The sequence below is a fragment of the Camellia sinensis genome, chromosome 12, assembly GCF_055761805.1.
Source record: "Camellia sinensis isolate YWXY chromosome 12, ASM5576180v1, whole genome shotgun sequence".
In the NCBI taxonomy this organism is placed as follows: domain Eukaryota; kingdom Viridiplantae; phylum Streptophyta; class Magnoliopsida; order Ericales; family Theaceae; genus Camellia; species Camellia sinensis.
In genome coordinates, this window is record NC_138972.1 from 69,815,151 (window position 1) to 69,887,239 (window position 72,089).

At 38.1% G+C, this 72,089-nt stretch overlaps 2 protein-coding genes and 1 long non-coding RNA gene across 3 annotated transcripts in view; 2 read left to right on the plus strand and 1 right to left on the minus strand.

Annotated features, from left to right (window-relative positions):
• Window positions 1-19,494: 19,494 nt before the first annotated feature.
• Window positions 19,495-21,766, minus strand: LOC145804550 (uncharacterized). Its single transcript, XR_014346537.1, has 3 exons — window positions 20,978-21,766; window positions 20,806-20,858; window positions 19,495-20,188 (listed from the first exon to the last, which is right to left on the minus strand). It is a non-coding gene; the product is annotated as an uncharacterized LOC145804550 (long non-coding RNA).
• Window positions 21,767-69,054: 47,288 nt separating this feature from the next.
• On the plus strand, window positions 69,055-69,776 carry LOC114305951 (uncharacterized). Its single transcript, XM_082896962.1, has 2 exons — window positions 69,055-69,417; window positions 69,534-69,776. Exons 1-2 carry the CDS (start codon window positions 69,055-69,057, stop codon window positions 69,774-69,776), a joined length of 606 nt encoding a protein of 201 aa, XP_082753088.1.
• A 5-nt stretch (window positions 69,777-69,781) lies between these two features.
• Window positions 69,782-72,089, plus strand: part of LOC145803640 (uncharacterized) — a 3,264-nt gene continuing 956 nt past the window's right edge. Inside the window, exons 1-4 of the mRNA XM_082896963.1 lie at window positions 69,782-70,250; window positions 70,398-70,477; window positions 70,829-70,963; window positions 71,355-71,621. Coding sequence (XP_082753089.1) covers window positions 69,782-70,250; window positions 70,398-70,477; window positions 70,829-70,963; window positions 71,355-71,621 — 951 coding nt within the window. The remainder of the gene's footprint in view (window positions 70,251-70,397; window positions 70,478-70,828; window positions 70,964-71,354; window positions 71,622-72,089) is intronic.

A 72,089-nucleotide genomic window follows, 5' to 3' on the forward strand; every position in this document is an offset into this window, starting at 1 on the left:
AGGCCTTCCAAAGGGACCCTATTTTTCATGCTTCGAAGTCATGTTTCAGGCCTCATTCTGTGAGTTTTGGGGTCTGCCTTGGCTCTGTCCAAGGCCGTTTTGGCCATGTTTTATGTCTACAATGCATGTGTAGAGCAATCCCATCCAAGGCCTTTCAAAATGGCCTTTCTTTGCATGTTTCCTAGACCCATTTCAGGGCCAATTTGGTGAGTTTTAGGGCTGTCATAGTCCATTTCCAGAGGTGGTTTTTCTATGCTTCATGTCTATCTTGTATGTGCTTAACAACCCCTTACATGGCCCTCCAAAGAAGCCCCTTATTTTTGCATGCGTTGGCTGCATTTCAATGATTATTTAGGAATATTTTGGTATTTTTTTTCACTATTTTTGGCTGGTTTGATGAGATCTCATGCACATCATATAGTTGTAATACAACCCATACTTACTAGCCAATGTTGCATGCTATTTTAGTCCATCATGTTAGCATCTTTTGGCCATGCTTTAAACTGGAAATGTGCATGTTTTGGGACTGCCTTGGCTCTGTCTTTAGACTTCATGATCAAATAATGCTTGCTTTGTATACTTGTGGTTCAATGCATTGGACTAGTTTTGAGTTTTGGGGCTTATTCCATGCATCGGGTGCCATATTTTCATGTTTCGGGACCATTTAGCATTATGTTTCAGTGCTGAAAATTACATGTTTGAATGCCATGCTTCATCCTTGCCATGTTTTGGTAGAGTGACATTTAATGCCTTAGGTTCGGTCCTCGGTTTGCGTACATGTGTGCACGCATTTCGGTTATCTCATTTTCATCTTATGGCCACTGATGTAAGTGTGACTGAGATCCACTCATGATGGTGTAAGTCCATCATGCATTGTGTGTGCCGTTTCGTTTCATAGCATTGTGTATGCTAGGTTGCATGTTAGAGCATTGTCTATGCCATGTTACATCGAGCATTGTGTATGCCATTTCATAGCATTGCGTATGCTAGGTTGTATGCTAGTCGCATTGTGTATGCCATCTCATTCGCATTGTGTTTGGGATAGGAGTTAGCCCGAGCACGGGAAACGAGGGATGTTTCGTACTCCGAGTGACGGAACGTGTCTCAATTCCCGGTCGTCGACACTCCGGATTACCCATGATGGAGTCTAGGTCTTGTTGTGTTTTCATGTGCATTCATTTCACATCGATTCGTGCAATTCGATTCCTCGGCCATCATGCATCAAGATGCGTGATTGGTGGCACGACGATCGAAGACTACACTCCTTGAAGAGTAGCCATGCATACATATGTGAAAATACTTTGTCATGCTCCTTTCTTGCTCTCTATTGCAGCAAATCAGAAATCAACAGCTTTCTAAAGCCTTGCACAGCATTCCAGCATTAATTGCAAACAGAGGCGAATCGGGGCATCGCAATGGATTTCTGCTCCAGGCAACTCAAGCATGCATCTCCCATCATTCGGAACAGAGCTGAGGCAGTCCATAGGCTTGCATGCTAATTTACTCGCTTTCCTAGATTAATTTGTTAATTAATTAGGGTTTTGTAATAGTTAATTATTCATTTTGGATTGTATTATCATTCGGACTGTATTATTCTTTCGGACCCTCCGAGTGAGGGCACAATTGTAATAAGTGTGTGCGTGTGTGATGTATGCTTTCCAACCCCACGTCTTTCTCCTTTTTATTTACCAGCTTATGATGGTTAGATTAGGGCATGTTTCAATTAGCATACGGTATGATGGCATGTTTGCATCATTCATCTGTATTGCATACACCGGGCTCGGCGCATAATACTAACTTTATTTGTATTTCAAATTCCAAATTGAATATGTGCTAGCTGTAGCATCATCATATGCCATGTTTAGAATAGCCGAGCCTATCTTAGTTGCATTTTGCATGTGTTACATTAGGTATTTCAGCATAGTTAGGATCATGCATTGATTTCTAACATAGTTTCTGTTTTGGCTTGGAGTGGTACTAGGTAAGCTTTTATGCTTTAGCATCCTTGCATGTGTGTGAGTGACTGCCATGATAGGATGCTTACCATGAGGCTATGTGCTTATATGACATACTTGCCTGAATGCCTGTGGGTGAAGGTTGGGTTATCCGAATTGGAACAATTCATTAAATGCGAGTTTTAAGCCCACTAGATAGTGGCAAATCACCTTGTTTTCTAAGCCCACCTGAGGGTGGCAAATCCACATTTTAGCCTACTTGCGAGTAGCAAACCGCTTTAAAAAACAAACATGAGATGCTTCGTTCTGATTCAGGCGATCCAGTCTATACTTGTATGCTGTGCGCATCATATAATAAATCTAGGCTAATAACCAGAATAAGAACGCATAATGTTTTCAAAACTAGATATCATGGTTAGTAGAGGCCGATCTTTGATCGGGCGAGCGGGGGTGCTCACGAAGTGACTTTCTCCAATCGTACCCAAGTTCCCGAGCCGAGGCAACTTTGGTGATGACGGACACGTGGCCTTAGGCAACGAGTCAAGGTTTCCTAAATTTCCCAAAATAAAATATTTAGGTGGCGACTTTGTATCTGGCAAAGCAGTCCATGTTTGGCACTTCTTTCAAAAAAATCTATTTTCAAAAATGATTTGCCGGATTTGGACTCTTTGATGATTTCATCGGTCTTGCATTGCACTCCGCGAGATTAGATACAGGACCGTGACATTGAGTCCTGAACTGTAGTGAGGCCAATGAACAAAACGGGGGGAATTTCCTCCTGGGACGTTTGGGGACGTCTACAGTTTCTGGCGACTCTGCTGGGGATTTAGAGAACTTGACTCGAACTCATGATATCTTGTTTTGACTACGCTTATGTGTTTCTTTGCATTGCATTTGCATTGGTGCGCCTAGGACACCGTGTTTGCCGTATGCTATTCCTGAACGGTTTTTTGGAGGCTCGCTTCGAGAAGCGTGCCATAAGGCTAATCGGTTGCGGGCTCTGCCACGACGGGAACACAAACCCCGGTTTTACCGGGGCACCCTCTTTGACCATTCGGTCTAGTGCATATCGAAATCCGTAGTGACCATTCCAAACTAGGACAGGTTGCTTACCCGATTTTAGGTTGTTTGAAACCGCTGCGTGCATAGTGAAACCCTAGCTCCTGATAAGATAGGACAAGGAAACCCTACCCCTCCATAGGGGTGTTTTGGCTCTTACTTGCTTGATACATGCTGTCAGAGTGTGTCTCTACAGGTTGTATGTGTCAGTTTGCAAGTCTGGGTATCAGGCCTGTGGGCATTAGTATTTGGAAGAATCAGTTTTACCTGAGGGTATCAGTTCACCGGCAGAATTTTGGGCAGAATTCAGTAGAGAGCACACTCATTCAACTATGCTCATATCTGTTCAGGTGAAATCAGGCTGAGATGCTGTCTGTTTTCTCTTTTGCTAGGTAGTCTTGGAACCATAGTTTCAGAAGCCTCCAATATCCCCCGGGTACACCGAACTTGTGTTAATAGACTTTGTTGGGTTAAAAATTCAGTTCAAGGGCAATCAGTGTTCCTTTACCAGAGGCAGGGTGAAAAGGTCGGTCAGGCACAGACCACCAGTACAGCAGCTACCAGCTCAGTGGTCTTTGAACAGCCATGTTGAGATTTCGAGTCTACTGCAGAGATAGATATACTGGTGGTTCAATCAGATCAGGACAGTATGTCAGGCTTAGAAGAGATGGTGCGCCAGCTCCAGGATAATATGAAAGCCATGCAACAAGACGCTGCCCGTCAAACGGAATTCGCCAAGCAACAGGCCATGGTCATAGCCCAACAGGCAGAGACAATTGCCAGGTTAGAGCAGTAAACTGGTGTGTCTACTTCACACCAGGCTCCTCCCCCACCAAGAGTTCCCATACTCGGGGAAGCAACCCACGTTCAGGATGATACAGACATTCCAGGCGGGCTAGCTCCCCCTCCGGTTATACCCCAGCTATCTAAAACACTCACTAACCTACCAGACTCCCCCTTTGAGTTCGAGATGGACCCCACAGCTTTGAAAGTAAGCAAGCTTGAGAAATTGTTCAAAAAGTCTCAGGGGGCTCACTCTATTCTTGATATAGAGGATGGTTATACTGACTTAGTGGGGACCTTGCCGAAGCGGTTTAAAATGCCGCATATCGATCGGTTCGATGGCTCTAAAGACCCAATGGTGCACCTCAAACTATTTTCTAATATCTTAAGGCCAATGGGTTTGACCACAGCCCAGAAATTGTCACTATTCGGCCGAACCCTGTCTGGGATAGCCGCAATCTGGTATGCAAAATTAGAGAACTCTGTGAAACAGAACTGGGAAGAGCTGGCTGAGGCCTTCATTGCTCAATACTCCTATAACACACAGATTGAGGTCACAACTCGTGATCTTGAAGTCACCCGCCAAGAGCCAAAGGAGGGTTTCTCAGAGTTCGTGACGAGATGGAGAGCAAAGGCCTCAATGATGACTACAAGGCTTACAAAGATCAGATCATGATGATTGTTCGGAATCTGCATGGCAAGTTACTGCAAAAGAAGGTCGTTCTACCTCTGTTTACCTTTCCAGCCCTTCATGAAATGGGGGTTCAAGTCGAGGATGCCATCAGACAAGGGATCTTTGCGGAAGATAATGAGCCTTTGAAGAGGAATGTTGCTCGCAGTTCCAATGCTACTACTGATGGTAGCACAGCTGCGAAATGCTCAGAACTAGACACCATCACCACTTCCCTTAATGGCCAAAAACCAACCCCTTCAACTCGGCCCCAAGCCCGAAAATTCTATCATCTTTACATGAGTCTCTCTCAAGCTTTGGAAAAGCCGCAAGAAGAATGGCACCTAGAACTTCTAAAACCCCAACTCCTTCCAAATCCTCTTCCACCAAGATATGACCCAGCTAAATACTGTGCCTATCATCAACAACACGGTCATGATACGAACCGTTGCATCCACCTCCGTCATAAGATTCAGGATCTTATTGACGAAGAGACCCTAGCTCCACCAAAAGGACCTCAGGTTAGTACTGACCCGTCACCTCTACATCTCAACCTCATCCATATACTGTCGTCCACCTACGACCCCAACGTATACATCATCCCGACCCATCTACCCAAGCCTGAGGTGTTTATCCCGGAAAGCATGGACTTATGCATAATGGGTGCATCTGAACCCCAATCATCCCAAACCCATGAACCCACTACTTCTGAGCTGATGAGGATGATCGAAGATCTTCGGAGAACTGTGGTAGATCTGACCTTTGGAGTCTTGGCTCCATCATCAACCACATCACATACAGGGAGTTCATGTCAAAAGGCTCCCCAGTCTTGGAACGGGTTGCATTTGAGGAATGCCAATCCCTTGGCAAAGTGGAGGCGAGTGGAAAGAACAAGATAGGGGTGGACATGGATCCCCATGAACATCTTCTGTTGGCTGTTGAGGCTTTGAAAGCAGAGGGACTGAACAAAGAGCAAGTGCTCGCAGTTGTTGCGAAAACTGTGGACGACATTTTCGCCACTCAAGTTGGGGGCAGTTTGAATCAAGGGGCAAGCCGGGAGAAGGGCCGTTGTACCAAGAATGTTCCTCTCAGCTCTAATTCCGTGCTCGGAAGAAATCAGCAAACCCTGTCAGCGCCTGCCAATCCCTTTACTGGTGCGTCCAGCAAAAATCCACAAACCTCGAAGTATCTACCCCGAGGACAAAGGGTCTTCCATACCCTCTATATGCCTTTGTCCAAAGCTCTCCAAATCCTTGTTGAACAAGGCCATCTCAAACCCCTTGAGCCTCGGCCTCTCCTGAACCCTCTTCTGGCTACGCATGATGCTACCCAGTACTGCGGGTACCATCAGCAAATTGGCCATACTACCGACAACTGCTTCCGTCTTCGCCATGAAGTACAGGATCTATTTGACAACGGGTCATCCTCCCGCCGAGCTCAGCAAAGTCTATCAGCACTGGAACGGTGAACTTGGGGGACAATGTGATGTGATCGGGGGATGAACCAGCTGCGGGTGGCGCTCGATTAACTCCAGACGTGGGAATGGCACGCACTGTTCTGAGCAATATGCAAACACCAGTTTTTGTGCTTTCTGACTTGGGTATTGAGTCAGTCTTGTTGTTTTGTATAGAGTCAGTCTTTTCTTACTAAGTTAGTTGGGTCTGTATTGTTGTACCGAGTCAGTCGAGTCTGTCTTGTTGTACCGAGTCAGTCCTGTTTTGTTGGAGTCTGGTGATTTTGGGGGTGTTACCTCGAACATCACTTGCTTGTTTTGTGTTTGTCTTTTCGTTTTCTTTTGAGTCTGTTTCTGCCGAGGAGCCAGTTGTGCCAACAGATCTGAATGAAACAACAGTAATTTTTGCACTCTTGTGTTTGCTTCTGTCGGGTGCTAGTTGTGCCGGGATTTAAATGAAACGACAGTGCATTCCACCTGCTCTCTTTGTGCCGTGAAATTATTGCATTGACCTAAGTTTTTCAAAACTTTTTGAACACTGTGGTGAAAACAAAGAGGGAAGAATTCCTCGGGTTTTGCAAAATTTGATCAACTAAGAGGAAGAGAGACATGCTAAGCCCTTAATGAATGAAATCATGTTTGTTAACGTGAGTACTGTGAAGGATCCTGGCTTGATCCAGATTGGTCCCACACCGTCTTCAGCGCGAGCGATTAGTCGCTTTCTTAAAAGATTTCAAAAAATGTTTTGCGCGGTCCTGCGAAGATCTGTATGGAATCGCTCTTGAGATTGTACAGTTTAGGATCGCTCTCAGCCTCGAGACTCGACCCCTCATTTTCAAACCTTGGACTAGAACTCAGAAAGTTCAAAGGTCAACTACAATGTGAGGCCTGTGTGGCCAGACTCGAAGCAGCCCTCGACCTAGAGGTAGAAAAATGTCCGATTGTCCTCGAAGAGCCGAAGATGGATCATTCCGCAAATCAATGAAGATCGACAAGAATGTCGAATCCCTGAAGGGAGGAAAGACGAAGATACTGTTGAAAGACAACTGTGTTCCTATCCACAACACTAGGGGCAAATTCAGCCCCCATTGGATGGACTCCTACATCGTCAGCGAACGGCAGCCATTCTCCTGGATTCAGATGATTTCAGGATCTCTAAACCATTTGACATGGACAAGCTAAACTTTTACCCATGAGAGGCTCATTGGGCTGAAAACCCGGAAGGGCGACCTAGGCAAAAGTTAGAGCAAGAAAAAAAGAAGAAAAGAACAAAAAAAAAAAGAAAAGAAAAAAAAAAAAAAAGATGAAAAAAGAAGAAAAGAAATGAAAAGAAAAGAAGAACAGAGCTCGCAAGGTTGAAAACCCAGAAGAGTGGCCTTGGCAAAAGTTAGAGCGCAAAAAGAGAGGTTAAATACACGAGTGTACCTTAACCCCGAACTACGTAAGGCTTGATTCCCATCTTTAGGATACGTAGGCAACTTCACTCTGAAGTCCAGCTGTAAAACACTTCAAATCTGACTGTGTCCATGTGATGGTTCTGGTCATCTTTGTCTTCTCTGTATCTGAGAATTTGGTTGTAATTGTCACTGTGAGGACTGGTTGCCATGTGCCGCGACGCTATTCAGACTAGGGGCAACTTTCCGTTGCCATAAAATGTGCCGCGGTGCTATTCAAACAAGGGGCAACTTTCCGTTGCCATGTAGTGTCCTTCAAGCAAGGGACAATTTTCCTTCGGATCTGAGGTTGTGCATCTCGAGGGTAGGTTCCGTGCTCGTTGAGCAGTGGCCGTTTGTAAAAACAGTTTTTGAGAATTTTTACTGAGATTGACTATTCTCTCGAAAAGTATTCCATTTTCCAAAACTGGACCGTTTCTTGGACCCAAAAAAGGAAAATTTTCAGTGCTCATAACCTGACTTGCATGATTTTAAATCAGAAAATTGAACAAACATGTTAATCTAATTCTCATTTTGGTCAAAATTGTTTTAGTAGAAAGCCAAAAACAAAAAATGGTCGAAATGATGAACTAGGGGCACAGTTGAGTCAGGTGTTCTGTCTTTTTCCCATTGTCAACATACTTGCCTGAAAGGGCACCATACTTGCCAAGAAGGGCACTCTACCTGCCAGAAATGGCACAACTGAAGGTGATAACAAAAGGGCCGAAAAGCTCTCACATCCTCTGAGAAACGTGGTATCAAGCCAAGTGTGAAGCACCAAACTGGAATGGATCAAGATGTTCCACTTCCTCATCTGGACATATCTGATCGCGTCGAAACTCCCCAGCAGAGCATCGTCAACCGATGTCAGCTGCAGATTCGCTACACACCCAGTTGTAGCACAACCCCCCTGTGGGAGGAACTCACTAGCTGCGCATAGAAGAAGAAGGATCTAGCAGCATACTAGGGGCAAGAGCCTGCAATTTCTTGTTCATCCATCAACCACCCAGGGGAGGGATAAAAGATGAGAGATTAAAGAATAGAGAGATGTGCGTTGAGAGAAAAAGTGAGAAAAAGGGCTTTTTCAAAAAAACAGAGCCTGAGGGCCGAGTGATGTGAGAACCACAAATGAGAAAGGGTGAGAAATAATACCTAGAGAAACTGGCTCCTCGTGCACTGAGAGGTCTCTCGTCTTTGTAACACGTCTGTGTGTCATGTCTTTTGTTTTGTTTGTCTCGATTCTTGCTTTGAGTCGTTCTGAGTGTGTCTTGATGTGTTTAGGTTGTTTACCTTTTTGTTTTCCGTTATTGAGTCTTTTTCGCTGTATTCAGTTGTAGGCTCAATACCCGGTCTAGAACTCATTTCTCAATATTCAAAAAAAATTAATCTTGTGCTTAGAGTGCTGTGCCATTCTCCACATTTGTGCAAAACAGTATTTGTTCTTTCATAAAACTGCAGGGTCCACCCCCGATAAGTGTGAACAATAAAACAAGGACCTATCTGAAGCTATGTGGGTTCCAGACTGCAAAGCAAAAGAAAAAAAAAAAAGGAAAATCGAAGCATCTGAGTGTGCTTCAACTTCAGAAAATTTCGTGATTGTATTCCGGATGTACCTTTTCAAGCCTTGTCAATACTCTGAAGTATGAGTGTGCCTCTACCTCAAGCGCAAGATCAAGCCTGCTTCAAAGTTACGCACCCTTCCACCCGCATTGTTATGCATTCTTCCACTGGTACTGTCATGCACACCTTTACTTGCGTTGTCACGCACACTTGTTGTATTGTCATGCACACCTTACTTGCATTTATTTGCATCTTGTGTTATCTTCTACCATTTATCCTTTTACGCTGAGCAGCGTTTGGGATCGTTGTCCTTCGGGACTTTCTCAGGTTACGTTGTGCGCGCACTTGAGCGGTTGTTTTCGGACCTCTTCTCACGATTTCAGCGTGGTTTGAGTGCTCGTTTCCTCACACGATTTCAGCGTGTTTGGAATTTATCTCAGGTTGCATTGTGTACGCACCTGGGCGGTTGTTTTCGGACCTCTTCTCACGATTTCAACATGGTTAGAGTGTTCTTTTCCTCACACGATTTCAGCGTGTTTGGATCTTATCTTAGGTTATGTTGTGCGCGCACTTGAGTGGCTGTTTTCAGACCTCTTCTCACGATTTCAGCGTGGTTAGAGTGTTCTTTTCCTCACACGATTTCAGCGTGTTTGGAATTTATCCCAGGTTACGTTGCAGACGCGCTGGGCGGGTTGTTGGACCTCCTCTCACGATTTTAGCGTGGTTTGAGTGTCCCGTTCCTCACACGATTTCAACATGTTTGGATATTATCTCAGGTTGCGTTGTGCGCGCACTTGAGCGGTTGTTTTCAGACCTCTTCTCACGATTTCAGGGTGGTTAGAGTGTTCTTTTCCTCACACGATTTCAGCATGTTTGGAATTTATCCCAGGTTGCATTGTAGACGTGCTAGGCGGGTTGTTGGATCTCTTCTCACGATTTCAGCATGGTTTGAGTGTCCCGTTCCTCACACAATTTCAGCGTGTTTGGATCTTATCTCAGGTTGCGTTATGCGCGCACTTGAGCGGTTGTTTTCAGATCTCTTCTCACGATTTCAGCGTGGTTAGAGTGTTCTCTTCCTCACACGATTTCAACGTGTTTGGAATTTATCTTAGGTTGCGTGGAACACGCTCCTGATTGATTTTCTTTGTTCTTCCTCCACTCGCGAGTCCAGCGTAGTTGGAGTGTGTTCACCCTTTGCCTCTACTGTACTCTCTGTTGCATCGCATCTATTATCTATTGCATCACATCTATTACATCCATTGCATCGTATTTGTTTTATTGTCTGGTCTAGGAGACCTTAAATTCTCCGGTCTAAGGAGACCTTAAATCCTGCCTCATCATTCGCATTGTTTTGCGCATCGTACTTGCATTTTGCTTGCATCTCATCGCACTATCTTGTGCACTCTCCGGTCTAAGAGACCTTAAATCCTCTAAAGGTGCAATTCCTTTGGTGTTCATCGTGCCCGAACGACTTCCGGTGGTCTGGTATAGCCACCTGCTTGTGTTTGCAGTGAGTTCCTAGGAGACCAACTGAGACGGTGGAAACTAGAGTTCGAATGGCTTATGCCTAGAACGTAAAGGTTCGGGATTTCCGAGATTAAAGTCTGGTTTAAATACCCAGAGGTATATCCTCGGCTTGAAATCTGTATGGCAGCCCCATAGATTGAGATAGCATATGTATGCGCCTCAATTCAGGATACTGAATCAACCTAGTCTGTCACCCTGTTGGAGAATAGGGAAAGCTGCAACCATAGTCAGGAAGAAAAGTAGTACCTGTGGTTCAACTGAGAAGAAGAGGAAGATTCCCATATCAGCATGAGGTAGGACATTGCCGAGGTAAGTCATTACCAATTGCCCCTGTAAGGTACTTCCCTTTTCTTAGCTATCACATTGCATTTTAGTCATTACAGTGCATTGCATAAATCCTGAATTTTTAAACCGGCTTCGCGTAGCATATAAGTCCAATTTTCAAAACCGGCTTCGTGTAGCGTATAAGTCCAATTTTCAAAACCGGCTTCGCATAGCATATAAGTCCAATTATCAAAATCTTCCCACATATCATTTTGCATCCTGCCCCTGAACTACGTTGATTTGATTCCTTGCAAAGGGATAAGTAGGCAGCCTGCAGGCACAACCATTTATTTATCTATATTTTGTTTGTTTGTCCAAGTCTTCGGCCTTGTCAAAAATGGGTCCTTTCTGGGCTTTGACACTCACTCCCGTCACTTTTTGACTTCTGAGTTCTGTCAAAGAGGGGCAACTGTAGACACCCCATTTTTGACCGCCTTTAAGACTTAGAAGCGACTGATGGTTTTGGAAGTTGTGCAGTGCAAAGGGTCGGTTTCTTCGGCAAGAGGAGAGTCAAATCTCAACTTCATACCCCTTTTTGGACCAAAACAATCTTGATCAAAATATTTTAGACCTTAAAACCCTCTCTTTCAAAATATTTTTGAAATAAAGTTCCTACGATGTTCCGAGGCTCGCATTTTGTCAAATGTTGCGCTTTTCGGTAAACCGAGCAAGGACAAAGTAGAAATGAATGAATGAGAGATGAAATCTTTGAAAAATATTTCAAAACACTTTGTTTAGGGGCTTGGATTTGAAGAAAAGAGGAAAGGAGAGAAGAAAACTAGTTTGGCAGAAGTTCGGCATGAATCCGGTTGGACCGAATCTGCGCGGCTTCACCAAAACAGGCATAACTTTTTGCACAGGAGGAATTTTAATGCAAGGCTGGTGCCATTGGAAAGATAACTTCCGGGGATTCAATTTGGACAAAGAATTATCTGAAAAAGAGTTCAAATGAAGGAGTTATGTCCATTTGAAGTTGGATCGGGAAAGCCGAATTTTCCTAAACTAGCTGGCCGACCCGAAAAGGTGGCTGGCCGACCACCCTCTCCTGAAAAAGTGGTCAGCCGACCAGGAAAGGTGGCTGGCCGACCATAAAAAGTGGCCGGCCGACCACTTATGCCCAGAAAGCTTAGAATTGATAGCTATTTTCCCTCCAGCTGTCTTCCACAACCTCCAGCTATCTTATAATCAGATATTTTCGAGCCTACTCTATTTTTGGGCTATATATGAGTTATATCTCTCATTTTTGAAGGACTTCTGGAGCAAGTTTTGAGAGTCACTCTCTCTACACCTCTCTCTCCTCTTCCATTGCTAGGGGTTGAACATTTTTGCTTAAGGCATACACCCTCCATCCTCCATTTTCACTATTCCAAGCTCCAAAACCCTAATTTTCTTGGCCCATTTGCACTACAACCCTTAGCACCACACCTCCATCATCCATTACAGCACTTTGGGACTGATTTTCAAGTGTTGAAGGTCCACCAACTTGGTCCAAAAGCTCTAGCTTTGCTACTCTTCAAGGGTAAGTGCCTATTTTCCTTAAACTTGCATTTTTTTGCTCCATTGATTAGCCCTACTTGAAGGTATTTTTGGGCTTCGACATAAACTGAAAAAGTTCTTATTTTGAGCCCCTCTTCAACTTTGTTTAAGAACACGTTGCTATTTGAGGTCATCTACTTCCCCTTACCCTCTATCTCTATTTTAGGGCTATTTTTGCATCATATTTTAGCCCTACTTGTGAACATTTTCGAGAGTTGTCATAAACTGAAAAAGTTATTATTTTAAGCCCCTCTTCAAGTTTAATTAATGGAATTTTTCTGTTTGGGGTCATCCTCCCCTATGCATGCTTCATTCCTTCATGATTAGGGCCATGCATTAGAGCACTTGCATTGGCCATGGTTTGGCCTCTTAGCCACTGGCCAAAATTAGAGGGGGGTGACCCCCTCTCTCCTTGTCTTGTTTGGTGGTCTTTTGGGCTTTCCAAAGGGACCCTATTTTTCATGCTTCGAAGTTATGTTTCAGGCCTCATTCTGTGAGTTTTGGGGTCTGCCTTGGCTCTGTCCAAGGCCCTTTTGGCCATGTTTTATGTCTACAATGCATGTGTAGAGCAATCCCATCCAAGGCCTTTCAAAGGGGCCTTTCTTTGCATGTTTCCTAGACCCATTTCAGGGCCAATTTGGTGAGTTTTAGGGCTGTCATAGTCCATTTCTAGAGGTGGTTTTGCTACGCTTCATGTCTATCTTGTATGTGCTTAACAACCCCTTGCATGGCCCTCCAAAGAAGCCCCTTATTTTTGCATGCGTTGGCTGCATTTCAATGATTATTTGGGCATATTTTGGCATGTTTTGTTCACTGTTTTTGGCTGGTTTGATGAGATCTCATGCGCATCATATAGTTGTAATACAACCCATACTTACTAGCCAATGCTGCATGCTATTTTAGTCCATCATGTTAGCATCTTTTGGCCATGCCTTAAACTGAAAATGTGCATGTTTTGGGACTGCCTTGGCTCTGTATTTAGACTTCATGATCAAATAATGCTTGCTTTGTATACTTGTGGTTCAATGCATTGGACTAGTTTTGAGTTTCGGGGCTTATTCCATGCATCGGGTGCCATATTTTCATGTTTCGGGACCATTTAACATTATGTTTCAGTGCTAAAAATTACATGTTTGAATGCCATGCTTCATCCTTGCCATGTTTTGGTAGAGTGGCATTTAATGCCTTAGGTTCGGTCCTCGGTTTGCGTGCATGTATGCACGCATTTCGGTTATCTCATTTTCATCTTATGGCCACTGATGTGAGTGTGGCTGAGGTCCACTCATGTTGGTGTAAGTCCATCATGCATTGTGTATGCCGTTTCGTTTCATAGCATTGCGTATGCTAGGTTGCATGTTAGGGCATTGTGTATGCCATGTTACATCGAGCATTGTGTATGCCATTTCATAGAATTGCGTATGCTAAGTTGTATGTTAGTCGCATTGTGTATGCCATCTCATTCGTATTATGTTTGGGATAGGAGTTAGCCCGAGCACGGGAAACAAGGGACGTTTCGTACTCCGAGTGACGGAATGTGTCTCAATTCCCGGTCGCCGACACTCCGGATTACCCATGATGGAGTCTAGGTCTTGTTGTGTTTTCATGTGCATTCATTTCACATCGAGTCGTGTAATTCGACTCCTCGGTCATCATGCATCAAGATGCGTGATTAGTGGCACGAGGATCGAGGACTACACTCCTTGAAGAGTAGTCATGCATACATATGTGAAAATACTTTACCATGCCCCTTTCTTGCTCTCTGTTGCAGCAAATCAGAAATCAGCAGCTTTCTAAAGCCTTGCACAGCATTCTGGCATTAATTACAAACAAAGGCGAATCGGGGCATCGCAATGGATTTCTGCGCCAGGCAACTCAAGCATGCATCTCCCTTCATTCAAAACAGATCTGAGGCAGTCCATAGGCTTGCATGCTAATTTACTCGCTTTCCTAGATTAATTTGTTAATTAATTAGGGTTTTGTAATATTTAATTATTCATTTCGGACTGTATTATCATTCGGACTGTATTATTCTTTCGGACCCTCCGAGTGAGGGTACAATTGTAATAAGTGTGCGTGTGTGTGTTGTATGTTTTCCAACCTCACGTCTTTCTCCCTTTTATTTACCAACTTATGATGGTTAGATTAGGGCATGTTTCAATTAGCATACAGTATGATGGCATGTTTGCATCATTCATCTGTATTGCATGCACCGGGCTCGACGCATCATACTAACTGCATTTGTATTTCAAATTCCAAATTGAATATGTGCTAGCTGTAGCATCATCATATGCCATGTTTAGAATAGCTGAGCCTATCTTAGTTGCATTTTGCATGTGTTGCATTAGGCATTTCAGCATAGTTAGGGTCATGCATTGATTTCTAACATAGTTTCTGTTTTGGTTTGGAGTGCTAGGTAAGCTTTTATGCTTTAGCATCCTTGCATGTGTGTGAGTGACTGCCATGATAGCATGCTTATCATGAGGCTATGTGCTTATATGATATACCTGCCTGAATGCCTGTGGGTGAAGGTTGGGTTATCCGAATTGGAACAATTCATTAAATGCGAGTTTTAAGCCCACTAGATAGTGGCAAATCACCTTGTTTTCTAAGCCCACCTGAGGGTGGCAAATCCACATTTTAGCCTACTTGTGAGTAGCAAACCGCTTTAAAAAGCAAACATGAGATGTTTCGTTCCGATTCAGGCGATCCAGTCTATACTTGTATGTTGTGCGCATCACATAGTAAATCTAGGCTAATAACCGGAATAAGAACGCATAATGTTTTCAAAACTAGATATCATGGTTAGTAGAAGCCGATCTTTGATCGAGCGAGCGGGGGTGCTCACGAAGTGACCTTCTCCAATCGTACCCAAGTTCCCGAGCCGAAGCAACTTTGGTGATGATGGACACGTGGCCTTAGGCAATGAGTCAGGGTTTCCTAAATTTCCCAAAATAAAATGTTTAGGTGGTGACTCTGTATTTGGCAAAGCAGTCCATGTTTGGCACTTCTTTCAAAAAAATCTGTTTTCAAAAATGATTTGCCGGATTTGGACTCTTTAATGATTTCATCGGTCTTGCATTGCACTCTGCAAGATTAGATACAGGACTGTGACATTGAGTCCTGAACTGTAGTAAGCCCAATGAACAAAACGGGCGGGAATTTCCTCCCGGGACGTTCGGGGACGTCTACAAATGCCCTTAGGCTTACATTGTATAACAATAAATAAAACAAAAGGGATTTACCCTTATACAATACATGGCAGACGGCCAACAAGTAAATGCCTCGTGACCAACAATTAAAAGACTTCATGTCATACACGATTCCTCCAGCCTTGTACCTGAAAACAAGTTTATCAACACGTGGGATGAGCACTAAGCCTAGTAGAGATTCCAAAGATCCTAACCAATCACAACATATAGATAAAAATGATCATGAGTGCATCATGACATATTGTATAAGTAGTGTGACATTTAATATCCAAAATATACTCCTATAACTGTGTTTTTTTTTTCCTCCTGAAAAAGTTATTCTTGACACAATTCATAAAAATCATTTCTTCTCTTTCACATTCCCATCATTACTTCCAAAAGAAAATGTTTTCAAATCTCAATCTCACTTAAACAATCGTTCTGATAATATAGCCCCGCATACAAATCATAATCCCCATCCTACCTCCCAATACACCATATGCGTTTACATCGCAATATATACATCTACAACCTTCCCTGACCATAGGCCCAAGGATTTAAAAAGGGTGACCCCTATGAAACCATTAACACATATATACATTCAAATAAGATAACCAAAGTAATACATACTACTAATCTCATCGCCACTGGCCTATAGCACAGATGACAGATCCAATAATACCAATACCACATAACACTTTACTGGCCTCACCCGAAAAGAGGTGCTCCTTAGGTCATACTTTACGGGCCGCAAACCGGAAGGGAACAAAGAACTTAACTATTTAACACTAGTCTCTCAATGGAAACAATACTAACAAACGTTCCAATTACCTCTTTAACAACATAATTCATAACTCACCAACGGAATTGTCTATCCACAATGTCTACTTCCAACCAACAACATATCATCTCATATTACATAGTCCATCCTACACTAGTACACATGGCATATGTCTACTAACAATCAATACTATCATCCACTGACGGCCAATGGCAAAACTCTAGACGCCAACTACATAATCTGAAATAATAAATACAGCCTTAGGTAACTCCATACTGTCGTTCATTGCAACTCTCATGTTTTATAAAAAGGGTAATTAGTTTTATTTTGTTTCGAAAATAAGGTTTCACTACTCCAAATCCTAACAAACACCACAAAGGCCACGTCCACCCACATTAATCCAAAACCTCAATTATTCCTAAACAACCACATCATAACCCCATTTCCATTTAACATTAAACTTCTCTTTAATATCCCAAATCAATAAACAAAATACCAAACCTTTCCAATTTATATCCTAAACATGATTTATAATCCACAACCAATCATACACGCAACCCACAAACTGACCAATTTAAACCCCAATCCAACCATATGCTTTTTATCAAAAACTAACAATAAAGCATGTTTTTAAATGCCATAAAAATTACCACAAGTCTATCTATAGTGAGGTATTGATAGAAGCTCAAGAATCACTACCTCTTGGAGCAAAAATGAGAAAATCTGAAATTCCACCGACGATGAAAACATGATCCGCTCAGATTAAATCGAAGCCCTCGCGACACTCTACGTTTTGATCTATAGGACTAGGGGTAGAAAATGGGTGTAACTAGATGAAACCCAAGCTTTTAGGTCCAAGAAACCCTAAAATGGCGTAAAAGGGAGAGAGAGAAGAGAGAGAAAAGAAAAAAGTAACTTTTTCAGCGCACTACGGCCATATATAGACAAGTAGACTGCTCGAGCGTTCAAACACAAAAATCCGCTCGAGCGCAAGAAGTGTCGCTCGAGCGTATAATACAAACTCTCAAAAGTTTTAAGACAAGTGACCATCGCTCGAGCACAAGAAGTGCCGCTCGAGCGAACACCGCTCAAACGCAAGAATGGCTGCTCGAGCAAAGAATGACAATTCCCAATATCTTTGCAGACCTGCAAAAGTGCTGAAAGTTCACAATAACCGCTCGAACGCAGGAAGTGCTGCTCGAGCGCAGAAGCAAAATTTTAGGTAACGACAATTCGAGAAACGAGTTACCAACCTATTCCCAACGCAACCAAGACACTCTAAAAACCAAATCCAATAAACAATGAGTAGAGTCAAGACATGAACAACCAAAAAGGCAATGAAATCCGGATCCAAAACATCAACGGGTCAAATTCAAACCAGGGTCACTATATTTTATCTCAAACTAAACCAATCCTGACCATGCTCATGATAAGATAATTGATCCAATTACCTTAGTAGCTCACCCCTACGACTCTTATTTTGTTGGGTTTATTTTGGGGTGCAATTTGACAAGTTTGATTGTATTAAAAGGTTGTCTAGCCCTGATCCAAGTAATGCTAAGAATTTCTCAAGCTTAATAACTTGTAATTCGAGGTTGTCTGTCTAAATGTAACCTGAGGCAGGCTTGAATTGCACAAAATTTTGATTATTTATTTATTTTTGCTAAGTTGCTTAATTTGTTAACACTAGATTTTCTTAATATTTTTGACAAAAATCATTAATAATATAAAAATAAATATTTTATATGATATTAAAAAGTTGTGCACCTGCAATAGTCTTCGTTATTTTTTAGTGAGACTAAAGAGTAAAGTTTTTTTATTATGTTACTTGTGTATAGAAAATATATAATAAATATAATTTAGCGATTCAAAATATTTTAACATCAATTAAAGTCTAATAATTTGTATTATATAAAATATTTTTATATATTTATATATACGATTTAGGTTTTGGATTGCTTGAGTTATTTGCTGTTTTCCTACCCAAACACGAGCCAAATTTATTTTAGGCTTCTAAATTTTTTTATCAAACCCACACTGAATTCAAAAATGTTATTCAAACCTTAAAATATTAGATTTTTTCTCATAGGTGAATATTTAGGTTAATTTTATTTCCACAAATCAATTCTTCTCAGTTCACATACTTAATGAAAATTTTTCTTAATAAAATTTTGTTATAGAATAAAAAACCATAATATCCTTATTTTCTTCCACCCAAAACCCTAATTCTAAAATACCACATCCATCCTCCATTGCCAGCCCCACCTCTCTCATTTACCATCCCCTTTCATCGCCTCTTTCTCCCTCCAATTGCGACCACCTTCCGCTATGAACTCTATACTTCTACAAGCCCCCCGCCATGAACCACCCATTTTCGAGATTGATTGTGGAAGTTTAGGATGGAAAGAGATGAGCTAGGAGTGGTGGTGATGATGGTGGTGATGGAGGGTTAAGAGTGGCGGCAACGGTGATGAAGGATGGATGGGTGGATGAAAAAAATTAGGGTGAGAACATTATTGAAATAAAGAGATATATTGTACTGAAAAATTATTCATTCAGTATGTACACTAAGAAAAATTAGTATGTGAAAATAAAATTACTTGAATAGTATGCTATAATTATCAGCATATTTATAATTTATCTTTTATCAATTAATATAAAAAAATGACTGCTTGCCAACCTGGCAATTTTTAAATACATGACAAGTTGAATGGGAAGCTTTTGAATTTTCTTTCATAAGTGAATGTGTGATTGGATATTACTAGCTTTATATTTATAATATCTTCTATCAGTTAATAAATTGTGAATTATTAAGGTGTTTAGCTTTTACTTTTTTCTTAATAAATTTTTGATGTTTTTACTAACATTTTAATATTTTTAATGAAAAAGTCAAATTCCCAAACAGTCTCCCAACAAGATAAGTTGAATGACATTGCTGTAGAATCAAACCAATTATTTTTGTTGTTAATTTTATTACAATTTTGCTCCAAGTGATAATTCCTTAATTTCATAAGCAATACTACACTTTGAGGGAAAAAAAAAAAAAAAAAATTAAAATGCAGTGAATTTTACCCTTTTTTCAAAGAGCAAAAGCATTTGATCTTTTTTTTCTTTTCTTTTCTTTTTTTTTTCTTTTTAGATACATCGGAAATAAAAACAAAAAAAACATTTCATCTTCATGTAGTGCTCAAATCCAACAGTTGCGTTTAGTCACAAGTTCCAACATTACAAAGAGAATCTAGTATTTAATTAGCATATACATATACAACCAGGGCCCAAAAAAAGCCCACACCATGAGTGAACCTCCCAAAATTTTCTAAATCATGTCAGATTGTACTGTGTAAAGAGTACAATAGAAAAAAAACTTAATCCGATGTACCTAATAGAGGGCACATGCTTAACAAGGCAAGACACTCCAAACCAAGCTTATCACCATTTAAATAAAAATAAAAAAAGTTAATTACAGTTTACTCCTCAATTATTATTGAATGTCACTCTAAAACAGTATATTTTTGGACTCTTCAACTATAAAAACTACTTTATTTTCACTCCCCTAGAAGGAAATTTGTTCGCTTGGACTGATAAGATTAATTTGAAACAATCCATTTTTCCACCATGTTATCTCTTGCTTGTCTATGGATTTAGCAACAATTCAAAAGATTGACCCATTCAAAAATCCTCAAATTGATGCTTATTTTCAACTCTCGGAAAATTTTTATAGTTTATAATTGATATAGTAAAACATCTAGTAGAGAGAGACAAGCTGTGGAAGTCAAAATCTTCCAGGGGGTTTTGGGGGATCATGGTGGTTGTTTGCTCCTGTTCCTGGATAGTCTGTATTTGCTATAACCATCCTCCCTTCTATGAATACTTGTTCCACATCTGATATCTCTCCTTCGCTCCCCATTTCCATTTCACCCTGTTAGATTTTTGAACAACTCACAATTAATTTAATCACCCATAATACATAAAGCACTTTAGACTAAATCCCAAAAAAAAAAAAAATGATGTGAAAGAATTGAAGAAAGTTTGAGAGAGAAGAGGAATAAATTAATTTAAAAATAAAAATAAAAATGGGATTAAAATAAATAGTACATAGGAAAACTAATTACAAAATTAATGCAAGTGAGAACGGTGTATGACGCAGCTAATCCTCAAATTTGCTACTAGTTTTTCTAATCCCATTTATTTGTATTCTCCATGAAAAGTATAGTCATTAAATATCCATTTAGTAATAAAAAAATTGAAAATATCAAGAAGAAAAGAAAGAGGGACTGAATAATGCCTATGTATGGTCTCCATTTATGATCCCATTCAAAGATATGTAGTACTTGCAAAAATAATAAAAAATAAAAATGAACATAGGAATCTGACAGCTATAAGGCTTCTATATTATTTTTTTCAATTTCTACCCTCCTCCTAATGCCTAAACAAATTAAAATGAAAACATGTTTTTCCAAATTTTAAAGCCACCAAATAGAACATAAGGATCTTGAATTTTGATGTAGGGGAGAGAGAGAGAGAGAGGGAGGTGACCTGAGCAAGTAAATCATGGATTGATGGGTCATCCTTAAAAGACTTGAGGCTTCCTGTTAATCAACACAATAACGAGGCAACTCATTAATTTACACATATCACTAATTTTAAAATAAAAAACCCAAGACAAAACAGCATTGAAACCAATGTTTGATCTCTACAAATTACATACTGGATGTAGGAACAGCAGCAGATGAGAAAACAAGAGAAAATCCCAAAAACAGCACAAGCAGTACTGGAAGAAAAGCCTTGTGTTCCATGTTGATCATCTGATCAAAAACAGATGATATATATATATATATATATATATTTAGAGAGATAGAGAGAAAGAGAGATCTGAGCAGTGAGGAAATTTGAGGCAGAAGAAAAAGAAAGAGCTTGAGGGGTTGGTGATGGGAAGAGAAAGTATGTGGGGATTGTGGTTTATATAGGAAAGAGAGAGAAAAAGAAAATGTGAATATACAAAGCACTATATAAGTAAAGTACTGCTTGCCAGTGCCTATTCTGAAGAAGTCAACCTTCATTTTCTCATTTGTAACCTTCATTTTCTCATTTGTGGTGAGTTCCCACTTGCCTACCTTCTTCTTGTTTTTTTTTTTTTTTTTTGGTGTGTGTGAAAAACAGCAAAAAGCAATTTTATTGATAATAATCAAGTAACAATACATTGACATTAAATAATAAAGGAAAAGGATAGAAAAAAATAATAATAATCCCAACTAAATTAGCATAAAGATCTCATCACACAAAACCAACAGGCAAAAACTGCCACCATGGCAACCGACAGGCGAAAACCCACTTGCCTAACTTCATCCCCTGTTGTCACTTTAATGTTCACCAGTTGTTTTTGTGCAAAACACTGTCACATACACAATTTATAAAACAGAAGGGAAAAAAAAAGAAAAAAGAAAAAAAAAAGCAGTATCATCTCCCAAAGAGTCTGCTAAAACATGCTTCCATTTCTAATTTTATATTGGCAGATGAATTATCATAAGCTTCCTGTGAAACTGAACTGGGGTTTTGAGGTTGGCACCTTGCTAACCTCCTGTGCGGGTCGGCGAGGGGTGATTTTTCCATTTCTGTCTTGGTATGCACATAATTGGCCATTGTATATGTGCCGTGCCAATCCAGTTGGGATATGCAAATGATGCAATTTTTTCACTTGGATTTGTTGTTGTTTTGTTGCTTGTTTGTATTTTTTTTTTTTATCAATTAATTTTTTTTATTATAATAATAACAAACTTTGTTTATTAACATGTGTTATAATGCTTTTTTATTAATTAGTTAGTGTGAAACAAGTTGAAAGAGAGTTGAGAGAGTGATATTGAAAGAGAACTCTATGTTATTAACACTATGTTCAGAAACCAAATAAAGGCTCCATAATATAGGAGCTGGATACAAAACATCATTATGATATAATTCACTATAATAAGAAAAAGTAGGCCGAAAGAAGGTGGGCGGCCGAAAGCAAGGACAAGCCGAAAGCTATTATATACATACTATAATATATTCCTATTATATACATACTATAATATAGTAACATATTATATTAATAATTATATTAATATGTTAACAGCCCCCCTCAAACTCAAGGAGGACAAACATCAACCAACTGGAGTTTGGAGACAAGTTCAACGAAGCGGCCAGGAGAATGAGCTTTGGTGAAGATATCAGCAGGTTGATCAGCAGAGGAGATTGGATGAAGATGGACAGTACCACGAGTGACGTGTTGACGAATAAAATGACAGTCAATCTCAATGTGCTTGGTGCGATCATGAAAAACATCATTGTGAGCTATTTGAAGAGCACTTTGATTGTCACAAAAGAGGGCAGTAGCGCCAGAGGGGGAAACACCCATGTCAGCAAGAAGCCAACGAAGCCAGAGAAGCTCCTGAGTAGTATCAGCAAGAGCACAATATTCGGCCTCGGTACTGGAGCGAGCAGTAAGAGATTGTTTCTTGCTGCGCCAAGAAATAAGAGAACACCCAAGAAAAAGCAGAACCCGGTAGTAGAGCGCCGGTCAGTAGGATCCCCAGCCCAATCAGCATCGGAAAAAGCACGAAGCTGGAGAGAGGAGCGGGCGGAATAATGAAGTCCATGAAACAAGGTACCTTTGAGATAACGAAGGATACGGACTAATGCAGCATAGTGAGGGGTACGAGGAGCTGACATAAACTGGCTGACAATATGAACGACATAGGCAATATCAGGACGAGTAACAGTGAGATAGAGAAGGCTGCCAACCAGCTGACGATATAGGGTAGCATCAGAGAGAAGAGTGCCATCAAGAGGTGTAAGACGACTTTGAGGCTCCAGGGGAGTGGAGGCAGTCTTGCAATCCGTAAGACCAGCGCGGGTGAGAAGATCAGAGGTATACTTAGCCTGAGAGAGAAAAGACCCCGTGGAATCATGGAAGATTTCAAGACCCAAGAAATAGCTGAGAGGACCAAGATCTTTCATCTCGAAATGATGGCTAAGAAACTGTTTAAGGCATAGAATACCATCAAGATCGTCGCCGGTGATAATCATATCATCCATATAAAGAAGAAGCAAGGTGGTCCCTTGAGCAGTGTTCCGGATAAAAAGAGCAGTATCATAAGAACTGGAGGTGAAACCACAGTCATGAATAGTAGAGCTGAACTTGGCAAACCAAGCGCGCGGAGCTTGTTTGAGACCATATAAAGCACGCTGAAGTTTGCAGACTTTATGAGGTGGATAAGTAGACCCAGGGGGAGGTTGCATGTAGACCTCCTCAAGAAGAACACCATTAAGGAAAGCATTTTTCACGTCCATTTGATAAAGATCCCAGTGTCGAGTGGTAGCAACCGCAATCAGGCTGCGAACAGAGGTGAGACGAGCAACAGGAGCAAAGGTCTCCTCATAGTCAATACCATATTCTTGGGTGAAGCCTTTGGCAACAAGGCGGGCTTTGTAGCGCTCAATAGATCCATCAGAACAAGTTTTGATTTTGTAGACCCATTTGCAACCAATGGCAGTCTTGCCAGGAGGAAGATCAACAATGTCCCAAGTGTGAGTTTTGTCTAAAGCCTGCAATTCATCAGTCATAGCTTGCTGCCAAAGAGGATTAGAGCGAGCCTCACGATAGGAGGTCGGTTCATAAGTAGAAAAAGCAGTAGAACCAACAATAAAGTCACGAAGACGAGTAGAAGGTTGGGTTACCCGGTGTGGTTGAGTAGAGGCAGGAGGAGCCAGAGGGAGAGACTCACCAGGAGGGGAGGATCCTGAGGGAGTAAGAGCAGGACCATCAGAGGTAGCAGGTGCATGGGATAGACCAGTAGGCAAGGCAGGCTCGAGAGAGGCTGGTAGGGCCGGTGGAGTAAGCTCATCAGAGAACTCGAGAGAGGCTGGCAAGGGCTGTGGGGTAAGCTCATCAGAGAACATATCCGTGGAAGGGTCAGTAAAAAATAGAGAGGATGAGGAAACGGACAAACGGAAGAGAGAGAGAGAGGAAAACATTTTGTGTTCCCAAAAGACTACATGACGAGAGATACGAAGTCGCTGGGAGAGAGGATCTCAACAACGATACCCCTTGTGTTCAATACCATACCCTAAGAAGCAAAAAAGACGAGAACGTGGTTCAAGTTTGGTACGTTCATGAGGTTGGAGAAGAACAAAACAGGCAAATCCAAAGACCCTAAGGTTGGTGTAAGGGGGACGGGTGCCATGCAGACGCTCATAAGGAGTGTGATTATGAATGACAGGTGTAGGGATACAATTGATAGTGTAAGCAGCAGTGAGAGCGGCCTCTCCCCAAAAATGTTCCGGACAAGAGGAAGACAGAAGGAGAGCTCGAGTAGTGTCAAGGATATGTCGATGTTTCCGTTCAGCACGTCCATTTTGTTGAGACATACCGGGACAGGAACGATGAGGTTGAGTACCATGACGCTGAAGAAAGGAAAGAAAGTCAAAATCTTTATATTCCATGGCATTGTCGGAGCGAAAAAGCTTAATATTTTTAGAAAATTGTGTTTTAACCATTGCAGCAAAATTGTAATAAAGTTGTTTGAGCTCAGAGCGATTTTTCATAAGAAACAACCATGTAAAACAGGAAAAATCATCTATAAAAACAACAAAATAGCGTGCGCCTCCCATAGTAGGAGTAGGAGAGGGTCCCCAAATATCAGAATGAATGAGATCAAATGGTGCAAGAGAAACAGACGCACTTTTATTAAATGACAAGGCAGGTTGTTTGGCAAGTTGACAGGACACAAAATCTAAAACATCAGAACTTACATGACCTAAATGACCACTGGAAATTAAAGATTTTAAACGACCAACAGAAAGATGGCCTAAACGACAATGCCAAAGCTGAAAAGGAGATAAAAGATGAGCAGTGGTAGCAGTGGTAGGAGCTGTGATCTGAGAGGAATCGGGAACATGAAGAAGGATGAGTTCGTAGAGACGTCCATGCTTACGGCCTATCCCAAGAGTTTGCCCCGTCCGAGGGTCCTGCACCAAACAACCAGTACGGGAAAAGGTAACAGTTAGACCATGCTCACATAATTGACTAATGGAGATAAGATTTAAAGTAAAAGCAGGCATAAGATAGACATGGGATAAAGATAAGTGAGAGGTTGAAACAGAACCAACATGACTTACAGACAGAAGAGACCCATCAGCAGTATGGATAGAAGGAACATGAGGAGTAGAAGAGAGAGGAGTAAAAATAGTAGGGTCAAAGGTCATGTGATTACAACAAGCGGAGTCAAAGTACCAAGAAGAGTTACCTGCTGTCACGACCCAAACCCGGCCCTATGGGTTTAGCACCGTAACCGGCCAGTAATCCGAGATTACCGAAGGCCTGCTTAGCAGTAATACAGTAAAACAGAGTACAGGGCCTGGCGGAAGCCAATACAGTAATTAAACAATGTCCAATGAGCTGTGACAGTCAGTATGCCAAAAAGATTTTTCATGCATTCATACATAAACAGTACAGAACAGTATGTACAATATTGACATCCATTCAAACTAGGGACTCAACCCTACATAACAGTACAGAAACATTCCGTCTGTACAAAACAGTACGGTCTATACAAAATTTACAGTCACACAGTACGGGGACCTAATCCCTTGATAGCAGTACGATAAACAGTCAGTCTCTACAGTACAGTAGTCCAAACAGTATGGAGACAGACGGGGGAAAACAAACAAAACACCCCCAAGCCATAGCATGGCAACTCGGAACCTCGCAGTGAGGCACAAAGGCTGGCTTGACAAAACTGGAGTAACCCTGACGCCTCTAGCTGCGGTCTGGTGCCTGAACACCTACATATATATATAAGCAGTGAGCTAAAGCCCAGTGAATAACATAAAGCGTAAAGGGGTTTAGAATGAATGTCCTTACAGTAATGAAAACAGTTCAATTCAATCAGTATTTCAGTCGTTCAGTACAGTAAACAGTCATATGTGGTACATCCATTAGCATAACAGTAACAGTAGGTCTTGAAAGACCGAACAGTAATGATGGCCATCAGTCAGTAAACAGTAGTGGTTCCACGAGGGAACCGACAGAGAATTCTGTCGCAGTAACAGTAACAGTAAACAGTAAGTACTAAGGATGCCACAGTACAGTTCAGAAATAAAGGACATACATTCATTCAGTAGATAATACCAGTTCAGTAGACAGTTCAGTTCAGTATTCAAAAGATATCAGTTGAACATATCTTTACACAATTGTTACTCACAGAGTTTTGGACTACAGTATGCTAGAGCGTGTCTCCCCAGTTGCCAACCCTACACAGTTCACAGGTTGAACACACACTAAGCTATACAGTTGGGAAATATTATAACTTAATCCCTAATTCCTCGGTGTGTTCTACATCTATATCCTCAACAAGATGCCTTAAACTAGGCCTAAGAATGCCTAGAATGGGATGAGGATGCACAGATGTACATTTAAAAGCATGTTCAGGATTTTCAGAAAAACAGAGTCCCGCTCGAGCTCAGGTTTCCCCGCTCGAGCGTACAGGCAAACAAAGGTACACGCTCGAGCGCAAACTTTCCCGCTCGAGCGTACTGTAAAAGTACTGGATGGGTGAAATCTCCGCTCGACGCCCGCTCGAGCTTGAGACATGACTCCGCTCGAGCGCCCAATACTCCGCTCGAGCGGACTGCAAAACAGTGCAGAGAGATGCTGGTTGCTCGGATTCCACGCTCGAGCGTAAATTTCCCCGCTCGAGCGGAAGTGCGAAATCTGGAAAACCCAGATTGCACCTCCAAGCTCAAACTCAAGTTTAAATGCATCAAAACCGATCCTCTTGGGCTCATTTTCTGGAAAACTCTTATAAACACATGGAGTAACATGATTCAAAGCTCAATTCGAGAAATCAAAGCCCAAGGGTGTTTAATTCAAACCCAATTTCAAACCAATTTCAAATCATTTTCCAAGAACAATCTTCAAACATGACATGCATGATCTTAAATCATTTTCAAAGCTTTAATGCTGTTTCAAGAGAGCTCAAGCCTTCAAAAACAAGATGAACTCATGGAGTATGACCAAAAGATGGACATGCATGTGAGGTATGATGAACCACAACCTCAAAACTTCAATATATGTACATGCATGCAACACTTAAGCTTCAATTCACCATTAATGACCCAAATCATGACTTAGCTCTACAATCTAACATGGACCATGCAACAATCAACTCAAAACATGGACAAGAAGACAATGGAGCTACCTTTAGTCTTGTAGTTCAAGAAGGGAGCTCAAATATGCAAATACACTTCAATTCCAAGCAAGATCAAGCAAATCTCTCAAGAACAACTCAACTCTCTCTCACTCTCTAGCTTGGGCCGGTTGAGGCAAGAAGAGGAGAAGAAATGTTTAGTTTGATCACATACGTGGAGTGTAAAAGGCTCAAGTGTGTGTATATGAGATAGTGGCAAAATGGTAAATATGGCAAACTCTTTAATTGGCTTATTTTAATCTAATTTAATCATACCCAATCAATTTTCAGATAATTATACTATAAAATCACCTTAATTCTAAGGATCATAGAACACTAATCGGTTTCGGATTCGGCCGTCGGTAAGGCCTTCAATTAGCAGTTTAAACATATAAACATGAACAGATAATCAGACAATTAAACAGATAGAATGCAATTAACTAACATATACTCAGTCAATTCAGTTTCAATTTCAGTCAGTTATCAGTTCCATTTCGCAGTAATCAATGATTAACGGTAATCATTCAGTCATTAATCAGTAAACAGTATGAGGGTTGTTACAGTCTCCCCTCCTTATAAAGAGTTTAGTCCTCTAAACTCGAGTTACCTTCATTCTGGAAGAAAACAGGATTCAGTGGAAACAGTTCAGGATATCGTTTGGCCATGTCATCTTCCCTTTCCCAAGTGGCATACACACCACCATGGTTCTGCCAGTCAACTTTCACTAGCGGGATCTCTTTGTTCCTCAGTTTCTTGATCCGTCTGTTAACAATCTGTATAGGCCGTTCCTCGTAAGTGTAGTCATCACTCAGCACTACACGAGTAGGCTCTATTACATGGAAAGGATCCCGAAGGTAGTCTCTCAACATAGAGATGTGGAAGACGTTATGCATATGCTCCATTTCAGGAGGGAGCGCAACTTGATACGCCACCGGATTGATTTTCTCAATGATCTCATATGGTCCGACGTATCTCGGTGCTAACTTGCCTTTGACTCCAAAACGAGTCTGGCCTTTCATTGGTGTCACTTTCACAAAAACGTGATCACCCACTTCATACTCTCTGTCCCGTCTTCTGACATCTGCATAACTTTTCTGTCTACTCTGTGCAGTTTTCAGTCTTTGCTGTATCAGTTTCACTTTTTCAGTTGTTTCATACACAATCTCGGGCCCAAGCAACGGCCCATCTCCAACTTCTGCCCAGCAAATCGGAGATCTACATTTTCTGCCATACAATGCCTCAAAAGGCGCCATACCAATACTCGAATGGTAGCTATTGTTATAGGCGAATTCAACTAATGGCAGATGACTTTCCCAGTCTCCCTGAAAATCAAGGACACACATTCTCAGTAAATCCTCCAGAGTTTGGATGGTCCTTTCTGACTGTCCATCTGTCTGAGGATGATAGGCACTACTCAGTCTCAGTTCAGTACCCAGTGCCGTCTGTAGGCTTTGCCAAAACCTCGATGTAAACTTCGAATCCCTGTCAGAAACAATAGACACAGGCACTCCATGCAGTCTAACAATTTCATCAATATAGATGACAGCCAATTTGTCCGCATTATAAATCGTCTTGACAGGTAAGAAGTGAGCAGATTTGGTTAGTCTATCAACAATAACCCAAATGGAATCCATACCTTTTCTGGAGTGAGGTAATCCAACGATAAAATCCATCGTGATATGCTCCCATTTCCACTCTGGTATGGGTAGGGGTTGCAATAGTCCGGCAGGTCGTTGATGTTCAGCTTTGACCTGTTGGCAATGAAGACATTTGGATACAAAATCAGCAATTTCTTTCTTCATTCTCGGCCACCAGAAATTCTGTTTCAGATCTTGGTACATTTTCGTATTCCCCGGGTGGATAGACAATTTCGAATTGTGGCCTTCTTGCAGAACTCTTCTTTTCAGTTCAGTATCATTTGGTACACACAGTCTTTCATGAAATTTCAGTACATTGTTCTCAAATTTGAATCCCGGTCTCGGTTTAGATTCTCTTCTTTCGATGATCTTCTTCAAGAAGTCATCCAGTTGCTGTTTCTCTTTAATCTCTTCAATCAGTGCCGGTTGAGCAGAAATAGCAGCTAAGGTTCCACCTTGTTCTCGTAAAACAATTTCAATTTCAGATTTTTCAAGGTCACAAAGCAACTCTTTCTGTCCGGTAAGCAAACAGGCTAAGTTTCCAATCGATTTCCGGCTCAATGCATCGGCAACGGTATTGGCTTTTCCCGGATGGTACAAAATTTGTAGGTCATAGTCTTTAATCAGTTCTAGCCATCTTCGCTGTCTCATATTCAGTTCTTTCTATGTGAAGAAATACTTTAAACTCTTGTGGTCGGTGTATACTTCACATGTCACCCCGTACAGATAGTGACGCCAGATTTTCAGTGCAAACACCACTGCAGCAAGTTCCAGGTCATGGGTCGGGTAGTTCTTTTCATGTGGTCTCAGTTGTCGGGAAGCATAAGCAATAACTCTCCCATTCTGCATTAAAACACACCCCAGACCCTTATGAGAAGCATCACTAAATACAGTATAACCATCTGTACCTGAAGGTAAGGTAAGAACTGGTGCAGTCACTAATCGAGTTTTCAACTCCTGGAAGGCAGATTCCCTTTGGTCAGTCCAGTCAAATGATGTCCCTTTTTGTGTTAACTGTGTTAGTGGTAGGGCAATTTTGGAGAAATCTTTGACAAATCTTCTGTAATATCCAGCCAATCCCAAAAAGCTTCGGACTTCAGTCACATTTGTTGGTCTAGGCCAGTTCACTACAGCTTCAATTTTCTGCGGATCAACAGAAATTCCATCTTTGCTAACAACATGCCCCAAAAACATAACATGGTCAAGCCAAAATTCACATTTAGACAGTTTAGCATACAGTTTCTGTTCTCTTAAGGTTTGTAGGGCAAGTCTCAGATGATGTTCATGCTGTTCTATACTTTTGGAGTAAATCAATATGTCATCGATAAATACTACAATAAAGTCATCAAGGTACGGTTTAAAAATTCTGTTCATGAGGTCCATAAAAGCAGCAGGGGCATTCGTGACTCCGAAAGGCATAACTAAAAATTCATAATGGCCATACCTTGTTCTAAAAGCAGTTTTATCAATGTCATCTGATTTAACTTTCAGTTGATGGTATCCTGATCTGAGATCGATTTTGGAAAACACTTGTGCACCCTGTAACTGATCAAATAAGTCATCAATACGCGGTAATGGGTATTTATTCTTTACAGTTACCTTATTCAGTTCACGGTAGTCTATACACAGTCTCAGTGAGCCATCTTTCTTCTTGACGAACAAAACAGGAGCACCCCATGGCGAAGTGCTAGGTCTGATAAACTTCTTATCCAGCAGTTCCTGCAGTTGTACTTTCAATTCTTTCAGTTCAGTTGGAGCCATTCTGTATGGAGCTTTAGAAACTGGTTGTGTTCCGGGAATCACATCAACGGTAAATTCAATCTCCCTGTCAGTCAAATCTCCTGGAAGATTATCTGGAAATACATCTGGGAATTCTCTGACTATAGGAATACAATTCACATCAGTTTTAACACTATCATCAGTAGACACAGTCAGTACAGAACACAGATATCCTTTACATCCTTTCCTAATTAATTTAACAGCTTTCACTGACGAAATCAAATACGGAGGAGGTACTACTCCACTCCCATTAAACACAAATTCAGGCAGACCAGGTGGACGAAAAACAACTTGCTTGGTCACACAGTCAATAGTGGCATGATATTTTTGTAACCAATCCATCCCCAGTATTACATCAAAATGATCAATGTTCAATGGCAGTAAATCAATAAACAGATGCATATCCCCAACAATGATTTCACATGCGGGGTACATATAAGCACATGTCATGGATCCCCCTATGGGTGATGATACGGTTAGCAGATAGTTCATAGGTTCTAAGGGTCTATTCAATTTCCGTGAGAAAGCACGCGATACATAAGAATGTGTAGACCCCGAATCAATCAATACATATGCATTTTGTGTACAGATAGAGAGGATACCTGACACAACGGTCTCAGTATTTTGCACGTCTCCCGGTACTAGGGCGAACACTCGGCCCTGCCTCATGGGCTCTTTCCCGGTAGCTTTAGGGTTAGGCTTTGGTGGAGCATTTGATGCTGCGCCGCTGGCTGCAGCTTTGCTATTGCCTTGAGGAGCAGAAGGGCAATCTTTAACCATGTGGCCCATCTTGCCACACCTGTAACAAGCTCCAGATATTCTGTAGCAAACCCCCTTGTGCTTCTTGCCACACTCAGGACAGGGTGGTATGAAACCACTCCCTTGGCTGGGGCTAGTTGTCGACCCCGTGTTCTGTTTCTTGTTGGCTGGGTTGTGCTTACCTTTCTTGAATTTAAAACCTTGCCTTTTTCCATGTCATTCAGTTGTTGGTGTTTCAGATTGTTTCACCGCTGCAATGTTCGACTCGGCCATCAATGCCCGGTCGAGAACACCCACAAAAGTCGGTAACTTCAAAACATTTATCCGGTCAAGTATTGCCACATTAAGGCCACCTTCAAATTTTCTGGCCTTCTTATACTCAGTATCCACCACATGCGGTGCATAACGGGCAAGTTCAGTAAATTTGGTTTCATATTCTGCAACGGACATTGTGCCCTGCTTCAACTGTTCAAATTCAGTCACTTTCCTATCCCTAACACACTGAGGGAAATACTTTTCAAAGAAGGACTCCTTGAACTGAGCCCATGTCATAACAGTATTTGCGTCGCGGATCAACATCCACCACCTTCTAGCCTCTTCTTGTAGGGTGAAGGTAGCTAACAATACTTTATTTGCTTCTGAGCACGGAAACACTTCAAATAGTTTTTCTGTTTCAAGCACCCAAGCTTCAGCCTTTAACGGTTCGAGGCCTCCCTGAAAGGATGGCGGTTTCATCTTGCTGAATTTATGGGTGAGAGCAATAATATCCCCATCATTCACATTCACATTAGGTTTCGGCTGAACCGGAGGAGGAGGAGGTGGGGGCGGTTGGTTCTGTTGTTGTTCAAGTCTAGCAGTTATCAGTTCGATCATTCTTTCCATTCTTTCCATTCTTGCCTCAGTAGATGAGGACTCAGGTTCATTTGCATTGTCCATTTCACTATAAGCAGTTATAACAGTTTTAAACATAAGCAGTCATTTGTTTACCAGTTTAACACATTAGCAGATCTTCAGTCATAACATAACCACACACTTTTCAAGTTCATGAGATGCCCTAATAACTTTTCTAGGACACCCTATAGCTCATTTGGACACGTGTGTGCGGTATAACTCGTGATAAGTATCGCTCTGATACCACTCTGTCACGACCCAAACCCGGCCCTATGGGTTTAGCACCGTAACCGGCCAGTAATCCGAGATTACCGAAGGCCTGCTTAGCAGTAATACAGTAAAACAGAGTACAGGGCCTGGCGGAAGCCAATACAGTAATTAAACAATGTCCAATGAGCTGTGACAGTCAGTATGCCAAAAAGATTTTTCATGCATTCATACATAAACAGTACAGAACAGTATGTACAATATTGACATCCATTCAAACTAGGGACTCAACCCTACATAACAGTACAGAAACATTCCGTCTGTACAAAACAGTACGGTCTATACAAAATTTACAGTCACACAGTACGGGGACCTAATCCCTTGATAGCAGTACGATAAATAGTCAGTCTCTACAGTACAGTAGTCCAAACAGTATGGAGACAGACGGGGGAAAACAAACAAAACACCCCCAAGCCATAGCATGGCAACTCGGAACCTCGCAGTGAGGCACAAAGGCTGGCTTGACAAAACTGGAGTAACCCTGACGCCTCTAGCTGCGGTCTGGTGCCTGAACACCTACATATATATATAAGCAGTGAGCTAAAGCCCAGTGAATAACATAAAGCGTAAAGGGGTTTAGAATGAATGTCCTTACAGTAATGAAAACAGTTCAATTCAATCAGTATTTCAGTCGTTCAGTACAGTAAACAGTCATATGTGGTACATCCATTAGCATAACAGTAACAGTAGGTCTTGAAAGACCGAACAGTAATGATGGCCATCAGTCAGTAAACAGTAGTGGTTCCACGAGGGAACCGACAGAGAATTCTGTCGCAGTAACAGTAACAGTAAACAATAAGTACTAAGGATGCCACAGTACAGTTCAGAAATAAAGGACATACATTCATTCAGTAGATAATACCAGTTCAGTAGACAGTTCAGTTCAGTATTCAAAAGATATCAGTTGAACATATCTTTACACAATTGTTACTCACAGAGTTTTGGGCTACAGTATGCTAGAGCGTGTCTCCCCAGTTGCCAACCCTACACAGTTCACAGGTTGAACACACACTAAGCTATACAGTTGGGAAATATTATAACTTAATCCCTAATTCCTCGGTGTGTTCTACATCTATATCCTCAACAAGATGCCTTAAACTAGGCCTAAGAATGCCTAGAATGGGATGAGGATGCACAGATGTACATTTAAAAGCATGTTCAGGATTTTCAGAAAAACAGAGTCCCGCTCGAGCTCAGGTTTCCCCGCTCGAGCGTACAGGCAAACAAAGGTACACGCTCGAGCGCAAACTTTCCCGCTCGAGCGTACTGTAAAAGTACTGGATGGGTGAAATCTCCGCTCGACGCCCGCACGAGCTTGAGACATGACTCCGCTCGAGCGCCCAATACTCCGCTCGAGCGGACTGCAAAACAGTGCAGAGAGATGCTGGTTGCTCGGATTCCACGCTCGAGCGTAAATTTCCCCGCTCGAGCGGAAGTGCGAAATCTGGAAAACCCAGATTGCACCTCCAAGCTCAAACTCAAGTTTAAATGCATCAAAACTGATCCTCTTGGGCTCATTTTCTGGAAAACTCTTATAAACACATGGAGTAACATGATTCAAAGCTCAATTCGAGAAATCAAAGCCCAAGGGTGTTTAATTCAAACCCAATTTCAAACCAATTTCAAATCATTTTCCAAGAACAATCTTCAAACATGACATGCATGATCTTAAATCATTTTCAAAGCTTTAATGCTGTTTCAAGAGAGCTCAAGCCTTCAAAAACAAGATGAACTCATGGAGTATGACCAAAAGATGGACATGCATGTGAGGTATGATGAACCACAACCTCAAAACTTCAATATATGTACATGCATGCAACACTTAAGCTTCAATTCACCATTAATGACCCAAATCATGACTTAGCTCTACAATCTAACATGGACCATGCAACAATCAACTCAAAACATGGACAAGAAGACAATGGAGCTACCTTTAGTCTTGTAGTTCAAGAAGGGAGCTCAAATATGCAAATACACTTCAATTCCAAGCAAGATCAAGCAAATCTCTCAAGAACAACTCAACTCTCTCTCACTCTCTAGCTTGGGCCGGTTGAGGCAAGAAGAGGAGAAGAAATGTTTAGTTTGATCACATACGTGGAGTGTAAAAGGCTCAAGTGTGTGTATATGAGATAGTGGCAAAATGGTAAATATGGCAAACTCTTTAATTGGCTTATTTTAATCTAATTTAATCATACCCAATCAATTTTCAGATAATTATACTATAAAATCACCTTAATTCTAAGGATCATAGAACACTAATCGGTTTCGGATTCGGCCGTCGGTAAGGCCTTCAATTAGCAGTTTAAACATATAAACATGAACAGATAATCAGACAATTAAACAGATAGAATGCAATTAACTAACATATACTCAGTCAATTCAGTTTCAATTTCAGTCAGTTATCAGTTCCATTTCGCAGTAATCAATGATTAACGGTAATCATTCAGTCATTAATCAGTAAACAGTATGAGGGTTGTTACACCTGCGGTGACAGATAAAGCAGTAGATGGAGGAGTACTGGAATTCTGCGAACAATGTTGAAACATGGCTTCGACATCGGTTTGAGAGAAGACTGGAGTGGAAGGGTCTATAGGAACAGAGGAAGGTAAATCCTCTGAGGCAGCAGCAGCAGTGTGTTGAGCAGGCATTGGTTTAAACGGAGTCCTAGAACGGTGAGAGTGGCTGCGAGAAAAATTCCCAGTGGAAGGACCATTGCGAGAGGCATGGGCGGGATTGCGGAAGCAATCTTGCTGGAGATGACCAGGGCCAGTCTTGTTGCAAAACCGACAAAGACGAACTGGACAATTAACCAAAAGATGAGTTGACGAAAGATTGCGGTTGTGACAATAATTGCAGACATTGGACTTCTGTGATGAAGATGGGGAAGGAGAACTTCGAATCTGGGGAGTGGCAAGAACAGAGTCCACAGGGTGCGGATGGAGAGTACCAAATCTGGTTTCCTCTGACAGGAGTTCAGAAATTGCTTGCTCAAGAGTGGGTAAAGGAGTGCGATGAAGGAAAGATGCGCGTACTGGCTCAAATCGGGGAGTGAGAGCCATGAGAAACTGAACCAAGCGCTGTTGGTCACGGTAAGTAGTAAACAAGGCAGCATCCTTAGTACAATCCCATGGAGGTTCAGAAAGAGCGAGCTGATCCCAAACATAATACATTTGGGAGAGGAAATCATTAACGTTCTGAGTTGTTTCTTGGCGCATACGGTGAAGATGACTCAGAAGCTGATATTGGTGAGCAAGACCAGTAGTCTGATAGCGTTCTTGTAAAAAATCCCAGATGGCTTTGGCAGGAGAGGAAGCAGAGTCAAGTTGGAACCGACCAAACTGAAGGCTGATAGATGTAATGGAAGTATTGCGAAACCAAGTGATGATCTGATAGTTTTTACTATCCCAATCTTCCAATCGGTCGACATATTTGGTGGCGGAGTCCGTGGCAGCGGAATCCGTGGTCCCTTGAACGGGTTTGCACACATCCCCAGTGATGATGCGCCAAAGTTTCTTTCCTTTGAGGAAGCCAGACATAGCTTGTGCCCATAGGACATAATTAGTCCCGTCAAGAATAATGGAAATAGGGTGGTTAGAGGAGTCCAGGCGATCCATGAGAGAAAAATAGCACAATTGAGGTAGAATCTGAAAAAACCGAGGTTACCAGTGAATTCAGATGGTCAAAATCAGTCACAAAAGGAGTGAATGGACCAAAAATATGACCAGAAAGGCAAAAAATGGAAATAGTCAACGACTGGTCAAACAAGGATGATGCAGGGGCTGATGTCACAGGCGCGGCGCACGTTAGCATAGAGTGGCGCGACGCACGTTAGCAGGCGAGAAACACGAGGCGCACGGAAGAAGCCAGGGCTGACGTCGGCTGACGTCAGAAACACGCGGCTCACGTTAGCAGATGAGGCTGTGGCGCACAATAGCACCGGACAGTGTAGGAGGCGCGTACAGCGCGTCTGAAACGAAGCAGCGCGTTGCCTAATGTTCTGGCGGCGCGTGAGACCTCAGATGATGATGAATCTGGGGGCGTTGGCTTCGTCGTGAAGAGACGAAGGTGCTGGTGTTGTCCATTCTGTATATTAGGTAAGGACGAGGTACGCAGCAATCTGCCAAGAAAAGAAAATGTGATGCAGAGACTTAGGAGAAACACCTGTGCTCTGATACCATGTGAAACAAGTTGAGAGAGAGTTGAGAGAGTGATATTGAAAGAGAACTCTCTGTTATTAACACTATGTTCAGAAACCAAATAGAGGCTCCATAATATAGGAGCTGGATACAAAACATCATTATGATATAATTCACTATAATAAGGAAAAGTAGGCCGAAAGAAGGTGGGCGGCCGAAAGTAGGGATAAGCCGAAAGCTATTATATACATACTATAATATATTCCTATTATATACATACTATAATATAGTAACATATTATATTAATAATTATATTAATATGTTAACAGTTAGGATGCTTGTTGCACCTCTCTTCTTTATTGATGTAAGTTCTCCGTTGTAAATTTTTTCTTCATCAATAAAGTTTTTCTTTTACTGATCAAAAAAAGAAAAAGAAAAAGAAAAAAAAGAAGAGATTTCAAAAAATTCTGAACATATGTTTTAAAGACACATACTAACAAAATTATTATTATTATTATAATAATAATAATAACAAACTCTTATTTGGTATTTGATGCAAGGTTAAAATTTATGTGCATTTCCTATGGTGTTTTTTTTTTTTTAAAAAAAAAAAAAAAAAAAAAAAAATCAATCTAAACTGCTACTGGTTTCGTAACTTCGTAGCATGCCCACCCCTTGGTTACGATGCAATAGGTTTGAAATTATGGCTCTATTCATAATTTGCAGTTACAATTTGATATGATTGTTATCGTAGCTTTGATTAGTATTGTAACAAAGATTACATCAAATACTAACAAGATTTAACAAGTCATAATTAAAAATGTAGCAAAGCATTGCTCACCATTTATTTGTGTTAAGTCAGAAGAAATTAATAGAAATAGGTATATTGTAAAAATTTGTGTTATAGCCATGTGAATATCACAGATAATAGTTGATAATAGGTGGACAGAGCCAGAAGCCAAAAATGATGAGTCAAGAGACTTGTCGAAATAGAACAAGTAAATACGGAAGAAATTAAAAAGAAGACATTATGACTTGAGAGACTTGACATGGACCTCATATTAAGGGTTCCACTTTTTGCTGAGTATTTTGTCCTTTTGTGTGGGTCCAACTCTAAAAATTGGAAATCAATGTGCCTGGCCATTAAATGGAAAAATTGTTGGTCGGCCAGCGCATTAGCCGACGATGTCTCTCCCTAATTACTAAATATCATATCTTATATTATTATTTTATAATTTCATATAAAATTATAAATTGTATTTTTTTCATCAATTATAATATTTTTAAGTCATTACGTGACTATATCCAAAGACGATCAAATAACTTTTCCATTAAAGCCTTGTTTGGCATAACCTATATAATCCATCTTTTTATCTTTTTTCCATCACATCACCTCTCTACTTTTCTGCACATCTTTTCGTAAAAAGACAAAAAGTGCACTTTTTTAGGACACCCCAAACCAACCCTAAATGCGATCCAACCAAATTTTCAACTCTTTTTTTTCTCTTTATTTTCTCTCCTTTTATTTCTTCGCACATCTACTTATTTGAGGAAAAAATAAAAATAAAATCGATGGTTAAACTTTTTTTTAGTTGATACTTGTCATTTAAAGCAACTCCTTTGTGTCAAAATTTACCATGCCAATATTATATTTTTGCAAACTCCTCAAGCCCAATATCAAAATCAGGTCAATCTTATAAGCCTTTAAAAGATTGAGATATTTATTAAAAATAAATAAATTTTTTGTGGGCCTGCAATAATAGGCTAAACTGTCTAAAAGTTTAGCAAATTATCAAATCTTGTCAATGTAAATGACTTTCCTTACTTTGTTGACTTGAGTGTAGATGAAAGTGTATGGATAGCAATGAGAGTAGAAGGTAGATGGTAGTAAATACCAGTGGAGGGTGGCTTATTGTGGCTTCAATGAGATTTGGGTGTGGCAGTAAGACCTAGTAGTAAGGTGGTTAAAACAGAAAAATGGAAATAAATAAATAAAACAAAAAAAGCAAAACAAATGTGTTGCCGTTTGTTTTATTAAAAGAGAGACTAGTGCAATTATTTTATAAATCAAATATAATTATAATAACTGCTGATGGAAATTGTTATAATTTAAGGATTTTTCTTTTATTAAAAAAAAAATATTATGTAGAAGTGTTAATAAGTAGTTGCAAAAAAAAAAACAAAAAATTTTAAAAAGGTAAAAAAATTCTTCATGAGTTGATGTGACATATATGGTAGGTGAAAACGAAACAGTTCAAAGGTTGCTTATGAAAAGAGTCATCAGCTTGACCTCACTTGCTCGTGCCTAAATTATTTTTGTGTGTGAAATTTGTTATATGAAATTTAGGGTTCAGAAAAACGAGTTTTAGGGGCATTTTTAAAACGCCGCTAAAATCTTGAAAAACGCTGCAAAATGTTATAAAGACGTTTAAATTTTTCGTCGTTGATACGGCCGCCGCAATAGCTTTGCAACGTTTACAAAACGACGCTAAAATTATTAGACGGCGTTTTTGAATACGCCGCAAAAGCTTTGACATCCGTCTCAACTTCTGTCCCAAACTAACGGATGACGTCACAATGACGTCATTTAGTGGCGTTTTTTGAAAAAGTGCCACTTTTTTTTTTTTTTTTTCATATGAAATGAAATATCAATTCCCCCTCTAGAAATGAAATATCAATCCCTCCCCCCTCTCTCTCCGAGCTGCTGCTGCTACAAGAATATGGAAAAAAAATACCAAAGTTGGCATTCTTTCTATAGTTGCTGTAAAATACAATCTAGGTTTTTAAAAACAGAATCCCAAAAATTAAAAATAAAATTCACTAGAACAATCACAACAAAAATAAAAACAATCATCAAACAGGTCTTTATCCCATGAAAATTGTGGAACTAAAAAGGATTATAGAACAAAAACAATCAATTAAATATTAGAACTTGCATGAACAATGGCCTTGATTAGCAAATTTTGATATGCCAATGACTGGTCTACTGTCTCATCTTCGTCGATCCATCCTCATCTTCCTCGTTCTCTTGAGACATTTCCTCCAATGATTTTCCTTTCGACTCAGGCACCAAGAACGTAAACACCATACCCAAGAAATTGACTCCGCCAAGAACCATGAGCGCATTCCTCACACCAATACTCGGTGGATACCCTTTATCTATCTTAGTTGGGTCCTGATTCTGAGCTGCATATAAGAACCCGAATGCCCCAACAATTGCCCCAACTTTCCCAGATGCTGCTGATATGCCATGACAAGTAGATCGTAGCCTTGCAGGGAAAAATTTAGCCTCTACATATTCACTAAATCAAGATGAAGAAACCTATTATTATTTCTTGAAAATAAAGTACAGGCACTTGGCTAGCCTTGGCCTTGCTAATTGAAGAACAAAATGCATTAGGACACATAATCTAACAAATCCTCCATCTTACAACTAAAGCATACACCCACGAAGTTGAATTAAAACCCAGACCCAACTCAATGCGAAGCATACAATCATGAAATCAATTTGAATGCAACCGAAACTAAATTACTTTACTGGAAACTCCCAATTCTTTTCTACATAAGAGATTTTTACAGTGGTGGTTCTATGTAAGCTATAAAGAAATTTATACATGGTTATCATACACATCAGGCAAGACAAATGTGGAGAACAACCTCTAACTATTTTTTCTGCATTATTTCAAACTGTTACTAACTTACTAGTAATTCTCTAATCTCTGAAATACATTCTACCCTCTCACATCAGTTCTATGTTACATTTATTCTCCAAATGCAAGTCAAACTGCAAAGAAGAAAGTTTCAGCTAGCCTTGCATTTTGAACAATTTAGATTCACATCTAAACACAAGCCAATCCAAAAGTAACACCTACTGAAATCTGGAACTCCAACTCAACTCAAATGATTGGTATCAATTATGAATCCAGATAAAAATAAAGTAGCAGCACAACCTAGACTTATAATTGGGAAGAAGAAATGTAAACGAAAACAAATTTAAAGAGGATTGAGTAGATTAGAAAGAAACATTAATAGCTTGATGTGTGTGCGTGAGAGAAAGGTGAGATACATCCACCAAATCGAAAACAATGAACTCAAAACAATGAAAAATCAGAGATCTGAGTTCATACAAAACAAATGCATATATAATAAAAACATACAAATCTGAGTTCTGCAACCAAAAAAAGCGGGCGATCGATTGAGCGAGATCTGCAACAAAACAGAGCAGCAACAAACTTACAGATTTAAAAAAAAAAAAAAGGAGGGGGCCTAAACGAGAGGAGAACCAAAGGACCAAAATTGAAACTCACAAAATCCAAAGAGAGGAGAACCGAAATCGGAAGATAAGTGCAAATCTGGTGACCTTCAAAATCTGCAACAAGTTCTGAAATCGACAGATCTGAAATCGATCGAGAGTGTTTGAAATAGAGCGAGAAAGAGTGTTTGAAATCGAGCGAGGGTGAGAGCTTCAAATCAGTGAGAGTGAGCGCTTCAAATCAATGAGAGTGGAGGTTTTTGAGCTTCAAATCAAAAGGGTTTCTGAGCGAGAGAGAGAGTCTGAGTTGTGGAAGAGTGAGACTGAGAGGGAGAGACGTTTTGAAAGGCACGGAGTATTGAACGGTGTTAACAAATTGACCCAAACGGTGCCGTTTTACTGAGATCAGATACAACGTTTTCAAAACGTTGTATTTAACTAATCTATAATGGCGTTTTTCATAAACGCCATAAAAGAAACGTCGCAGTAGGCACCTTTTCTTGTAGTGGTTGTAACTTGAACAGGCTCAATCGGATTGGGAGATTGTTTAAGCTTAATTCAAGTTGTACTGAGACTTATCCAGGCTCGTCCAGATTTGAATTGTAACTCGAAATTGTCTGCTCAAGCCTGACCCTAGTTAAATCCAAATTGTCCGATTTGCCAAAATTGCTCGAATTGTATATGAATTTTAACTAAATTATTAATTTATTAAAATTAGACTCCATTTATACTTTTTTTTATTTATAGAAAATCCTTAGTAATTTCAAAATAATAATTTATATAATGTAAGAGAGATGCGTTATGGTAGTTTTTATAATTCATGAGTGAGAATATAAAAAAAAAAAGAAAAAAGTGATTTATGTTACTTGTGTATATAATATATATTTAATATGATTTAATAATTTAAATTACTTCAATATTATATAATAACTAATAATTTATATGTATATTTAATATTTTTATATATCTATATATGTATAATTCGAATTTTGAATTGTTCGGGTTGTTTGATGCATTGGTCCAAACCCGTTCAAATTTAATTCAGGTTTTAAAATTTTTGTCCAAACTCGTACCGAATTCAAAAATATATTGTCCAATTCCTAAAAAAATTCGGACTGAGCTCGAGTTGAGCTTGTCCAAGTTACACCCCTAATGAAAATGACAAGTTATTTTGATTTTCTTTTGAAGTGTATGTTTTTCTAGTTTTTAGTTAAAATACTGGAAAATTATTAAATATTTTTTAATTATTACGTGACATTACTAGTAGAGAGGGAGAGACTATAGCGACTACTCTCGAAAGGGTGTACAGTATGCCTTTTATAACATTTTCATAAAACTTTACAAAACTCCATAACATAAATCATAAAAATATCGTATTTTCTCACTACAAAAGTTATAATTTTTTTTATTACAAAATATTATAACAAAAATTACAGAGTATCATACTTTCAGTATTCATAATTTTACCATAAAGTGTCACTGCACTACAAACATTAATAAAACTTTCTTATAATATGTTATTTTATTTATTTGTTTGTTTTTTGGATCAGCAAAAAAGGGAAATCTTTATTGATAAAAGCCAACAAACAAAGAGGAACTACATTAATAAAGATAAGGGGAGATGAGTGCAAAAAGTATCATAACTACACAAAACAATTCTAATTAGGTTGTGTAGACACCCCATTTTTGACCGCTTTTAAGACTTGGACGCGACTGATGGTTTTGAAAGATGTGCAGGGCAAAGGTTCAATTTCTTCGGCAAGGAGAGAGTCAAAACTCAACTTCATACCCCTTTTTGGACCAAAACAATCTTGATCAAAATATTTTAAACCTTGAAACCCTCTCTTTCAAAAACGTTTTTGAAATAAAGTTTTTACGATGTTCCGAGGCTCGCATTTTGTCAAATGTTGCGCTTTTTGGTAAACCGAGCAAGGACAAAGTGGAAATGAATGAAAGAGAGATGAAATCTTTGAAAAATATTTCAAAACACCTTACTTAGGGGTTTGGAGTTGAAGAAAAGAGGAGAAGAGGGAAGAAATCCAGTTGGGGGAGAAAATGGGCATGAACCGTTAAGAAAGAGTCGAACAGCCCTCGCCGAATCAGAGCTATTCATTTGCATACTTGGAATCAAGCTATGAGGCCACCACCATTGGAAATAAGACTTCCGGGGATTCATTTTGCATTCAAGAATCTCCTAAATCCAATTCCAGACGGGGGAGATATAGTTGATTGAAGTAGGGCATCACTCCGGTTGGACCGAAATCTGCGCGGCTTCACCAAAAAGGGCATAACTTTTTCCACAGGAGGAATTTTAATGTAAGGTTTGCGCCATTGGAAAGCTAACTTCCGGGGCTTCAATTTTGACACTTGAACGGCCACCATTGAACCTCCCTTCCACTGACCAGCCATTTTTCTTTCCGGTAGACCCATTTTTTGCCTGAAAAGTAGCAGGCCGGCCACTTACCTAGTTGGATGACCTTTTTTGCCCTTTTGAGCTGGCCGGCCATGACCCCCTCCCCAAGTGTGTTCTAGATGTGCAATTTGTTTTCCCCTAGGCCCTATACCCGAGGGTCAACCTTTTGTGGGGAAATTTGAATTGTTTCCCCCCCCCCCATTTTCCCCCCTTTCCTTCACTCTTTTGTCTACAAAACCAGCAGCTCCAGCTGAATTTCAAGGGGTTAGAAAAATTGGTCTTGAGCCTTATACACAACTCTCCCTCTCCCTCTCTCCCACACCCTTCAAACCCTAAGCCCCTTACACCATTTCTACACCAACCCATAGCACCACTCCTCCTCACTCCATTCCAGCAGCTTCAAGGCCATTTCCAGAGGTCAAGGGCTCCCAAACTTGGTCCAAGAGTTGTTGAATCATTGGTCTTCAAGGGTAAGTCTTCTATCCCTCTCTTTGGCCCTATTTTTGCTCAATATATTAGCTCCTCTTGCTTGCATATTTGGGCTCCGACCCTAACTGAAAATAGCATTATTTTGAGCTCCTTTTCATGTTTTTTTAAGGGCCTCTCCATTTTTGAGGCTTCCTTTTTACACTTGCTTCTTTACCTCTCTTGTATGCCTCTTTCTTGCATAGTATTTTAGGCCTTTTTCTAAACTGTTTTGAGCTTGGTTATAAACTGAAAAGTAGCTTATTTTGAGCCCTTCTTCAACATTGTTGAAGGGCTCTTCACTGTTTGAGGCTTCCATCTGTCACTTGCCTATTTATCTCTCTTTTGGCCATATTTTTGCATGCTTTTTTAGCTCCTTGTGCTTGTATTTTTGGGCTCTGGTCCAAACTGTAAATAGCTATATTTTGACCCACTATTGATGTTTGATCAAGGGTCTTTCACTGTTTGAGGCTTCCTTTTTTCTCTTTGTGTTAAAGCTCTCTTTTAGGCCTTATTTTGTATAGTATTTTAAGCTTGCTTATGCACTGTTTTGGGTTTGATCAAAACTGTAAAATATCATGTTTTGGGCCCCTCTTCAACTTTGTTGAAGGGCCCTCCTCCATTTAGGGCCAGCAGCTGCTACTTGCTTCTTTATCTCTCTTTCGAGGCCTTTTTTGCATGTTGGTTTAGCCCCATTTGTGCTCACCTTTCGGCCTTTCTTAAAACTGGAAATGTGCTTGTTTTGGGGTTGTCTTGATTTTGTCTTCATAATTCATGTTCAAATAATGCATGCTTTGCATAGCCATAGGTCATTCCATGTACCTCATTTCATGTTTCGGGATTCATTTCATGCATCGGGTGCCATGTTTCCATGTTTCGGGGCTGTTTTGTGTCATATTTTAGCGCTGAAATTTGCATGTTTGCATATCATGTTCCATGCCTTGCCATGCTTTGGTAGAGTGGCATTCGTGCCTTAGGTTCGGTCCTCGGTTTGCGTGCACGTGTGCACGCATTTCGAGTATCTCATTTTCATCTAATGGCCTCTTATGTGAGTGTGGCTGAGGTCCGCTCATGTTGGTGTAAGCCCATATTGCATTGTGTATGCCATTTCATTTCATAGCATTGTGTATGCTAGGTTATATGTTAGCGCATTGTGTATGCCATGTTATCTCGTGCATCGTGTATGCCATTTCATAGCATTGTGTATGTTAGGTTATATTTTAGTTGCATTTCATGCATATCATGCATATTGCATCGTGCTTGGGATAGGAGTTAGCCCGAGCACGGGAAACGAGGGACGTTTCGTACTCCGAGTGACGGAACGTGTCTCAATTCCCAATCACCGACACTCCCGATTATCCATGATGGAGTTTAGGTTTTGTTGTGTTTATATGTGCATTCATTTCATATTGAGTCGTGCAATTCAACTCCTCGGCCATCATGCATCGATATGCGTGATTGGTGGCACGAGGATCGAGGCATGCATACATTTGTGAAAATACATTGCCATGCCCTTTTCCTGCTCTCTGTTGCAGCAAATCAAGAATCAGTAGCCTTTCAAAGGCCCTGCACAGTATTCCGACATCAATAGCAAACAGAGGCTAATTGGGGCATCGCAGTGGATTTCCATGCCAAGCAACCCAAGCATGCATCATCCATCATTCGGAAAAGAGTCGAGGCAGTTCCTAGCTTGCATGCTAGTTTACAGCTTTCTTAGTCTAATTTGTTAATCAATTAGAGTTCTGTACATATTTGGACTGTATTATTTATGTGGACTGTACTATTTATTTGGGACTGTATATTATTTTATTCGGACCCTCTGCGCGAGGGCAATGTTGTAATAAGTGTGCGTGTGTGTGATGTATGTCTTCCAACCCCACGTCTTTCTCCCTTTTATTTACTCGCTTATGATGGTTAGATTAGGGCATGTTTTAATTAGCATACAGTATGATAGCATGTTTGCATTCATTCATCTGTTTTGCATGCATCGGGCTCGGCACATCATACTAACTGCATTGTATTTTCAATTCCAAGTTGAATACATATTAGCTGTAGCATTTCATATGCCATGTTTAGAATAGCCGAGCCTGCTATAGTTGCATTTTTGCATGTGTTGCATTAGGCATTTCCGTATAATTAGGATCATGCATGGATTTCTAATTAGCTTCTGTTTTGGCTTAGAGTACTGGGTAAGTTTTATGCTTTAGCATCCTTGCATGCATGTGAGTGACTGCCATGAATAGCATGCTTACCATGAGGCTATATGCTTATGTGATATAGCTGCCTGAATGCCTGTGGGTGAAGGTTGGGTTATTTGAATTGGAACAATTCATCAAATGTGTGTTTTAAGCCCACTAGATAGTGGCAAAATCATGTTTTCTAAGCCCACCCGAGGGTGGCAAATCCACGTCTTAGCCTACTTGCGAGTAGCATCATCAAACCATTTTCAAACAAACAAACATGAAATGTTTTGTTCCAATTCAGGCGATCCAGTCTATACTTGTATGCTGTGCGCATCACATAGTAAATCTAGGCTAATAACCGGAATAAGAACACATAATGTTTTCAAAACTCGATATCATGGTTAGTAGAGGCCGATCTTTGATCGGGCGAGCGGGGGTGCTCACGAAGTGACCTTCCCCAATCGTACCCAAGTTCCCGAGCCGAGGCAACTTTGGTGATGACGGACACGTGGCCTTAGGCAAACGAGTCAGGGTTTCCTAAATTTCCCCAAAATAAAACATTTAGGTGGCGACTCTGTATCTGGCAAAGCAATCCATGTTTGGCACTTTTTTCAAAATCTGTTTTCTCAAAACGATTTGCCGGATTTGGACTCTTTGGTTCAGATTTAGAATCGTGACAATTTTAGAGTCCTGAACTGTAGTGAACCCCAATACGAACGGAACGGGACTCATCCCTCCCGGGGCGTTCGGGGACGTCTACAGGTTGGCACCGAAAATCGAGTGCAATCATATGCTAGCACACCACCAGGTTGGAGAGGATCCAACCGAACAAGAAAACAGAGGGTTCGTTTGGGAAGTGGGTTGGCTTTTTGGATTTTTTAGCCTGGGGCTAAAAAGCTTAGTTTGGAAAAGACTTTTTGACTTTTTTGACTTTTTGTGAGAAAAAGAATATAATGATTATGGGTTGAATGTGATGTTGTCTTATTGGATAAAAAATCTTTTTTTTCTTTTTGTTATTAAAATAGCCCAAACCCACCCAACCCATCTTCCCAAACAAAGGCAGAGAAGAAACCAAAAATAGCAAAAAAAAAAAAAAAGATAAAAATAGGCACAGCCACCACCCATGCCTAACTTAGCAGCCCAAGCAACTCATCAAATGTCCTTGGATGAGGTTCTAATTTGTTGGATATTAGGAACAAGATCTTGAATTGAGTAACAAAGCCTCATAACATTGCTTTTAATCCACAAAGCCACTCTAACTTTAATTAGTACCTGCAACTCTCCAAAATTTGGCTCGGCATTATTGAACTTGCACTTAGTCTTGTGTTTCCACATAGACTACACCATTGCCAGCGATAGAGCTTTCCATAATCTTGCTTCTAGCTTTCTATACTTAAAACTAGCCCACCATTCCAACAGTCCTACCAAAGAACCCGGTATAACCCAATATAATTCCCACTAATTCATCAAATGGAACCAAACCTTCTAAACTAAAGAGCAACCCATTAGCACATGATTAATTGCTTCCATGTCAGTTTACAGAAAATACACAAGTTGCTCATGTTGGCTTTAAGCACACCAATTCTCTGTAAATAAGTAGAGGTTTTAATTCTATCCTTCTATACTAACCAGCGCAAGAATTGGACTTTTGGGAGAGAGATGTGTTTCCCAAGCAAATCATGAATATGAGCATTTATACCAATTGTTGGATCACTTCTCTGGTATAATGAAGACACCAAGGATTGGCCTGATGAGGAAGTCTTTCATTTGAGCCAGTCATCATGGTTACTCAAGATAAGGATAGCTATATTCAACAAAGTATAAAGGCTTGTAACCTCTTCCTCATTCCAAGCAAATAATGGTCTTCTAAATCTCAGATTCCATCCATCATAATTAGCTTTCTGCATATATAATACACTCCCTCAAAGAAATGAGTATATCAATTGACAGATTGTATAATTTGGGAAAATCTTCTGAAATTGCTCTGACCCTAAACCACATATCATCCCAGAATTTGACTCTAGTCCTATTACCTATGATTACTTTTGAATTGTTTGCATACAAATCCTTTACTTTGATTATAGTCAACAGCAAGTAGGATCTCTAGCCATGTCCTAGAGTACTTAATCTCAAGTTTCTTAATAGGAAACCATCAACAACTTAAGATTTCATATTTGCAACAGATTATTCTTCTCCATAAGGCCTTGGTTTCAGTTGCAAATCTCCACCACCACTTTGCTAGAAGGCAATCATTGAAATCTTTGACCTTTCTTACCCCCAGACCCCCTAGCTTTTTACTCTTGGTTACCTTTTTCCATTTCACCAAATGTATCTTCCTTTTCAAATCAGAACCCCTTTTCTCTCCAGAGAAAGGAAGCTTGGAACACCTTCAAGTAGTTTGAAAAAAGACATATAATAGACTAGCAAACTGGATAATCTTGATTTTATAATTGTAAGTCTACCACCAAAAGAAAGAAATCTCCATTTCCAAGACGCAAGCCTCTTTTTAAACTTATCAATTATAGATGCCCATGTACTCTTCCTTCTAGGATTTGTACGTAATGAAAGACCTAAATAAGTGAAAGGTAATGATTTTTTCATACAATTCAATTTAGATGGAAATCAATCACCACCTTATCCGGAACTCCTATGCCACAAATATTGTAACGCCCTGAAATAAACCAACATGGACTATTCAAATTAATAAACATTCTCTACACAATGACAGTAAATCATTTCATCTCTATATATTAGATATGAGGGTCTATACAAAAGTTCTACATGTGGTATACATTCACGAATACATGAATCTATAGCATGTGAAGCATCTAATGTTAAAACGATAAAATGCCCTTAAGGGCTTACAACTTCCAAGGCTTGAGCTCGATTACACAAAAGTGGTCTCTCGGACCCATACAAGAATAGCCCTTGGCTTTACGAAAATTTACAACAAAAATAAAAGAGTAATCTACTCTTCACAAAACATCTCCATGCTCTCAACTTGGCGGGATCACCACATCTTTACCTGCACCAAATCCCATAGGGGTGAACATAAAGCCCAGCAGAGAATTCTCACAAAGTACATACAGTTATGCAACTTCAATTAAAAATGCAAATGTCGATTCTATGTCATGCTCTTTTAAACAAATTTCATTTCATGTTTTTCTTAAAGATTTCCATTTTTCAATAAAAGCTTGTAACCTCAACACATTTCAAAACTTTCAATTTTAATCAACAGGGGCAGTAAATATGACACTGGTAATCGCTAGGCTGGTGTCTGGAAGTAGGCTCTACAAGCACTACCAAATTGTCATTTTTACCAGAATTAACCAGAAGGCTCGACACCTATCTACGCGGTTTTCTGGTCTTTCACCAAGGACACTCAGGCCAACTTATCAAATCATCTACACCCCTTATCCGGACTTACCACCATATTTACCCCACACACATTGCCATAGTTCTTAATACAACATCACTTTCTTTTATGAAATAAATATCTTCAATCAAAATCTACAATGCAAAAACAATAATAAACATTTAAATGAATATACCATGCCATAATCTTTCCATGCCTCATAACACTTCTCAAATTTCTAAGTGCATAACCATTTGTCATCTCACAACCATATATCATCATATCTTTCTCCATAGTTTCTAAAACAAGCTCTCCATTTTAACAACTTCATTATGGAATCTACACACATTCATCTTTTTATCAAAAGAAATGAAAGAATTTCATGAACATTTCAATGTTTTCCAAAAATCCCCAAATTCTAGGGTTTTTATCAAAAACCCACCATTCGTCTCATTCCATAGTGAAATCCAATTGAAATCACATTTTCTTGAGTTTTATAAAAGAACATTCCCATGGATAGGATAAAGGTTGAGATCAAAACCCATTTCGTCAAAACTTTATATATATTTGGAGCAAAATCGAAATCAATACAAAACTACAAGAAGGCTTTAAAATCGTCATACATATATAGCATAACATGTATATATGACTCAAGAAATCCCTACCTCAAGCATAGAGGAGAAGAAGAGTAAAACAAGGTTGAAACTCCAAGATGTCGAAACCAACTTCTACTTGGATCAAAACGAAGCTCTTGACGAGATCTATACTTAATCTCAAAGAAGCTAGGCGAGGAGATGCCTCCAAGTGAGTAGATCTAAGGATCTTTGAGCAAAAAGTGATTTTGGAGACGGTAAAAGGGTTTCACGGTTTGGGGAAAGAAAAAGAGGGGAAAAATTAAAGAAAAAGTTAGGTGAGGGACCTATTTATAGTACTAGGTTAATAAGAAATAAAGTCCCAAAGTCAACCCAAAAGACCAAGTCAAAATCCCCAAAAGTTGAACCCAAAATCGGACTGAAATATGAGAAAAAGGGTCGCAGGTGTCAACCCCTGCAACATAGGTGTCGACCCTTATGAAGAAAACTGGGACACTTTTGCTGGACAGCAACACAGGTGTCGACCCCCCTCCTCCAAGTCTAGTGTCGATACCAAAAAGCAATAGGCAAATTCTGGACAAGGGTCGACCCTTCCCAGATTGGTGTTGACCCTTGCGGCCAACAACAAAAGGAAGGTGTCGACACCTCCAAGACTGGTGTTGACCCCAAAATGCAGTAAGCACTTTCAGAACAAGGGTCGACCCTTCCCAGATTGGTATCGACCCTTGTGACTAACAACAAAAGAAGGTGTCGGCACCTCCAAAACCAGTGTCAACCCCCAGAACAAGATTTTGAGTTTCCAAACCACTTTTCAACGTAAACAAGCGTAAACGAGCAATCTCAACAAGTTTAAATCAATTTGTACTCTCCCAAAACTAAGGTACAACCACACCAAAGATTCCCAAAATAAAATAAAGGGTTCAATTACACTTCCCAAAGATTTTAAAGGACGCAAATGTTACAGATATTACTCTTATGGTAGTTGATCTTGAGGCCTGACGTGATCTTGAAACATCTGAGGATCCTTTTCACACTCATGACCTCCAACCATTCAGCATTGCAAAAAACTATTGTATTTATAATATTTTACTTTTTAAGAGTGTACGTCGTAGATTTGTCCTTATGTAGTACAACAAATAAAAAATCATATGACATTAAGTGAGTCATTTTTTATTTCAAAACTACTTAACAAATGTGAGCGATCATGTCTTGCCTATAAATTGTTCAATTACGTGATGGGTTTGAAACATTGACATAAATATTGTCACATGGTGTTCTAAAATTATTAAATAATTAGTTGCTAGTTGAAAAATCTAAAATTCGCCGAGATATTTATTTGTGATTATGATTCAATTTTAAACAATGAATAGTAATCCTAATCAAATGATTAACAATAAATCGACACAACGACTTAACATGGAAAAAATTACATTTAGAGCACCTCCAATTGTGATAAAAAAACACGGGCCAAAACCACAAAACAATCTACTAAGAAGACAAAAAAAAATTACATACGAAAACCTTCAATTACCTAGCGAATTCACGCCTAAATTGAACTGAACCCGATGTACCTCTGCCATCACCATCTTCACCTCGGAATTGCTTTATACCCAATATCACAATGCCGATGTCGAATCCATAATGACAAGCCACTCTAAAATTCACCAAAACTTCAGACCCAAGTTTCTCGAAATCCACTAATGAACACCTCTTCGTTTTTGTGAACGAAGGAACAAAACCAACTCTTGATGTTTGTCAATATGTAGTTCGTTGATCAATCGATTACTTTCTATACATCAAGGAAACTTATATAAAAATACTCTTCAATATAGAACACTTTGTATTTTACTCCTCTTTGAGATTCCTAACGGGTTCAATCCTAAAAACAGCAAATGACGCACTTTATACTAAATAGGGGCGCGAAGACTGCTCCAGCGCTCACTTTACTGCTGGAGCGGTGCATTAAAGGCAGTACTCACATATAGGCCAACCGGCATAAGCGCAACTTATACCACTTGAGCAGTAAAACATGCTTCCTAAAAGTTCAGAATACATGCTGAGATATTGGATGATGCACTTCACCGCTCGAACGCACAAATAACCGCTAGTGCGGTCAAACAACTTTGACTTCTTTCTTGGTCAGCGAAGTGGCAAACAAGGATGCTCAAGTCAAGATACATAATGTTAGCACAAACTCTCTGCATAAGCACAACTCGGATTGAATTCGCATCTAAACTCTCATAATCTCACAGATATAATAGGGCAAATAAAATACAACAGAATGGAATTTTGTCCAACATGATTGCCAATTACAAAAGCATAACATTAATATTAATTAATAACTTCATAATTACAGCTTGCAAGTTCTAAATCATTTTTCTTCTCCCTCTATTTTTTTTTTCTTTTCTTTTGAGGAAATTTATACAAGAATATTTCTAGGGTTGAGGCTTCAAACTTGGACTTTAGCATAAAAAAAAAGGGACTCGCTTGTGCTATTTTGGCAACACGGCTAAAAGTCAACTTTTTATTTTTTGGCTTTTTTTTTTGTCACATTACCTGTTTACTTTTTTGTACTTTTTTTAAAAAAAAAAAAATTCAAAAAGTCAACTACCTACATCCCAAAATAGGCATTATAAATCTTAGATGTTGAAATGATGTACTTCATTGTATAATATTTGGTAAAACGAAAATAAAATGGTAAATCATACTCAGCTCCCTTAAAACTTAATATATATATATATATATATAAGTGATCTTTACACCTTTGATATAATTATACCGGTTTTTCTTAAAATTTGAATTCATATAATAGTTAAACTCTTTTTCATCACTAATTTATTAGTTATATAAATGAAAAAAATAATATTGTCATTTTTTTTTTGTTAAAATATATATTTATATTTATTTATTTTAGTGTATATACACTATCTACATTAGTTTTGATTACTTTAAAAAATAATATAATTATGTAAAAAATAAGAGACCAACTATATTTTTTACAAATTACAAGAAATGTGAATGTAATTTACTCAAAATAAAATTTGTTTAGATTCTAAACATTGTTTGCAAGTGTGTTTTGTTTGGTGTGAGTGATTCCTTCTATAATAATTAGTAATATAAGAGTGGTATTCTAATCAAGTCACTTTTAAAAATTATTTTATCCATCGCTGGTATAAGAGTTGTGTTATTACAATCTACAAATACAAAAATAATTCATAGAATAGATGTGAATTATTTCTACACACTTGACTTTTCTCCAAATATAAATTGGTGAAGTATTATGATAACCTTAATCTCGAAAAAAACATTATCAATGTATAGAATTTTTTGTTAATAAATGATGGAAAACCATGGAGGTCTCCTTAATGTTATTATTGAAGTCAGAGACTGTTTTTTGATCGGATTGATGTGAGAGACAACTCCAAACACTAACAACATGGGCGGTGCCCAAACTTATAATCAGATGTGAAATGTTTTCTTGTTTGGGGTTGCTTCTCCTTCAAGGGGTGGCCCTCACTTGTCCAATTACCCAATCTATAATGAATTTTCATAAAAATAAATAAATAAATAAAAATAAAAATAATTTTTAATTTCAGTAAAACAGTCAAAAAATAATTTTATTTTTATGGCAATATATGTTTGCATATGGTATAAGTCAATTTTTGTGTTTGGTGTAAGTTTTATGTGTCAGAGTTACATAAAAAATAAATAAAAAATCACATCTTTAGTGTAATTATTTTATGACTATCTTATATATTTGCAAGGTCCAAAAAAAATATGGTGCATTTGAGATTCATCTTAGATTAGTTCTGAGTCATATTTGAAATAAATTTCAATCGTATAGTATATTTTAGGATAAAGATGGGTGTTGATTTTGGTATTTTGGTGCTGATCTTGGTGTTGTTTGTTATGTTTTTGCTGTTTTTTTTCTTGGCTTTGGTTGGTTGCTCACCAACTATTGATGGCGGGCTAGCAATGGATTGGAAAGGCATATTGGTGCCAACTTAGTTGGAATTGATATGTCTCGCCAGGCCTGATCCTGAGATTTTCGAACCCAAAGCCGATAATCAACTGATAAATTTCTGGAGCCCTTCACATTTTTTTTCATTAAATAAAAAAAATTAAAGGTAAATGACAAAAGATTTGTATCAAAATCACAAAAGATACATATCATTACATTACAACAACTAATAAATATCGCTTGATTCTCGTTCTTCTTACATTTTTAGAAGCAAATAAATCAATCATACTTGCATAATCTAATTTTTTTGCAAAATCATTTTCAATGGAAAACAATGCTAATTATTTTAAATAGGCCTTTCAATTTTTTTAATAAGTCAATTTATTTTAAATTAGTTTGGGCCTTCCTTAATTTTTTTTGGACTTAAAACATATATATTATATTACACTAAACTATAATAAAAGGGAGACCCTTTTTTGGGTCTATTGTCAATGGATAACAATGTTAATTTTTTTGAATGGACCTTTCAATTTTTGAATGGGTCAATTTATTTTAAGTTAGTTTGGACCTTCTTGAATTTTTTTTTTTTGACTTAAAACATACCTAATATATTACACTAAATTATAATAGGAAGGAATCCTTTTTTGAGTATATTTTGAGGGAGCCTAGACCATGGCCTGGTGAGCCTATGCCCTGGGCCGGCCCTGTGTCTACCTATGATGCTTTTGCACTAATTTATTTTCCTTTCTTGATGTAATGATTTTTTTTTTGTTCATCAATAAAGATTTATTTTTCCAATCAAAAAAGAAAAAAAAATAAAATAAAACTTTCATTGAGGTTTGGAGAATTGACCTCATAAGTTTTGCTTAAGTAATTAGTCAAAATTTTAATTCATATACCATTTAATTCATTTTTCATTGTAAGGATGAAAATATATATATATATATATATATTATTTTCTATTTTTTTAAATTTTTTTTATCATTCTATATGTACGCTAACTACGTTAAAAGGAAGGGAAATTTGATTATAAACCCCTCTTACATTCCTTTTATTGTTAAAAGGATCAAGAAAAAAATTATACTTTCAAAACCCCCTCACAATTATAAAGTCTTGTATAAAGGACAAATTTTATTATTTAAATATTTTATTAGATTATTAGACCCTCAACTAAATCTTCCCACCTTCTCCACCCACTCTCTCTCCACCTTCTCTGTCTCTCTCCTCATAATCAACCTTAGTACACAAAGAAGTTCCAAGCAAATCATCAACTAAATGCAAGCTAGGGCAAAGTAAAAGGAGAGAGACGATCGAATAAGCACGCAATTGAGGTTTATCTAGTGATGTGTGTGTGTGTATATATATGGATATATAATGTACATAAATTGATCAAGTCGAAATTATAGCACTGGAAATTGGAGGGGAGATCTGGAAAAAGAAAGCAACCTTTTTTTGATCTGATGATAAGCATGCACATGTCCTCAGATCCTAAGGCGGAGTAGATTTGGTCGGCAGAGCAAATCTAGTAGGTAGAGATAGAGGTCGAAGATGACAGAGCAAATCTAGTATGTGGAGTAGATTTATAGTCTATGATTGAACCAAAGGTGTCCGAGCGGCAGCGGCGGCGAAAGAGGAGATCGAAGACGGTGGCGACAGATGGTCTTCCAGAGCTCTGCTGCAACGGCGAATCCATGTCGGCAACGGTGGAAGAAGCGAGAGAGAGAGAGAGAGAGAGAGAGAGAGAGAGATTGACTGTTGTTTCCAATTGGTTTCTTCTTCTTCTTTTTATTTTTTTTAATCGATCTAAGAGTAAAATTTGACTCTGGTTCGTTCATTTAGTATGTATTTTATTTTTTGTAACAGTAAAATTTTACTTTAGCTAAAAACATGTTGATTTGCTTAACAATATAAATTTTTACTTTGAATCATAGTAAACTTTACTCTGATTCAGAGTAAAATTGTACTTTCAGAGTAAAATTTTACTTTGAATCAGAGTAAAGTTTACTATGATTCAAAGTAAAATTTTACTTTGAAATACACTGTAAGGATGACTTAATAGGAGAGCTGATAGACATGATGATAGTATTGTAAAAGAAACAAGTTTGAAAATAGGGGCGTTTACACACAAGTCCTATTTTGTGTACTTATACTCCATTAAATCCTAAATAAGTTTTTTTACTCCTATAAGTCCCATTAATCTTTAATACACTGAATTACCCTTCTTGACTCGATGCCACACAATTACCAACGAGCTTCCGATGAACAACAATTTCATTAGAGTGTTGTTGATACAGATGAAGTCTGTGAATAGATCCAATTATCGAGTCATGAACACCAGCGCATACTACTCCTGAGTCTTCAACGAAATCCATTATCTCGATCCGATTTCTGGCGATTTCGGACTCGACCCAGAGGGGTTCACTGGCTTCTCGGGGGTCTTGGAGCTCCATAGAGTCAGATCCGAGTGAGCTTTGGTCATTTGATCGGACGGTAATGGCTTCGATGTTGATGAACTGACCATCTTCTTCGACTTGAACGAATCGAAAGGGTTTGAGTTTGAGGATTCCATTGTTGATGTTGGTAGTAGTAATGGATGGGGCTTTATAGATAGTTAGATATATATATATATATATATAGAGAGAGAGAGAGAGAGAGAGAAAGAGAGAGAGATAATGTATATGTTTTTCACTGAGTTCACAGATGCCACACCACTGCCATTAGAGAGAAAGAGAGAGAGATCTAGGATTTTTTGAAATTGAAAACCTTCTCAGTTTATAATATTCTCAATTTTAATCATGAAAAAAATTGAGAAATTTTTCAAAATTGATAATTATAAATTTCTTAGTTTTGATAATATTCTCAGTTCATACTAGAAAAAAATTGAAAAATTTCTTAGTTTTGATAATTATAAATTGAGAACATTCTCAGTTTTGAAATTGAGAACATTATCAGTTTGGGGATTAAATGGCAAAACGTCTTTTTACCTCTAAATGTGACTTATTGGTTCAAAATTTTTTTGATAGGACCTAAGCTACCACCAAATATGTAGATAGGACTTTTAGGTAATTAATCCTTTAAAATATTAGGGGGTTTTGAAAATACCTATATAATTCTTATCCTTTTAAAAGATAAATTAGACAGTGAGGGAGTCTATCAACAAATCCTCCTAAAAGGAAAGCCAATGAAATTATACTAAACGTCCGAGCCTTATATGATTTTTCTAAACCTTGAGAATGATCAACATAATTTATCTTATATTGGCCTATTTTGAGAAATATGTTAAAAGTTAATTTTTTAATTTTTTTTTGATTTTTTTTTAAAAAAAATGCACAAAAAAATAAAGAGTTGATATGATCCAAAAAAATTAAAAAATCAAAATGCTAATTTTTAACCATGTTGCCAAAATAGGCTATTTATATATATATATATATATATATTTAGTTTTTATATTTTTATTTTTTTAATACCTAGCATTACTTCAAGAGTAAACTACCAATAGGTCCTAATAGTTTGATTTAATTCTCATTAAGTCCTATTGAAAATAAGTCCTATTAAAATCGTCATTAAAAATAATTTTTTGTGATATTTTTTTTATGTTGCTAAAAATTGACAATTAGTGACTTTTTTTTGTCACGCTAAAACTTACAATTAGTGACGTTTTTCTATGACGAAATTTTCAAACTATTACTGAAAGTTAAAAATTAGTGACATTTTATTGTGACAATTTTTTAAACTGTCGCTAAAACTTATAATAGTGACATTTTTGTGACAAAATTTTCAAATTGTCACTTAAAATTAACAATTAGTGATTTTTTTTAATAATATTTGATGAAAAACGTTATCAATTAATATAAGACCTATTAGATAATAAATACATCTATTAATTAGGACCTGCATGTAAATTCTTTTATTTTAACAATTGACACCAATTACTTAAGTTTTGCCACTTATTTCTTGTAAGCATATATTATTTTGGGAGCTATTTTGATAAGTCCTCTTTTTAAGAATTTTATTCCATCCAATCCATATTATTTTTGACTATTCCATTAGATCCTATTTGAGGTAAGAAGATCAAAACACTCCCAATCTCTCATGTCCCCTATTAATGTTGATTGTTATTAAGTGTTGGTAGTTCCCATATATCAGGATGTTGAATGCCATTATATTCATATTAATTTGAAATAAATTTTTGTCATTGTATTGTCAATTATATGATGTGAATATTTACATCACGTAATTGAAATGAATATTCACATCATTATATTTACATTAATTTGAAATGAATTTTTCTCATTGTGTTGTCAATTACATGATGTGAATATTCATATTAAAACAGACGAATGTGAACGTTCACATCACTATATGTTGTGAACAAGAATGTTTTGTCAATTAAAAATATAACATGTTGTGAACATGTTGGGTATACCTTCTTATTGGAGTGTGGGACCCAATTGGTTTGTTAAAGAATTTTAATTTGGCTTGGTTTAGGTATAATATATTTATATATATTATATTTGTGGAGATCCAATTCAATTTGTGAAACAACTAAGGTTTGATAATAAACCCTAGATTCACAATATTTTAGGTTTTGTTTTTTTTTGCTCATCCCGTTGGTAGAAGAAAAAAAACGGCAGCAAAAAAAGTGAAACTCAATTCAGTGGGTGTGTTTTTCTTGATCCTGGTGCTTAGAAACTACATTGGTTCCAAGTTTTGATTGGTGCTTGAGTTGATCAATTAATTTGGTGGCATTTAAGTTTGGTGAAGTGATTTGTTCTAAGCTTTTGAAAATTACTCCGTTCGTGGCTTCATTGATTCGGTGTTGATTTGGGTCTATTATTTTGGGTCTTCTTCAACTCTAGTTCTGAAGATTTTGATTCATCTGTCTGGTGAGGTCTTTCCTCTTGTTTATTTGTGATTATTTGGAATTCACCTAAGGGTGGTTTTTGTGAGATCATTAGTGTCTCGTTTGTAATCGTTTGGAAATTATTTGGTTGATAGTGGAATCGGATTTCGATCCCGTAGACGTACCTCATATTGAGGGAACCACATAAAATTCTTGTGTTGTCTTTGATTTAATTTTTTCGCATTAAGTTTTTATTCCCATTGATTGATTTACTTGTGGGGAATCATCGATTTTCCCTAACAACTGGTATCAGAGCTTACTGTTTATTTGGATTTATTTATTTGTGTAAATCAATGGAGGGGAATGTGGGTCGTATGTCTAGCTTCAATGGAAGCAATTTGGTAACTTGGAAAACTAAAATGGAGGACCTATTATTTTGTAAAGATTTGTATGGACCCATTGAGGGTGATAGTGGCAAACCCGAGAGTATGAAAGATGATGAATGGAATAGGCTTAATCGAAAAGCCGTTGGTGTTATCCGTCAATGGATTGATGACAGTGTGTTTCATCATGTTGCTACTGAAACTTCAGCACATGATTTATGGAAAAAATTAGAGAGCCTTTATGATAGGAAATCAGCCACAAATAAAGCTTTTATGTTTCGTAAGTTGGTTAATTTAAAATATAAAGAGGGCAACCTATTCCGGAATATCTGAATGAAATAAAGAGTATTGTTAACCAACTTGCTTCTATGAAAATTGTTTTTGATGATGAGTTGCAGGCTTTGATGCTACTTAGTTCTTTGCCCGAAAGTTGGGAGACTTTGGTTGTGACGGTTAGTAATTCGGCACCTGATGGAGTTGTCACTATGGGCCAAGTCACTAGTAGCTTGTTGAATGAAGAACTAGAAGAAAATCAGCGGGTTCCTCTTATTCGGAAGCATTTGTTGTGAGAGGCCGAAGCAAAACAAGGGAGAGGAGTAAGACTCCTCATGGTCGTGATCAAAGCTGTGACAAATCAAAAGATGGTTCTTTTTCAAAGAAAAACATTGAGTGCCATTATTGCCATGAGAAAGGACGCATGAAGCGGGAATGCCGAAAGCTTAAGAATAAGGAGAAAAGGCGTGACAAAAGTGTGGACAAGAAGCAAGAAGACACAACGGCAGTTACTACCAATGGTGATCTCATGGTCGTTTGTGAAGATGATTGTATCAATTTTGTGGGCCAAGAGAGCAATTGGGTGATTGATTCTGGTGCTTCTTTTCATGTGACTTCTCGAGTTGATTTCTTCACTATCTATACCGAAGGAGATTATGGTTTTGTTCGAATGGGTAATGAAGGCTTGTCCAAGATTATTGGCATGGGTGATGTTTGCTTGGAAACAAATTTGGGCTGCAAGTTGTTGCTTAAAGATATGAGGCATGTTCCCGACATTCGCTTCAATTTGATCTCTACCGGGAAGCTAGATGATGAAGGTTACAACAACAAATTTGGTGATGGAATATGGAAGCTCACAAAGGGTTCCTTGGTGGTGGCTAAGTGTAAGAATACTCATACACTTTATTCGATGCAAGGAAAAATTTGTAAAGGTATTGTCAATGCACTTGAAGCTGATACTTCTACTAAATTGTGGCACAAGCGACTTGGGCACATGAGTGAAAAGGGGCTGCAAGTTTTGTTCAAGAAAGAGCTTCTACCTGGTTTGAAAGGTACACATCTCAAAACTTGTGTTCATTGTTTGGCGGGTAAACAACATAGAGTTTCTTTTCATAAGAATGTTGCTTCTAGAAAAGAAAATGTTCTGGAGTTGATTCATTCGGATGTTTGTGGTCCTTTAAAAGTTAGAACACATAGTGGTGCACTTTATTTTGTTACTTTCATTGATGATTATTCAAGGAAAGTTTGGACTTTTCTACTAAAAACTAAAGATCAAGTTCTAGAAGTATTTAAGCATTTTCAGGCCATGGTTGAAAGAGAAACAGGGCATAAATTGAAGTGCATCCGATCAGACAATGGTGGTGAATACATTGGGCCATTTGATGAGTATTGTCGCAACCAAGGTATTCGGCATCAAAAGACAGTTAAGAAGACTCCTCAACAAAATGGAGTTGCCGAGAGGATGAACCGCACCATTGTGGAAAGAACAAGGTGTTTGCTTTCACAAGCTAAATTGCCAAGATCCTTTTGGGGTGAGGCATTGAAGACGTCGGTTGACGTGATCAATTTGTCTCATTCCTATCCTTTGAATGGTGATGTTCCAGAAAGAGTTTGGATCGGTAAAGATGTATCTTATGAGCACTTGAGAGTGTTTGGTTGCCGAGCTTTTGTTCACATTCCAAAGGATGAGAGGTCCAAGCTTGATAGTAAGTCAAGACAATGTATTTTTCTTGGCTATGGGCGTGATGAATTTGGGTATAGATTGTGGGATCCGATCGACAAGAAAGTCATTCGAAGCCGTGATGTTGTGTTTCTTGAAGACCAAACAATTGAAGACTTTGGCAAAGACGATCAACCGGAGCCAAAAGCTAGTGATCTCATTGACATGGATTTATCTCCTTCATCTTCAGTTGATGATGAAAACGGGAGAGATGTGCAGCCACCTATTGAAGAAGCGGAGGATGATGCTAATCCTAATGAAGTTGAGCCAGAAATTAAGGAAGAGCATCTAACTCAAGAATCGCTACCACAACTTGAGTTGAGGAAATCTACAAGGGACCGACAACCTTCAAGAAAGTATCCTCCCAATGAATTTGTGTTGATTTCCGATCAAAGGGAGCGTGAGAGCTACCAAGAAGCAATTGAGCATGCAAAGAAAGGTGATTGGAAAAAGGCCATGGAAGAGGAGATGAACTCCTTACTTGAAAATCACACTTATGATTTAGTGAAGTTGCCTAAGGGGAGGAAAATTTTGAAAAATAAGTGGGTCTTCAAATTGAAGAATGATGGCAAGAATCTGAGGTACAAAGCACGTCTTGTTGTGAAAGGCTTTGGGCAAAAGAAAAGTATTGACTTTGACGAGATTTTCTCACCGGTTGTAAAGATGTCTTCTATTCGGGTTGTACTTGGCATGGCTGCAAGTATGAACTTTGAAGTTGAGCAACTTGATGTGAAGACCGCATTTTTGCATGATGATCTTGAAGAAGAAATTTACATGGAGCAACCGGAAGGCTTTGTGGAAAAAGGGAAAAAAAAATTTGTTTGCAGATTGAAGAAAAGTTTGTATGGTCTCAAGCAAGCTCCACGACAATGGTACAAAAAATTTGACTATTTGATGATGAATAATGGTTTTTCTAAAACCACTTCGGACCATTGTGTGTTTGTGAAAAAATTTTTGGATGACAAATTTATTATTCTTTTGCTTTATGTTGATGACATGTTAATTGTGGGTCAAGATTCTACCATGATAAACAAGTTGAAATTGGAGTTGAGCAAGTCTTTTGCTATGAAAGATTTGGGACCGGCAAAGCAAATTCTTGCTATGAAAATTGTTCGTGATCGCAAAGAGGAGCTGATTTGGTTATCTCAAGAAAGCTACATTGAGAAAATTCTTGAAAGGTTCAACATGAATAAAGCAAAGCCGATTGGTTGTCCACTTGCGGGTCACTTCAAGCTTAGTTCGAATCAATGTCCTACAAGTGGAAAAGACAAAGAAGAGATGTTGAAAGTTCCTTGTGCTTCAGCAGTTGGTTCTTTGATGTACGCACGGTTTGTACAAGGCCGGATATTGCTTATGCAGTTGGTGTGGTGAGTCGTTTTCTCTCTAATCCGGGTAAAAAACATTGGGCAGCGGTAAAATGGATTTTAAGGTATCTTCGAGGGACTTCGAAGGTGTGTTTGTGTTTTGGAGATGGTAAGCTGATGCTTGATGGGTTCACTGATTCTGACATGGGCGGTGATGTTGATTCTAGGAAATCTACTTCGGGGTATTTGATGACTTTTGCAGGGGGAGCTGTGACATGGCAATCTAAATTACAAAAATGTGTTGCTCTCTCAACTACCGAAGCTGAATTTATTGCCATTACGGAAGCTTGCAAAGAAGAGTTATGGTTGAAGAAATTTTTGCAAGAGTTGGGTTTAAAGCAAGAAAAGTATGTGCTTTATTGTGATAGTCAAAGTGCTATTCACTTGAGTAAAAATTCTACTTTTCATTCGAGATCGAAACACATTGATGTGAGATACCACTGGATTCGTGATGTGTTAGATTCGAAGTTGCTACAACTCGAAAAGGTTCTCACGGATGATAATATTTCGGATATGTTAACTAAGATTTTGTCGAGAGACAAACATTTGAAGTGTTGAACTTTGGCGGGTATGGTTGATATCTCCACCTAAGTCGGTAGGGGGAGAATTGTTGGGTATACCTCCTTATTGGAGTGTGGGACCCAATTGGTTTGTTAAAGAATTTTAATTTGGCTTGGTTTAGGTATAATATATTTATATATATTATATTTGTGGAGATCCAATTCAATTTAGGAAACAACTAAGGTTAGATAATAAACCCTAGATTCACAATATTTTAAGTTTTGTTTTTTTTGCTCATCCCGTTGGTAGAAGAAAAAAAACGGCAGCAACAAAAGTGAAACTCAATTCAGTGGGTGTGTTTTTCTTGATCCTGGTGCTAAGAAGCTACATTGGTTCCAAGTTTTGATTGGTGCTTGAGTTGATCAATTAATTTGGTGGCATTTAAGTTTGGTGAAGTGATTTGTTCTAAGCTTTTGAAAATTACTCCGTTCGTGGCTGCTTTGATTCGGTGTTGATTTGGGTCTATTATTTTGGGTCTTCTTCAACTCTGGTTCTGAAAATTTTGGTTCATCTGCCTGATGAGGTCTTTCCTCTTGTTTATTTATGATTATTTGGAATTCACCTAAGGGTGGTTTTTGTGAGATCATTAGTGTCTCGTTTGTAATCGTTTGGAAATTATTTGGTTGATAGTGGAATCGGATTTCGATCCCGTGGATGTACCTCACATTGAGGGAATCACGTAAAATTCTTGTGTTGCCTTTGATTTAATTTTTCCGCATTAAGTTTTTATTCCCATTGATTGATTTACTTGTGGGGAATCATCGATTTTTCCTAACAGAACATTCACATTATTGCATTAGATCAGAGAATTTTTCGGAAAAGTGTTGTGAACGTTCACATCATATGAGAGAAAATGTTCACATTATTTTTAATGTGTTGTCAATTAAAAATAAGAAGTTTCACATATTGTGAATGTTTACATCGCTACAATAAATGAAAGAGAATTTTTCGAAAAGGTATTGTGAACGTTCACATCCGATGAAAGAGAATGTTCACATTATTTTTAATGTGTTGTCAATTAAAAATATATTCACATCAGATAAGAGAGAATTTTCACATTTTTTTAATGTGTTATCAATTAAAAATGTATTCACATCAGATGAGAGAGAGTTCACATTATTTTTAACGTGTTGTCAATTAAAAATATATTCACATTATATAATAATATAAAATAATAACATCAAAGTTATTTAATTTGTATGTGAAATTTCATATGCCTTGGTCCTTTACCCTCTCTCTCCACATTAAATATCAATATTAAATATAAGGGCATAAGAGTCTAAGAAAATAATATAAATCAAGAAAAAATACTTTATGGAATAAAAGTATAAATACATGAGACTAAGTGGGTTAACAAATTGACTTCTTGGGTTAGGACACTTTTAAATGGGATTTATTAATAAAAATCCCTATATTTTTAGTAATGAAACGATTACTTATTTTAAAAAATTAATAAATTTTAAAGGATATATTACACTTTGCACTCATTTTACATCAAATTTCACTTTGATTTCTCATTTTTTATTATAACAGTCAATCCTTCCCACGTTCTATTAAATTATAATGTGACCTTATGTTATTTTGGTGTTAAATTTGTTTACAAAAATTATCATGTAACCATCACACAATGCATTCTTTTAGGATAATTTTTTTTTTTTTCATTGTTTCTTCTTCTTCTCTATTTCTTCATTAAAAGTTGTATTTTTGCTTTAAATCATGTAAGGATTATGTTAATAAATTTAACATCAAACAAACAGAAGCCACGTTTACAATTTAATCGAAAGTGTAACAAATAGACTTTACAATTGAAAAATATTACTAAAGTGAAATTTAATATAAAATAAATGAGAGAAAAATATAATTTACTCAATGTAAAATTCAAACACAACATAAATTACAGTCGGTTGAGTTCCCTATTTGCAACTCTTAGGCTAAGTCACATGAACTCATGCAATATATCATCCTAATTATCGCCAATATTGACAAGTATCTTAAATGCTATCCTTAGTTTTGCTTTTAAAAAATATATATATACATTAAGCGAAAACAAAGACAAAAACAAAAAAATATATATAATATAAGTTTCTGTAAAAAGAAAAAAAAGAAAAAAAATCAAAAATCAAAAGGCAAAACAAAACAATTTGCTTTGCCTTGTCCTTATCTGTTTCTTGGTTTCATGCTCTAAATTCAAATATCAAATATTTAATTCTTTGAATAGTGGGTGAGATAGCACTAGTTTGATACTGTGGGGTACTAAAAAGATTTCAGAGATTTCACTGGCTAGAATTGCTGCTGACTAGGGTTCCATGGTCGGATTGTAATGAAAGTAAAAATCAACAAACAATTGAATTCTAATTGATTATAGGGAAACCATGGGCAATATTATCACTGCAACAGAATTAAAGTTTTAGAGAATAAAATTTAGAGATGAAATTATTGTTTAACATTTTTATTGTGAAAAGTATGTTATTATATTTTTAGTAACGAAAATTAGATATTAATGATAAATTATTATCTTTTTAAGATTAAATTTTTTGTCTCAAAAAATAAACCCTTTTGAGACTAAATTATTTTGTCTCTAAAAATGTATTTATTAGTGATATATTCAAAATTTTGTCGTTAAAATCTTTATTTTTTAATTTTTGGGTCAAACTTTCAACGACTATTTTCATGACGATAGAAATTAGTTCATAAATATCTTTTGTAACAAAATTTTTACTTTTAAAAATCAAAAAATTTAATCTCTAAATTTTTTATAAATTATAATGTATAGGTCACGTTTGATTTGTGAATAAGAGAATGACACTGAATAAAATAATATCGCATTTAGTTCAAATTTTTTAACTTGGAATAAATAATTCCGAAAAAATCTTTTATCCCCTATATGTAGGATAACTTATTTCAGAATAACACTTCTATTAAAAGTAAAAGATAAAAAATCTAAAAACACCTTTTTTGGAGTAAATTATCTTGGGAATTGTAATCGCAAGACATATAAATCAGAGAAAATTGCAAATCAGTTTATGTTTTTAAAAATAATTTTAAATTAGTGGTAAACTTTACTAATTTTAATAATTAAAGTTATAAATTTTTTCATAAATTTATAAATATTTTATGAAATTATCACTTATTTGTAAATTAAGTTTGACCATAAGGTAATTAAACGTTTGAAGATTTAATTAACTAATGAGTTTGACATCAAAAATCTTGACAAGACAAAATATACTTGGGATGGAGATTACTCCAGATAAGGTAGGAGACACTGTAGTCTTACCCAAAACCAATACTTGCCACAAGTTTTACAGCGCTTTGGCATGAGCAGTAAGTCCAAACTGATTAATACTCCATTGGTAAGATTTTAACTATCAGTGCAAAACAACTCAATTCTTTGCAGTTCCATCGTTTTATTAATATAATCTCATATGAAATGTATTATTTTGTCATTAATAAAGATTTTTTGCAGATCATAAAAACAATAATAATAATAAATTAAAAAAATATATATTTTTGTTGTGAAAGCTTTTGTTTCTACTGCCATTATCTTCCATTGTCAACTGCCATTAAAGTGGATTTTCACCAAATTTGGAGGACAAAAACACCACTTCCAAAGGTCACAAATAACTTAATTAGCCACAATATTTTTGTTGTGAAAGCTTTTGTTTCTACTGCCATTATCTTCCATTGTCAACTGCCCATTAAAGTGGATTTTCACCAAATTTGGAGGACAAAAACACCACTTCCAAAGGTCACAAATAACTTAATTAGCTACAAAAGTCATGTTAGAAAGATACAAAAACCAGGTAATCTATCTTCCATCATACAAAAAAGAAAAAAGAAAAAAAAGGACGTAATCTTTACATCACAAAATTGGTGGGCAACTAATTAAAAACAGAAAACCAATGTATTCCCCTTTCTTACTTTAAAAGAGATAAATACTAAATTATGCAGCAAAATATTGAAAAAGAAATAGGTTAAACATAAAGTAAAATAATAATACCAAATCTATCATGATAATTAGGTCAAATTTGGAGAAACGAATAAATAATGAGTTGGGTAATTTAGTACTAGTATACTGTTAGTCTCTGAGCTCCAAGACAACAAATTGAGTGTTTGCTTTATAAATGGTATAGATAGACAGATAGAACACGATAAATTAGGGTTAATCACATTTTTAGTCTCCAACGTATAAACCTTGTGTCATTGTAGTCTTTAATATTTAAATTATGTCAATCTGATTGCCGATATGTATGAAAAATATCTTAATTTGGTTTGTCAATATTTAAGACGTAATTGAAAATATTAAGAGACTAGACTGAAATATTTTTTATATATTGGAAATAAAATTGATATAATTTAAATTTTGGAGACCAATTTAAAACACTTTTATATATTACAAATTAAATTGACACAATTTAAACATTGAAATTAAAATTTATTTAACCCTATATATAAATTACATACTAAAAAATTAAAAAGACTCATAACATTCCAAACAAGCATTGACATTGACAATTCGTTCCTATCTTATATCTTAAATGGGGTAGCCCATGCATTTTTCAAGTGGGTGGTGAGCTACTTTTTCTCACCTTGAATTGTTGTTTCAGTGCTCGTTATCGTGTCTGCTTTATTGCTTTGGTTTCGTACAGTGAATGTATCCATTAGGCATGAAATTGGTTGCTTTAAGACCACAAAACAACGAGTCCAGATCTCCGTGACACCCGTGACGTCTTCTCCTGTGATGTCAAAATGACGTCGTTTTAGCCTAATATTTTTTTTCCTCCTTGTTTTGCTCTTTCTCTAAGCTCTCACTAAAACATATAAAGGTTTTAAAGACTAAACATTTTAGTCTTTAAAAGTAAAAATTTTATTCCAAAAGATATTTAAGAATCAATTTCTATTTAGGGACCAATTTCTATCAACAAAATTTTAAAAATATCACTAATAAATAGATTTTTAAGAATAAAATAATTTGGTCTCAAAATGATTTATTTTTTTAGACAAAAAATTTGGTCCAAAAGGATAATAATTCATTACTAATGTCCAATTTTCGTTACTAAAAATATAATAACGCTTTTCGTAACAAAAATATTTAGTGCCAAAATTTTAGTCTCTAAAACCTTAAATTTTTTTGTAGTGTCTCAAAGGGACGCAGAGTTGATAACCCTAAGCACCTCGAATGACCGAAGATGAAGAAGACTATGGCAGCGGAGGCGAGAGAGAAAGAGAGAAGAAGAAGAAGAAGAAGAGGAGAATTTAGGTGAAGCAAAATCAAAAAAATAAAATAAAAAATGAATCGGTTCTTAATCGTTTTTCACAAACATGAATCTCTTTCACGAATCACTCTTTTTGTTCAACACACTTCACTCACCTCCACTCTTGCTTGGAAGTCCATCATTGATTTTATCTTTTCATCAATTCTTTATCTGCTTTTATTGAAATAAGGGTTATTGCTCACATTCTTTTACAAGGCCACAAACAAAAATTAAGAGTGTGGAACGCTGCTGTGTTTGGAAAAGTTGAAATTAAGCTTAAGGATGCTGAAGAGGAAGCTCATGCAATTGAATTAATTGCAGAAGATAGACCACTGCTGGGAAATGAACAAGCTAGAAGAAAGGAACTAATGGGTGAAATCTGGAGGTTGAACAAAATGTTGGAACGTATCTGGTTACAAAAGTCAAGAGTTAGTTGGGCCACACAAGGGGATAGGAATACCAGGCATTTTCACATTATGGCGTGCAACAGAAACAGTAGGAATTCTTTGTGCTCTGTTCTGGTGAATGGCTCAATGGTTGAGGAACTTTTGAAGGTTAGACTTGAGGTAAAGAAGCATTTCATGAACCACTTCTCTGAAAATTGGGTTGTTAGGCCTAAACTGGTTGGTCAGTTCAAACATATTGGAGATAGTCCAGCAGTGGATTTGTTGGAAGCAGAGTTTACAGAGGAGGAAGTTAGTCATGTGATTAAGAGCTGTGAAGGAAACAAAGCACCTCGGCCTGATGGGTTTAATTTTGCCTTTTTTAAGAAATGCTGGGGAATAGTTAAGTCTGAGATAATGCAATTCTTTAGTGAGTTCCATCAGAATGCCACTTTGGTTAGTGGTTTAAATAGTTCATTCATTGCTCTAATTCCCAAAGTGGATAGCCCATCAATCTTGAATGAATATCAACCCATTAGTCTTATCGTTCTTTGTACAAAATTCTTGCTGAGGTCTTGGCAAATAGAATGAAGCAAGTGATGCCAAGAATCATTAGTGAGTCTCAATCAGCATTTTTGAGGGGTAGGAATATTCTGGACGGGATTCTTATTGCAAATGAGGTAGTTGATGGGTGGAGAAAATTGAATAAGAAAGGTCTAGTGTTGAAACTAGACTTTGAAAAGGCTTATGATTCGTCAATTGGAAATTCTTGTTTAATGTGTGTGCCAATTTCGGATTTGGTGAAAGATGGGTGAGATGGATGAAAGCTTGTGTAACCTCCACAAAAGTGTCAGTTTTAGTGAACGGTTCACCTACCGAGGAGTTTTATCCACAGAGAGGCCTACGGCAAGGGGACCCATTATCCCCATTTCTCTTCAATATAGTGGCTGAGGGGCTTAATATCTTGTTTGTCAGAGCAAAGGAAATGGGTTTAATTGAAGGAGTTACCATAGGTAATCAAGGGGTAAAAGTAATGCATCTACAATTTGCTGATGATACAATACTGTTTTGTGAAGCTCAGTGGGTGGAAGTGGTAACCGTCAAAAGAATACTTAGGTGTTTTGAACTTATATCAGGGCTGAAAATTAACTATCATAAGAGTGTGATTGCTGCAGTTGGTGTGGATGAAGAGCTGATGCAAGGCTTTGCTTCTCGATTAAATTGTACATATCAAAACTTGCCTCTAAAGTACCTTGGGTTACCTTCAGGAGCTAACCCTAGGAGGAAAAGTACTTGGAAGCCAGTCTAGGATAGATTTAAATAGAAATTACCCTCATGGAAGAGAAGGTTGCTCTCGTTTGCTGGGAGGCTAACTTTGATTAAATCTGTTTTGAGTAACTTGCCTATTTACTACATGTCCTTGTTCAAACTTCCAGTGGGGGTGGCTAAAGAAATTGATAAAATTCAAGAAAATTTCCCATGGAGGAGTTCAGATCTAAGAAGAAAAGTTCACATGGTTAAATAGGAAGCCATTACCAAGAGTAAAAATTTAGAAGGTTTGAGAGTTAGAAGATCCGTAGATATGAATAAGTGGCTATTGATGAAATGGTGGTGAAGGTTTGGGAAAGAAAACCACACTTTGTGGAAGGACGTTATATGTTCAAAGTATAATTTGGGGAGTGGAAGATGGCTGCCTCATATGGAAGGAAATATCAGAGTTTGAAAAATTTGGTCTGATATAATTAATGCAGTTAGATGTCGGCCTGAATTTTTAAATTTCTATCTTGATAATGCAGTCATTCAGTTGGGAAATGGTAGGAGAGCTCAATTCTGATTAGATAAATGGTCTGGGGAATTGTGTCTTAAGACTGAGTTTTCCAGACTATTCTCTCTATTCACCGATAAGTATGGAACAATTTCTGAATTTTATACTAGAAGAGGAGGGCTGCAGGATTGGAATATGGAATTTAGGAGGCCTTTGTTAGCCTGGGAAGAGGAGGAGGTACGTAGGTTACATACCTTAATAAGATCTATACCAGCCATTCGGGTCTCAAGTCCAGATATTTGGAAGTGGAAGGCTGATCCAACTGGGTTATTCTCTATTGCATTAGTATACAAAAGATGTGAATTGTCCTTGGGGCCTGTTAGGAATATGGCAGTGGCAGTTTGGCATCACTGTGCTCCACTTAAAGTAAAATTCTTTGGGTGGTTGGCATGGCAAAGATAAAGTGAAAACATCAAGTTTCCTGCAGAGAATAGGGATCTTAGATGTGAATTCTAATGTGGGTTGTGTTTTCTGTCATGATGAAGTGGAAACAATCTATCATATCTTGCTTTTTTGCCCTTTTGTTTGGCTGTTATGGTCTCATATTATGAAATGGTGGGGTGTACAGTGGGTTATACCAAACTCAGTGGAAAGATTGTTGCACTGGTGGTCATTCTGTAAGATGAAAAAGATTGAGAAGCAGCTATGGAAGGTTATACCTTTGGCTGTCCTTTGGTCCACATGGAAGCATAGAAACGACTGTATGTTTAATGGGTTGTGGCCAAATTTTGAAGATCTCTGTGAGCTGGTCAAAGTAAGAATAGCTGTGTGGGTCAAATCTTCCCCAGTCAAACTGGAGTTCTCTGTTAATGATATAGTCTTTAACTTGCAACAGGTCCAATATTGTATTCGACATAGGAGTTGAGTCTTGACCCTGGAGTGTGTATCTGCTGGAGTGCATATCAGGTTCAAATTCTGCTGGAGTGTGTATTTGAGGTTTAGGTTCAGATTCTTTCCTGCTGGACTATGAGGCTCAGTGGTGGACTGATATGCTGGACTACCTTGGTAGTGATTTAGTGTAGTGGTGTGCTTTGTAAGGTTGAAGGCATCTCCTGAGGTGTTTGGTGCAGGAAAGAGGGTGTTTACTAGGTGTGTACAGATACTATGAGGGTGCCACTGCTAAATGTTTTGGAGCTCAGTATAGTTTAGAGTGGCTCAGTTTATTTAGTGATCTCTGTGAGCTCAGTATAGTTTGTGTGGACCTTGGATGAGCAGTAAGTTTGGTGTTCATAGGTTTGCTCTGATGGTTCAGATTCAGGTTGCTGGTTCAAGTTCTAGTTTGTTGATTGGGCTGCCTTACAGA

Bases quoted from the DNA above. Each gene is read 5' to 3' on its own strand.
- LOC114305951 (XM_082896962.1), top strand. From the start codon at position 69,055: ATGGCGTGCAACAGAAACAGTAGGAATTCTTTGTGCTCTGTTCTGGTG. The intron at 69,418-69,533 runs GTTAGTGGTTTA...ATTCTTGCTGAG, and splicing joins TCCATCAGAATGCCACTTTG to GTCTTGGCAAATAGAATGAA.